The following is a 72089-nucleotide window of genomic DNA, read 5'->3' on the forward strand; positions in this document are numbered from 1 at the left end:
GAGCCCCAAAATTATTTTCCGGGCTAGATGCAGCTAAAAATTATTTTTAATTTTAAATCTGGTGGAGCTTATTATAGATGGCCTAATAGGATCAGTGCTGCACACTGCTACAAAGCTCAAATTATTTTCCAGTCAAGATACAGATAAACATGATTAGTAATTTGAAAGCTTAAAACGTTTGGTAGGGTGATTTTAACCAATCATCAAGCTTTTACTCTCCCCAGGATGACACAGGGGTAGAAAAGTCGTTTCGGATCCATGATTTGTTCATCTTTATGAACGTGAGTCTGTCTACATTATCAGTGGAGAGCCGCGTGCGCTTATCTGTCAGCACACCACCAGCAGCGCTGAACACACGTTCAGACAGAACGCTGGCTGCGGGGCATGACAAGATCTCCAAGGCGTAAGTGGCTAGCTCCGGCCATTTATCCAGATTGGAAGCCCAAAAAGAGCAAGGGTCCAGTGACACAGTCGTGGCTTCAATGTTTACTTGGAGATACTCCTGTACCATCGTCTCTAGGCGTTGACTATGTGTCAGACTTCTTGTCTCCTGTGGCCTTGCAAAGGATGGGCTAAAAAAGTGGTGAAATGATTCCGCAAAATTGATGTTACCAGCAGATACTGTGGTTCTGTTACGGTTTGAGTGCTGAACACTTGACGGTCCCACGGTTGGCAAGTTGGAACTGTGAGATTCACTACGTGCACCACTGGTGTTTTGTGGAAAAGCACATGTAAGATTCTGCAACAGTCTCTGCTGATACTCCTGCATGCGTGCATCCCTTTCTATGGCAGGAATAATTTCGGCAAATTTACTTTTGTACCGGGGATCTAACAGTGTGGCAACCCAGTAGTCAGGATTATTTCTAATTCTCACAATTCGAGGGTCATGTTGCAGGTAGTGCAGCAAGAAGGCACTCATGTGTGTTGCGCATCCAGGAGAACCAAGTCCCTGTTGTGTTGGTGGCGAGGTAACAATCATGCTTCCTTCCTCTGTCCTCTCCCCCCAACCTCGCACAACAGAAATGTGATCAAGGTCTCCCTCATCTGATGAGTCTTCCATCAGTTCGTCCTCCACTTCTTCCTGGGCTCCTGCACCTTCCTCACTAGTTTGGCTGCTACCATGCGCCCTGGTAAAACCATCTCCCCCACCCTCACATGCCTGCCGCCTTGGTGCTGCCGACCTTCTGGACCTTGCAGATGTTAGCTCTTCCGCATACAACTCCTCCTCCTCTACTTCCTCCACCTCCTCTTGTGCCACCACCTGACTCCGAATTCTGTTTAACATGTGCTCCAGCATGTAAATCACCGGAATAGTCATGCTGATAATGGCATCGTCAGCACTAAACATCTTCGTCGCCATTTCAAAACTGTGCAGAAGGGTGCATAGGTCCCTGATCTGAGACCACTCCTCCAGCGTGATTTGCCCCACCTCTGAATCTCGTTGGCCCAGGCTATACGTCAGAACGTATTGCACCAGGGCTTGTCGGTGCTGCCACAGTCGCTGCAACATGTGCAGAGTTGAATTCCACCGGGTAGACACATCGCATTTTAGCCGGTGAAGTGGCAGGCCCAACGACTTCTGTAGAGATGTAAGTCGCTGAGCTGCGGGATGCGAACGGTGGAAGTGAGCACACAGCGACCGTGCCCTCTGCAGAAGGCCATCTAGTCTGGGATAGTGGGCTAAAAATTGCTGGACAACCAGGTTCAACACGTGAGCCATACAAGGCACGTGTGTGACATTGCCCCGGCGAAGGGCCGCACCCAGGTTTGCAGCATTGTCGCACACGGCCTTCCCTGGTTTCAGGTCCAGTGGAGACAGCCATTCATGAAATTGGTTCTCCAGAGCTGACCACAACTCCTCAGCTGTGTGACTCACATTTCCCAGACATTTCAATGTAAAAACCGCCTGATGACGTTGAGCCCTACTGCCAGCATAGTAAGGAGGTGTGCAGGATCCCTTCTGCGCAGTTAGAAAGCTTGTGGCATGACCAGACAGGCTTTGGGTGCAGGTGGAAGACCGAGAGGAGGTTGAGGAGGCAGAAGCAGTGGAGGAACTTTGACATAAAGAGGATTGACGCACAACTCGTGGGGACGGCAAGACTTGGACAGCAGCCCCTTGTTCTGCTGTCACCATAGTTACCCAGTGCCCAGTCAGCGACATGTAACGCCCCTGTCCATGCCTACTCGTCCAAGTGTCTGTGGTGAAATGCACCCTGTCACACACAGAGTTTCTCAAAGAAGCGGTGATGTTGTGTGCGACATGCTGGTGGAGCGCAGGCACACCTTTCTTTGAGAAGTAGTGCCAACTGGGCATCTGGTACTGGGGCACTGCGACGGACATAAGGTCTCGAAAATCCTCTGTGTCCACCAGGCGGAAAGGCAGCATTTCTGTAGCCAAGAGCTTGCAGATGGTGAAATTCAACCTCTTAGCTTTCTCATGGCTAGGAGGAAATGGTCTTTTACTTGTCCACATCTGAGGGACCGAGGGTTGGCTATTGTGCTTAGACGGGGTTGATAAGGGTGTCCCCGGCAAACTGCCGGTCTGTGAGGAAGATGCAGGCGGACATGTTAGGTTGCCTTCATCCAAAGGTGGTGCTATCGATGTCGGACAGCGCTCAACACCAGCTGGTGTTACCACCTCCAAAGAAAATGATGACCTGCCAATCACGCTGGCTGTTGCGGGTAAAGAGGTGGCAGGTCTGCACCCCAAAACAGGTGTGACTGCTGTCCCCCCAGTCACAGAGGATGAAGAGGCCGCGGATGCACAAGATATGGCAGACGGTGGTTGGCCCGGCCGGCTAGGCCGCATTGTAGCACACTGAGCTTCCCACTGCAACTTATGCTTCATGTCCATGTGCCGGTTCATGCATGAAGTACTCAAACTATGTATTTTTTGGCCTCTACTTAGCTTTTGCTGACAAATGTTACAGATAACACGAGTTGGGTCATCTTTATCGATCTGAAAAAATGCCCAGGCTATGCAAGGCTTAGCACCCATGCGACCTGAAGAGCCACCACGACTTGTGGTGAGAGGTAGAGTTGTGTTTGAGGATGCAGTTGTTGACGTGCTTCCAGTACTACGTCTCTGTCCAGGAAGGCGCAACCTGACCTCGTCGTCACTAGCATCTTCCTCCACCTCCTCTGCTGACCTCATCTCTTGGCTGACTGTGGGTTGACAGTAAGTGGGATCTCCGACCTCATCATCATCACCCTGTGCGTTATCACACCCGTCGTCCTCAGAGCCAACCTGTTCCTGCCCTGACAAAAAACTAAAGTTGTCGCTCCAATCAGGTATTTGAGTCTTATCATCGTCTTCCTCATTGTCTCCACCAACAGGAGTTACAGTTTGGGAATGAGGGTCTACATTATGGTCAGAACCTTTTGCGTCTGGTCCTGGATCCGACTCATAAAGATTCTGGGCATCAGTGCAGATCATTTCCTCGTCTGGATTCACAGAAGCGCTGGAGTCGACCTCTGATTCCCAGGCTATAGTATGAGTAAACAGCTCTGCAGACTCAACCATCTGTTCTACCTCATACTCAGACGGGCAGCTGGAGATTTGGGAGCTGTGAGGAAGCAAGTGCGATTTGGGTGACACCTTTGAGGACTGGAGTATTTGTGATGTTGAAGTTGATGTGGAGGAGAGCCCACTTAAAGGAACACTTGATATCCGTTGAAGCACCTGCTGTTTTTGTGCCTCATCTGGAATTTGTAGCGATTGGCGTGGCCGTAAGAAAGGGATCTTATCACATTGTCCGCTAAAAGAAGTAGACATTTTAGTTTGGCTGGAAGATGGTCTTTCTTCTGCAGATGTTACTGTTGCTTTAACACCTACCCCACGGACACAACCTTTTTTCCCCTTCCCAACACGCCTATTCCCCTTTCCACCAGCAGCAGGCCTTTTTCCACTCATTTTGGTGGTTAACTAATTCACAACTCTGGAGTTGTTTGCACAAAAAAACAATGGATGGTAACCGAGCAGAGCTGAGTGGCCAAACTGTGGTATTAGGCCAAAACTATTGGCTGGGTTAGATGCAGAAAAAAATTATTTTGAATTTGCAACCTGATGGAGGTCAGTATAGATGGACTAATAGAGAAAGTCCGACACACTACTAGAAGGCCAAATATTTTTTCAGAGGTAGATGCAGAAAAAAATATATTCAGTTTGCAACCTGATGGAGGTCAGTATAGATGGATTAATAGAACAAGACCCACACACAGCTAGAAGCCCAATATTTTTTCAGAGGTAGATGCAGAAAAAACTATATTCAGTTTGCAACCTGATGGAGGTCAGTATAGATGGACTAATAGAACAAGTCCCACACACTGCTAGAAGCCCAAATATTTTTTCAGAGGTACTGTAGATGCAGATAAAAATTAGTTTTAATTTGCAACCTGATGGAGGTCAGTATAGATGGACTAATAGAGAAAGTCCGACACACTACTAGAAGGCCAAATATTTTTTCAGAGGTAGATGCAGAAAAAAATATATTCAGTTTGCAACCTGATGGAGGTCAGTATAGATGGATTAATAGAACAAGACCCACACACAGCTAGAAGCCCAATATTTTTTCAGAGGTAGATGCAGAAAAAAATATATTCAGTTTGCAACCTGATGGAGGTCAGTATAGATGGACTAATAGAACAAGTCCCACACACTGCTAGAAGCCCAAATATTTTTTCAGAGGTACTGTAGATGCAGATAAAAATTATTTTTAATTTGCAACCTGATGGAGGTCAGTATAGATGGACTAATAGAATGATGCTATGCCCAAAAGATTTTACTTCACTAGGTGCAGTAAAAAAATTGGTATTCTATACACAGGTGGTATATCTTGCAACACAGATAGGCTACTCCACTGACTAACACACTCTGCAATAGGCCAAAAAGGATTAGCTTTGCTAGATTCAGCCAAATGCTGTGAAAAAAACTTGCACAGCACTGGCACAGACCTGCCTGGCAAAAACTGATAGGAAATGCTGTAACCTAGTCCTTAAAAGGACTGCAATCACAACTATTCCCTACTCCCAAGCTATCTGTAGATTTGTGCGAAAATTGGCTTGAAATTAACAAGGTATAGCGCACACAGCAACAGCGGTGCCGTCTAACACGCAGCTGCAGCAGTGAGAAAATGGTGGCGACGGGGAAAATGGCTTGGTCTTATAGGGCAAGGACATGTGACATACACTGCCAATGACACATGCCCTTGCTTGTGTGAAAAAAAGCACTTCGCTCCGTGTGTGCGCTGCTGATAGGCTGACAGATTGCACCTCCCCACTGTAAATGCGGGAAAGAGAAAAAAAAATGGAGATCTTCATTGTTCCTGCAGAGATCCATCCCCTGCCCCTCCCCCCACCCCGCTGTACACTCATACTGCGTATTAACATTAATTTTCATCATTACTGAGAAAAAATCCAGTTATGATTTTGGTGCACGAACAGTTATCGAACATAACCTCGAACAGCCGAATTTTTCTCAAATTGTTCGTGTTCGCCGAACGGCTCGAACACCGCCCAAAACAGCTCGAATTTGAGATTGGCGAACAGTTCGAGTAGAACAACGCTCATCTCTACTCTTTAATTCTCTGCAGAGAGCGTTGCAAAAGACAGACTAGTGGGATGCTGACACTAATGATGGCGTCATCGCCACTCACCATCTTGGTGGCCTCCTCAAAGTTTGTCAGGATGGTACATATGTCAGACATCCAGGTCCACTCCTGAGGTCTTATGTGTGGAGTCTGACCTGAATATCTACGGCCTTGTTGCAGCTGGTACTCCACAACTGATCTCTTCTGCTCACAAATCCTTTGCAACATGTGGAGGGTAGAGTTCCAACGTGTGGGGACATCACACACCAGTCGGTGTGCCGGAAGCTGCAAACGCTGCTGCAACACAGCAAGGGCGGCGGAAGCTATAGCCGACTTGCGAAAATGAGCTGACAGGCGGCGTACTTTCACGAGCAGATCTGGCAACTCGGGGTACGATTTAAGAAACCACTGAACCACGAGGTTAAGCACATGAGCCAGGCATGGTACGTGTGTGAACTCACCTCGCCTCAGAGCCGCCACCAGGTTACGGCCATTGTCACACACGACCATGCCGGGATGTAGGTTCAGCGGTCTCAGCCACAGATCTGCCTGCTCTTTCACAGCTGTCCACAACTCACAAGCAGTGTGAGGTTTATCACCTAAGCTTATGAGTTTCAGCACAGCCTGTTGCCGCTTGGCGGAGGCAGTACTGCAATGCTTCCAGCTTGTAACTGATGTGGTGATATCTGAGATGGAGGCTGAACATGAGGAGGAGGAGGAGGAGGAGGAGGAGGAGGAGGATGCGCAGGAAATGTACACTGTGGGGGCAACTCTGACTGACCCGCAGTCCTCGGTGTGGGGAGGATGTGTTCCGTCCCAAGGTCCGACTGGGTCCCGGCTTCCACTATGTTTACCCAGTGTGCCGTCAGAGAGATGTACCGTCCCTGGCCACAAGTACTTGTCCACGTGTCCGTTGTCAGGTGGACTCTCCCAGTAACTGCGTTGTTGAGGGCACGGCAGATGCTTTGGGACACGTGCTTGTGTAGTGCGGGGATGACACACCGGGCAAAATAGTGTCGGCTGGGGATCGAGTACCGAGGGACGGCCACCGCCGTAAGATTGCGGAAGGATTCCGTCTCCACCAGCCTAAAAGGCAGCATTTCCAATGCAAGCAGTCGTGAAATGTGCGAATTTAGGACTGTGGCCTGTGGGGCGTTAGCTGCAAATTTCCGCTTTCGTTCAAAGGTCTGGGATATGGACAATTGAACGCTGCGGTGGGACGTGGACGTGGACGTTGTTGCTGTTTCTTGAGAAACTGCCATAACAAGTGAAGACTGAGAGGAGGGGGCATCTTTACATGCAGTATGGACAGGGGATTGCCTTGCACACACAACAGGGGGTTCTATTGCACGCACAACAGTGGAAGAAGCAGTGGTGACACCCGCTGACACTGGTCGTGGACCCTGGGTTTCGCCCCACAAAGTCGGGTGCTTTGCTGCCATGTGCCTGATCATGCTGGTGGTGGTCAGGCTGGTAGTTTTGTCAACCCTGCTGATGCTGGCATGGCAGGTGGAACATATGGCCTTTTTGGGGTTATCAGCAGAGTCTTTAAAAAAATTCCAGACTCTGGAAGACCTACCGCTTGTACTGGCAACGTCCCTCGTGTTGGTGTTACGGGGAACGGTTGCCTGCCTTCTGTCTGCGACCACCACACTGCTTCTTCCTGCCTGTTGGGGTACTCTGCCTCCCTCCCCCTGTGTGCTGCTGGCCTCACTCTGCATGTCCTCCTTCCACGTTGGGTCAGTTACTAGATCATCCACCACCTCCTCCTCCTCTTCCACTTGCGCACCACGATCCTCCTCCTCACTTCCTGGCAATTGTGTCTCGTCATCATCCACCTCTTGTGACAGATTGCCAACGTCGACTTCCTGTGGCCGTGGCTGTTCAAATATTTGGGCATCGCAACATGGGATCTCCTCTTCCACCACTTCAAGCGTATCAGGCAAGGGGCCCAAATAAGGAAATGGACCAGTGAACAGCTCTTCAGAGTGTCCAAGTGTGGGATCACTTGCTGTCTGACGACACTCGGCCTGGTGGGAGGAAGGAGCATCAGGGTGAGGAGGAGTATGCGGTCGAGACTCACGGCTACTAAGAGTTGACCGTGTGGAAGACAGACCGGAGGTGGTGGTGCCCAGGTAACTGGAAGTATTGTCTGCTATCCAATTAATAACCTGTTCACACTGATCAGTTCTCAATACTGGTGTTGTTCTGTGCTTCCCTAGTAATTCGGTCAAGAAGTGGGAGTGAGAAGATGTGGCTGTTGGTTGTGGCACATTTTCACCTTGGCCACGGCCCCGTCCTCTGCACTAACCATCACCAGAACGTCCACTTCCACGTCCCTTGCCACGCGCCTTGCCCATTGTAAATGAAGTAAAATAGCTTACACTTGCACTATCAATGGAAAAAGGGTAATAAAGAGTAGATTAGAACCGTGGAAGAGGAAAACCACAGTTATTGTTTACTGGGGTATACCACACTTTTTTAAATAGAGATATTTGCGGCTGAACAGTGAGCGGCACACTCAAACTGTTTTTTTTTTAGATACAAATGGCCCAAAAGTGGATAATACAGAGGTTTGAACCGTGAAACTGCAAAGCCACACTTGTATTTCTCGGGCCTACACCAGACTATTTTCAACAGATATATTTGTGTCTGAAAAATCAGGGAGACACTATTATTATTTTTATACAGCAAAAAATGCCAAAAACAGGATAATAGAGATGTTTTACCGTGGAACATCAAAACCACAGTAATAATTTACTGGTGTATACCAGACTTTTTTAAATATATATATTTGCGGCTGAACAGTAAGCGACACACTCAAACTGTTTTTTTTAGATACAAATGGCCCATAGAACTGCAAAACCACACTTCTATTTCTCTGGCCTACACCAGACTATTTTCAACAGATATATTTGTGTCTGAAAAATCAGAGGCACACTTTTTTTTTTGGGGGGGGGGGGAGGGGGGACACACCAAAAGGTTAATAAGATGGGTATTTGTACATTGTGAAGGAGGAAAAAAAAAAAGAGGATTTAGATAAAAAAAAAAGGATTTTTCCTGGCCCCCGGGACCTGGAGCTAAGTCCAGCAATTTCAGCAACAGGAGCAGCACACAGGACTGTAATGCAGCGTTTGCTGGTATAACCATTGCGTCTCCTATACAGCCTGCCTGATATACCTGGGATGGATATTAGTCCTGAGAAGGACTGTTTGTTTGATCTGGCAGCCTTTACAGACCCTACACTAACTATTTTGCAGGATATATCTCTCCCTAAATCAGCAGCGCTGTCCCTACACTGTCTGATCCGGAGCGACTGTGTCCAAGATGGCGGCGCCCGGTTTTAAATACTCGAGGTGACGCTGTGCGGCCAGCCAATCACTGTAATGCCCACAAACAACATGGCTGCGGCATTACAGTGACTGGCTGGCAATCCCTGCATGTTCATTGGCTCTGTAAAGAGCGCCAAACATGCAGGGTGGAGACCCGAGCTCCCGCCCGAGTAACCCGGAAATGCTCGGTGCTCGCCGAACATCCCGAGTAGCGTGATGCTCGGGCGAGTACCGAGCATGTTCGCTCAACACTAGTTATCACTAGAGATGAGCGGTGTTCGACTAGAACTGTTCGCCAATCTCAAATTCGAGCTGTTTTGGGCGGTGTTCGAGTTGTTCGACGAACCCGAACGATTTGCAAAAAATTCGGCTGTTCGAGGTTATGTTCGATAACTGTTCGTGCACCAAAAGCGTGTCCTGCATGTCTGGCGCTATTTAGAGCACCAATCATGCAGGGATTGTCTGCCACTCACTGTAATGCCACAGCCATGGTGGTTGTGGCATTACAGTGATTGCCCAAATCGATAGGAACAGTGCCAACAGTGAAACATGAAAAGCCGGCAATTCAGCAGCGGCATACACCTGTACCCGACAATTTAGAACCGAAAGAATAGAGCTTCACACATAGATTAGATAGATATAAACATGTCAGCCACATATATACGAAGTACAGTGAAAGTGCTGCTTACTGTACTTGTCATTTAGCGTAAAGGATTTATCAAAAAAAATAATAGTGTTTTCATGCACCGTCTCTTTAAAAAAGCCGGCCGGCAATTCAGCAGCGGTACCCGACAATTTAGAATAGAAAGAATAGAGAATCACACATAGATTAGATAGATAGAAACATGTCAGTCACATATATATGAAGTACAGTGACAGTGCTGCTTACTGTACTTGTCATTTAGCGTAAAGGATTTATCAAAAAAAATAAGTGTTTTCATGCACCGTCTCTTTAAAAAAGCCGGCCGGCAATTCAGCAGCGGTACCCGACAATTTATAACAGACAGAATAGAGCTTCACACATAGATTAGATAGATAGAAACATGTCAGTCACATATATATGAAGTACAGTGATAGTGTTGGTTACTGTACTTGTCATTTAGTATTAAAATAAAGGATTTATTATTAAAAAAATTGGCGTGGGGTTCCCCTTAATTTTAGGCTCTAGCGGAGGTTAAGCAGACGGCTGGGGCAGATGTTTGAAGCCTGGGAAGGGGGTAATACCCACGGAGCTTCCCAGGCTACTAATATCAGCCCCCAGCTGAATACATAGCCTTTACTAGCTATTAAAATGGGGGACCCCCCAAAAAAAATGACGTGGGGTCCCCCCTAATTTAATAGCTAGCAAAGGCTAGGCAGACAGCTGGGGGCTGATATTAATAGCCCAGGAAGGGAGCCATGAATATTGGCCCCCTCCCAGGCTAGAAACACCAGCCGTCAGCCGCCCCAGAAATGGCGCATTCATAGGATGCGCCAATTCTGGCACTTAGCCTCGCTCTTCCACGCTGCCCTGGTGCGGTGGCAGGGGGTAATAGGGTTGGGGTTGATGTCAGCTTATAATACCAGCTGACATCAAGCCCAGGTTAGTAATGGAGAGGCGTCTATAAGACACCCCCATTACTAACCCCATAGTCAAAGTTAAAAAAAACACAAACACCCAGAATAAAGTCCTTTAATTGAAATAAAGACACAATCCTTTATTGTTCTAAATTAAACCATACTTACCGTCACGCCCATTCCAGCTGAAGCCAACGATCTCCTGCAATAAAAGAAAAATAATAAAGCAACCTCATCCTTACCTTTCCATGGTTCCCACGACAGCTTCAGCTCTGCTACATCGAGATGACAGGCTGGACCGCAGCAGAACGCTGCCATCCAGCCTTTCATCCCGCAGACACTGAGAAGCGCAGGCTTGCTTGCGCTGCTCAGCGTCTCTCTGTGACGACATCCAGATGAGCCGAGTTCATGTCCAATGAACTCGGCTCACCTCATGCACGTCACTGACAGCGTGGGAAAATTCTCACGCTGAAGCGGTGAGTGCAGGAGAATTCTCCCACGCTGTCAGTGACGTGCATAAGGTGAGCTCATGTCCAATGAACTCAGCTCACCTCCTGCACGTCACTGACAGCGTGGGAGAATTCTCCTGCACTCAGCGCTTCAGCGTGAGAATTCTCCCACGCTGAAGCGCTGAGTGCAGGAGAATTTTCCCACGCTGTCAGTGACGTGCATGAGGTGAGCCGAGTTCATTGGACATTAACTCGGCTCATCTGGATGCCCTCACAGAGAGACACTGTGGAGCGCAAGCAAGCCTGCGCTTCTCAGTGTCTGCGGGATGACAGGCTGGATGGCAGCGTTCTGCTGCGGTCCAGCCTGTCATCTCGATGTAGCAGAGCTGAAGCTGTCATGGGAACCATGGAAAGGTAAGGATGATGTTGCTTTATTATTTTTCTTTTATTTCAGGAGATCGTTGGCTTCAGCTGGAATGGGCGTGATGGTAAGTATGGTTTAATTTAGAACAATAAAGAATTGTGTGTTTATTTCAATTAAAGGACTTTTTTCTGGGTGTTGTGTTTTTTTTAAATACTTTACTAGAAATTCATGGTGGTCATGTCTAATATTGGCGTGACCCCATGAATTTCGGGCTTAGGGCCAGCTGATAATGCCAAGCTGGCCCTAACCACTTTATTACCCAGTGAGCCACCGCATCAGGGCCCTGGATGAGTTGGGTACAGCGCCAGAAGATGGCGCTTCTATGAACGCGCCATTTTCCGGGGTGGCTGCGGACTGCAATTTGAAGCGGGGGTGGCCCAGAAAGCTTGGGCCTCCCTGCGCTGTGGATTCCAGCCCCCAGCTGCCTAGTTGTACCTGGCTGGACACAAAAACAGGGCGAAGCCCCACGTCAATTTTCTTTAAATTATTTCATGAAATAATTAAGAAAAAAAGGGCTTCCCTATATTGTTGTGTCCGGCCAGGTACAAATAGGCAGCTGGTGGTTGGGGGCAGCCCGTTCCTGCCTGCTGTACCTGGCTGGACACAAATATAGTGCGAAGCCCCACGTCAATTTTTTTTAAATTATTTCATGAATTTCCTGAAATAATTTAAAAAAATTGAAGTGGGGCTTCGCACTATATTTGTGTCCAGCCAGGTACAGCAGGCAGGAACGGGCTGCCCCCAAACACCAGCTGCCTATTTGTACCTGGCCGGACACAACAATATAGGGAAGCCCTTTTTTTCTTAATTATTTCATGAATTTCATGAAATAATTAAAAAAAATTGAAGTGGGGCTTCGCACTATATTTGTGTCCAGCCAGGTACAGCAGGCAGGAACGGGCTGCCCCCAACCACCAGCTGCCTATTTGTACCTGGCCGGACACAACAATATAGGGAAGGCCTTTTTTTCTTAATTATTTCATGAATTTCATGAAATAATTAAAAAAAAAGTACGTGGGGCTTCGCCCTATTTTTGTGTCCAGCCAGGTACAACTAGGCAGCTGGGGGCTGGAATCTGCAGCGCAGGGAGGCCCAAGCTTTCTGGGCCCCCCCCCGCTACAAATTGCAGTCCGCAGCCACCCCGGAAAATGGCGCGTTCATAGAAGCGCCATCTTCTGGCGCTGTACCCAACTCATCCAGGGCCCTGGTGCGGTGGCTCACTGGGTAATAAAGGGGTTAGGGCCAGCTTGGTATTATCAGCTGGCCCCAAGCCCAAAATTCATGGGGTCACGCCAGTATTAGACATGACCGCCATGAATTTCTAGTAAAGTATTTAAAAAAAACACAACACCCAGAATAAAGTCCTTTAATTGAAATAAAGACACAATTCTTTATTGTTCTAAATTAAACCATACTTACCATCACACCCATTCCAGCTGAAGCCAACGATCTCCTGCAATAAAAGAAAAATAATAAACCAACCTCATCCTTACCTTTCCATGGTTCCCACGACAGCTTCAGCTCTGCTACATCGAGATGACTGGCTGGACCGCAGCAGAACGCTGCCATCCAGTCTGTCATCCCGCAGACACTGAGAAGCGCAGGCATGCTTGCGCTCCTCACTGTCTCGCTGTGACGGCATCCAGATGAGCCGAGGTCATGTCCAATGAACTCAGCTCACCTCCTGCACGTCACTGACAGCGTGGGAAAATTCTCCTGCAATCAGCACTTCAGCGTGAGAATTTTCCCACGCTGTCAGTGACGTGCATGAGGTGAGCCGAGTTCATTGGACATGAACTCGGCTCCTCTGGATGTCGTCACAGAGAGACGCTGAGCAGCGCAAGCAAGCCTGCGCTTCTCAGTGTCTGCGGGATGACAGACTGGATGGCAGCGTTCTGCTGCGGTCCAGCCTGTCATCTCGATGTAGCAGAGCTGAAGCTGTCGTGGGAACCATGGAAAGGTAAGGATGAGGTTGCTTTATTATTTTTCTTTTATTGCAGGAGATCGTTGGCTTCAGCTGGAATGGGCGTGATGGTAAGTATGGTTTAATTTAGAACAATAAAGGATTGTGTCTTTATTTCAATTAAAGGACTTTATTCTGGGTGTTTGTGTTTTTTTTAACTTTGACTATGGGGTTAGTAATGGGGGTGTCTTATAGACGCCTCTCCATTACTAACCTGGGCTTGATGTCAGCTGGCATTATAAGCTGACATCAACCCCAACCCTATTACCCCCTGCCACCGCACCAGGGCAGCGTGGAAGAGCGAGGCTAAGTGCCAGAATTGGCGCATCCTATGAATGCGCCATTTCTGGGGCGGCTGACGGCTGGTGTTTCTAGCCTGGGAGGGGGCCAATATTCATGGCTCCCTTCCTGGGCTATTAATATCAGCCCCCAGCTGTCTGCCTAGCCTTTGCTAGCTATTAAATTAGGGGGGACCCCACGTCATTTTTTTTGGGGGGTCCCCCATTTTAATAGCTAGTAAAGGCTATGTATTCAGCTGGGGGCTGATATTAGTAGCCTGGGAAGCTCCGTGGGTATTACCCCCTTCCCAGGCTTCAAACATCTGCCCCAGCCGTCTGCTTAACCTCCGCTAGAGCCTAAAATTAAGGGGAACCCCACGCCAATTTTTTTAATAATAAATCCTTTATTTTAATACTAAATGACAAGTACAGTAACCAACACTAACACTGTACTTCATATATATGTGACTGACATGTTTCTATCTATCTAATCTATGTGTGATGCTCTATCTTTCTGTTCTAAATTGTCGGGTACTGCTGCTGAATTGCCGGCCGGCTTTTTTAAAGAGACAGTGCATGAAAACACTATTATTTTTTTAAATAAATCCTTTACACTAAATGACAAGTACAGTAAGCAACACTATCACTGTACTTCATATATATGTGACTGACATGTTTCTATCTATCTAATCTATGTGTGAAGCTCTATTCTTTCTGTTCTAAATTGTCGGGTACAGATGCTGAATTGCCGGCCGGCTTTTTTAAAGAGACGGTGCATGAAAACACTAATATTTTTTTTAATAAATCCTTTACACTAAATGACAAGTGCAGTAACCAACACTGTCACTGTGCTTCTTATATGTGTGACTGACATGTTTCTATCTATCTAATCTATGTGTGATGCTCTATTCCTTCTTGTCTAAATTGTCGGGTACCGGTGTATGCCGCTGCTGAATTTGCCGGCCGGCTTTTTTAAAGAGAGTGTCTTCTGAGCAGTTTGTCAGCTTTTGGACACCTTTGCAGGTGTTTTCTATGTGTTTCTATGTGTTTTTGTTTGCCTGCCATTGGTTTTAACGGTGTTCGACGGTGTTCTAAGGTGTTCGACGAACAGTTCGACGAACAGTTCCTCGAACATCCCGGTGTTCGACGAACCGAACCGAACCCGAACACTACGGGGGTGGCTCAACACTAGTTATCACTTATCCTGTAGAGCCCATGGATCGGTGATAACTTGTTTTAACCAAAGAAGCCCTTTAATGCAAACTACCGTAGTTGTACATCCCAGTTAGTGTCATACAGTAGATGTGCAGGAGCCGCCAGTCAATGCTCCACTATAACAGGGATAGCGGATAACAAATATTTGGATATGGCTGTAGGTGGGCCCCTAGAGTCAGTTCTCCCTGTGGGCCCCAGACACCCCAGTCCGACCCTGTGTGTGCACTATAATAGGTATTGTTATGGGGCACTGTGGTTGTCACTGTTTGGTTGTCATTTTTATGAGACCACTAGATCATGCATTATTATAAGGTGCTGTGTTTGACACTCTTTAGAGACCACCATACCATGCATTATTATAGTGCAGTGTGTATCATGCAAGTGTGTCAGACAAGTGTGAAGTATTGAATTAGTCCTGAATTTAATAATATGTATACAGACTGCATCTTGTCATCTATGACCATCGCACTCTAATTAGCATGTCCATTGGTTTATTCTTCTTGCAGGTACGTCACCCAACTTTCCGTGTGTGATAAACCTTACCTCTCCTGTGTTCATTTACTCGGTATGTTTGTAAGTGAACCCTGCACAAGCCCCGTTCACCTCTTTTCTTTAGGACCAGCCTGTTTTACTTTGCTTGTGTTATACCCTGCATCTGGCTCAATTTGAAATTATCTGACAAAGATGGGTCAGAGGCCTGTCCTCTTTCCTTAACAGCTGAACGCATTTGTCAGCACATATATTGTGAATAGTGAGTCTGCTGACGTAGTCTGCACAGTGTATCACGCAACTGTATTAGAAAAGTGTGATGTATTGAATTAGACCTGAATTGGAACAGATGGAAACTGGATACCCAGGCAAAGTAAACAATATTTCCTTTTGTTTTCACTCTCTCCCCTATAGTCCTCCACTTTCTACTAACTCCCCTAATCTGTACACCTAGTAATGAACTCTTCATCTCTCCCTTCATCCTCCCCATTCATCTCACCTCCTCCTCAGAACTATTCCTCAACATACAATTCTGTGTCTCCAAACAACCTCATGCTCGCACCTGCTAACACTTTCCTTGCTCCTCCTCACTGCCGGCGATATCTATCCAAATCCTGACCCTCCTCACCACATTCCCACAGTTACTTCCACCTCTCATCTACGATCTATCACAATTAGTGTTGAGCGAGTATGTTCTGTTCCGAGTACGCTCGGGTCGAGCTCTGAGTATTTACAGCTGCTCGTTGATGTGTTTTAATCGCTCCCATGTGCATGATTTGCAACTGTTTGGCAGCTTTATTACATGTGAGGAATTTGTAAGAAATAGACATTCCTCACATGTAGTAAAACTGTCAAACAGTTGCAAATCATGCACACGGGAGCGATTCAACCATATCACCGAGCAGCTGTAAATACTCGGAGCTCGGCCCGATCATACTCGGCGAAAGGGTTAATAGAACATACTCGCTCAACACTAATCACAATCTCTCGCAACCTTTCTAATCTTATACCCATCTGCCCAGCCCCCGCTTCCCCAGTCGCACTGACAGGAGCTCTATGGAATGCTGGCTCCATCTGCAATAAACTTTCCTACATCCATGATCTTTTCATTACTAACATACTTTCCTTCCCTGGCATCACCGAAGCCTGGCTCACCCCCTCTGACACAGCCTCTCCAGCTGCACTTTTGTACGATGGATTCCACCTTTTACCATGCTCCAGAGGCAAGAATAGTGGAGGCGTAGGTTTCTCCTGTCAGATAACTGCTCCTTCACCCAAATCCCACTGCCGCCCATTACTCTCCCCTCTTTTGGGGTGCACTGTGTGCACATCTACCCCCCCCCCTCCAACTGGCTGTCATTTACCACCCCCCCCAGGGCCAGCCACAACCTTCTTTGACCACTTCGCCATCTGGCAACTTCACTTCCTTTAAACTGTCAGCCCCACTATCATCATGGGTGACTTCAACATCCCCATTGGCACTTCCCACTCATCTGTGTGTACGCTTCTAGCCCTTACTTCCGCCTTCAGCCTTGCGCAATGGTTTTCTGCAACCAATGACAAAGATGGCGACACAATGTAACTCATCTTCACCCGCCTCTGTTCCCTATCTAACCTCTCTAACTCACCTCTCCTTCTTTCTGACCACAACCTACTTACATTCTCTTCCCTCTCCTCTCCAGGTGCACAATCCCCACGCCACAAACCTGCACACCTTCGCAGAAATCTCAAACATCTTGACCTACACTCATTCTCTGAATCACTTCTCCCTCTTCTAGGCATTAGTTCCTTACATGATGCAGATGTTGCTGCCGCTTTATGTAACACCACAACAGCTGCAGCTCTCAAATCTCGCACAATCAACGAGCAGCCCTGGCACACCAACCTGATTAAAGAACAGCGGCAGGCCTCCATGGTTGCTGAACGGAGACTGAAAAGGTCCCACTTCAATGCGCACTTCATTGCATTCAAACAGTCCCTCACTATTTTCAAGTCCACACTCACTGCAGCAAAACAAACCTACTTCTCATCTCTCATATCCTCCCTGTCTCACAACACTAAACCGCTATTCAAAACTTTCAATTCTCTCCTCCATCCCCCAGCGCCGCCTCCCTCACCTCTCAGCCGAAGACTTTACCTCATTCTTCAAGCAGAAGTTGACAACATTAGACAAAGCTTTTCCCTAAAGTTCCCACAGCCCCTCCTAATATCTACTCAACCTTCCTCCTCCAAAACCTGCTTCTCCACCATTACAGACGATCAACTTTCCTCTTTATTCACCAAATCACACCTCACCACCTGTGAACTTGACCCAATCCCGTCCCACCTCATCCCTAACCTTACCACAGTCTTCATCCCAACCCTAACCCACCTTTTCAACCTGTCACTAACAACTGGTGTCTTCCCCTCATGCTTCAAACATGCCTCGATCACACCCATCCTCAAACAGCCCTCTCTTGACCCATCCTCCCTGTCTAGCTATCTCCCCATATCACTTCTCCCCTATGCCTCAAAACTACAGGAATAACACGTCCATCTTCAACTGTCCTTCCTCTTCTCCTCCTGCTCCCTCTTCGACTGCTTACAATCTGGCTTCCGACAGCACTATTCCACTGAAACTGCCCTAACTAAAGTCACCAATGACCTACAAGCTGCCAAATCCAAGAGACACTACTCTGTCCTCCGCCTCCTCCTGGACCTGTCATCTGCCTTCGACACAGTAGACCATTCCCCCTTACTACAGACTCATCTTTTGCCATCACAGACTTCGCCCTATCTTGGATCTCTTCTTACCTAACAGACCGGACATTCAGCGTCTCCCACTCACAAACCACCTCCTCATCTCGCCCCCTATCTGTCAGTGTCCTCCAAGGTTCAGTTCTAGGACCCCTGCTCTTCTCCATCTACATATTTGGCCTGGGACAGGTCATACAGTCCCACGACTTTCAGTATCACCTCTATGCTGATGACACACAGATCTACCTCTCTGGACCTGATATCACCTCCCTACCAGAATCCCACAATGCATGTCCGCTATTTCATCCTTCTCTGCAAGATTTCTAAAACTTAACATGGATAAAACAAAATTCATTATCTTTGCACCATCTCACTGAACCCCTCCAGCAGACCTATCCATCATAGTCAATGGCTGCTCACTCTCTCCAGACACACAAATTCGCTGCCTTGGGGTAACCCTGGGCTCTACTCTCTCCTTCAAACCACATATCCAAGCCCTTTCCACTTCCTGCCGACTCCAACTCAAAAATATCTCCCGGATCCGCACATTCCTCAACCATGAATCTGCAAAAAACACTAGTGCACGCCCTCATCATCTCCCACCTCAACTACTGCAACCTCCTGCTCCGTGGCCTCCCCTCTAACACTCTCGCACCCCTTCAATCTAACTTAAACACTGCTGACTGACTAATCCACTTGTCCCCCCCGCTATTCCCCAGCCTCTCCTCTCTGTCAATCCCTTCACTGGCTACCCATTACCCAGAGACTCCAGTTCTAAACTCTAACCATGACATACAAAGCCATCCACAACCCGTCTCCTCCATACAACTGTGAACTAGTCTCCCGGTACATACCTGCACGCAACCTCCGATCCTCACAAGATCTCCTTCTCTACTCCCCTCTTATCTCCTCTTCCCACAATCGCATAAAAGATTTCTCCTGTGCATCTCCCCTACTCTGGAACTCTCTACCCCAACATAGACTCTCTCCTACCGTGGAAACCTCAAAAAAGAACCTGAAGACCTACCTCTTCTGACAAGCATACAACCTGCAGTAACCCTCACTCCACCATACCGCTGCATGACCAACTCTACTCTCACCAACTGTATCCTCACCCATCCCTTGTAGATTGTGAGCCCTCGCGGGCAGGATCCGCTCTGCTCTTGTACCACACGCTGACTTGTATTGTTCAAGATTATTGTAATTGTTTTTGCTATGTATACCCCCTTTTTCACATGTAAAGTGCCATGGAATAAATGGCGCTACAATAATAATAAATAATAATAGTGCCCTGTGTTTGGCACTCTTAAGAGACAACTATAGCAAGTGTTATGGGGCACTGTGTTCGGGACTATTATGAGGGTACTATTGTTAGAACCTTGCTGTTAGTTTTTTTTTCCTTTGCTGGTCACATGACCTTGTTGGCCTATTTAATCCTGCTCCGCCCTTCTGGCTTTGCTGGACTTCATTGTATAACTACTTTCTAGCTAGCCTGTGCTCTGTATCTAACTCTGTTAGTTTGCTTGGTCTACGGACCTCTATGTTCTATCTATTTTGTTTGTTCGTCTGTCTGCTACTATTTCTGTTAGGAGGTGTCCCATATTCCTCCCAGTCCTTAGTACTTGTAGGGATTCCCTCCCCACATCTATAGGTCTTCGTACAGACTAGATTAGGACTTTAGCAGGTCTGATCGCAGGATCAGGTTCCCTGTTACATCGTAGGGATTCAGCTGAGTCTTATAGTAGGGACAGATCTCCTCTCTTTCCTTAGCTTTGGTAGCAGAACATAACAGTAAGTCCAGCCTGCAAATTCTCTAAGGAAAGATTTTTTTTTTTTTTTTTTTTTTTTTGTTCCATCATGGTGTCGGTTCAGGATTTGGCTAAACACCTGCAGGGACTCTCTCTGGAGGTGGCCGAGCTCCGTCAGCACGTGAGTAACTGTCCTGGAGCACATTTCTTGGAGCCTAAGGTATGTTTGCCGGATTTATTTTTTGGTGAACATCGAGAATTTTTTTCATTTAAAAATGCTTGCTTATTGTATTTTCGTTTGAGACCCAAGTCCTCTGGGGATGAATCCCAGCGCGTAGGGTTCATAATGTCACTTTTGCGCAAAGAGCCTCAGGAGTGGGCCTTTTCTTTGCAACCTAGTGATACATGCTTCAGATCAGTGGATAGTTTTTTTTCTGCTTTAGGACTATTATATGATGATCCTGACCGTGTGGCATCAGCTGAGACTGAGTTGAGACGTTTAAAACAAGGATCAGGTAATGTCGAAAAATATTGTACTCATTTTCGTCGTTGGTCCACTCAAACAGGGTGGAATGATTCTGCTCTGAAAAGTATATTTCTTGCTGGGCTCAGTGAAAGGGTTAAAGACCTGCTAATTGCTTATCCTACACCTGAGGATTTGCAACAGGCTATGCAATTAGCTATACGGGTGGATAGAAGACTGCGTGCTAGGGTTAATGAGAGCAAATCCTCTGCTATGTCAGTTTCTGGTTATGATAATGTGTGTACTAACAGTGGTGAACCGATGGAGATTGGATCGGTGGCACCTCGCTCTCAAGAAAAAGACCGTCGTTTTTCGCAAGGCTTGTGTTTCTATTGCGGAAAATCTGGTCATTTGATTAAAGGCTGTGAGCTTCGTATGAAGAAAGAAAAAAAAATGGTCAGTCACGCCCGTATTGCCTGTTTAAATTCCAAGGGTATATTTTTAGCTGCTTCCACGATTGCTCAGGAAAAATTAATGGAATTTCGGGTGTTTGTTGATTGCGGGTCTACACTGAATGTAATTGATGGGGGATTCTTGGAAAGACTCAATTTAAAACCTGAACCTTTGTCATCCCCCATTGCTGTGGTTTCTGTGGATGGCTCCCCTTTGAAGAATATTACTCTCAAGGTCAGTGAATTTCCTCTCACTATTAATGGTGTTCACCATGAGAAATTGGATTTGGTAGTGTTGAATAACTTGCCTTCTCCAGTAATATTGGGTTTGCCCTGGTTAAAATTTCACAATCCTGTACTGGATTGGTCTACCAGTGAAATTAAATCCTGGAGCCATAAATGTTATGACAAGTGTTGTAACGGGCGTATTGCAGCTTTGGATAGGGGAGAATTGCCTGTTCCTATTCAGGATTTTTGGAGAGTTTTTTCTGAGAAGGAATCGCAGGTTTTGCCTCCCCATAGAGACTATGATTGTTCTATTGAATTTGTCCCTGGAGCGACTCTTCCTAAAAGTCGTTTATTTAACCTTACTATTCCTGAGAGAAAGGCTTTGGAGGAATACATACAGACAAGTTTGGCCGCCGGTCACATTAGGCCCTCTAAGTCTCCTGTGGCGGTTGGATTTTTTTTTGTAAAAAAAAAGGACGGCGGTTTACGTCCTTGTCTGGATTTTCGTGAGATCAACAAAATTACGGTACGCAATCCTTACCCACTGCCATTGATTCCTGATCTGTTTAACCAGTTATTGGGGGCCAAGTGGTTCTCTAAAATTGACCTTAAGGGGGCATACAATCTGTTGCGCATGAAGGAGGGTGATGAATGGAAGACTGCTTTTAACACTCCTGTGGGTCATTTTGAGAATCTGGTTATGCCTTTTGGTCTTACTAATGCTCCTGCATTTTTTCAGAATCTGATTAATGACATCCTTAGACCTTTGATCGGTAAAAATGTGGTTGTGTATTTGGATGACATTTTGATTTATTCGCCAGATCTGGAGTCTCATTGGCGGAGCGTGCGTGAGGTATTACAGTTATTAATGGACAATTCGCTTTTTGCTAAGCTGGAGAAATGTGAGTTCGCTGTACAGAGAATTAGTTTTTTGGGCTACATTATCTCCAGCAAAGGTTTTGAGATGGATCCGGTTAAGGTTCAGGCTGTGCAGGAATGGCCTAGGCCTATTGGTTTGAAATCGACACAGAGGTTTTTGGGTTTCGCCAATTACTACAGAAAATTCATAAAAATTTTTTCTAGTATTGTCAAACCTCTGACTGATCTCACCAGGAAAGGTGCTGATGCGGTTCAGTGGTCTTCTGAGGCCATTGAAGCTTTTGTGTATCTCAAGGAGAGGTTCACCTCTGCTCCCATCCTTATGCAGCCTGATGTTACTAGGCCGTTTTTGGTTGAGGTTGATGCTTCCTCTGTGGGGGTTGGCGCAGTATTGTCTCAGGATAACGGGGATGGATTACATCCCTGTGCCTTTTTTTCAAAAAAATTTTCGGAGACTGAACTGAATTACGATATTGGTAATCGGGAATTATTGGCTATTAAACTCGCATTTGAACACTGGCGCCACTTCTTGGAAGGTGCGGAATTTCCCGTTCAGGTTCTTACGGATCATAAAAATCTGATATATCTTGATGCTGCCAAGCGCCTGAATGCCCGTCAGGCTAGGTGGGCACTGTTTTTCTCGCGGTTTAATTTCTCCGTTACTTACATCCCTGGTACTAAGAATGTTAAGGCGGATGCCTTGTCTCGCAGTTTTTCTCCCATAGTCGGTGCTGAGAAAGAGGAAAACATTTTACAAGAAGGTGTTGTGATAGCTGCTTTAGACTCCGTTTTGGAAGATGAGATTCTTAAAGCTCAGGAGAATGCCCCATCTAACACTCCTCATGGGAGGTTGTTTGTGCCTGAGACCTTTAGGAGAGATTTGTTTGTTGAGTGTCACGAATCTCGGTTGGCAGGTCATCCCGGAATCTCTGAGACCAAGAGACTGGTGGGTCGCAGTTTTTGGTGGCCTGGATGGCAGAAGGAAGTCATTAAGTGGGTGCGCCAATGTACTATATGTGCTAGATCTAAGTCCTCACATACTCCTGCTGCGGGGTTGCTTTGTCCTTTGGAGGTCCCCAGTGCTCCTTGGACACATTTGGCTATGGACTTTATAACTGACCTTCCCCCCTCTGAGGGTTTTACTGTCATCTGGGTGATCGTGGACCGTTTTAGCAAGATGTGTCACTTGGTTCCCTTCGTCAAACTGCCCTGCGCTAAAACTCTCGCTAAGGCCTTTGTCAAGGAAATTGTCAGACTTCATGGCGTTCCTACTGACATTGTTTCTGATAGGGGTCCTCAGTTCGTGGCTCGTTTTTGGCGTGCCTTTTGTGACAGGTTGGGAATTCATTTGTCGTTTTCGTCCGGATATCATCCTGAATCTAATGGCCAGACAGAAAGGAAAAACCAGGATGTTGAGCAGTTCTTGCGTTGTTTTGTGGCAGACAATCAAGAGGGGTGGTCTGAGTTTCTGCCACTTGCCGAATTTGCTCTGAACAATCATACATCTTCTTCTGCTGGTTGTTCGCCTTTTTTTTGTTGTTCTGGGAGACATCCGTCGTTTGGGTCGTTCTCCAAGTTGGGATCTGCCGTGCCTGAGGAGGAGAATTTTTCCGGTGATTTGGAAAGAGTTTGGACGGATGTGCGTGGTAATCTTCAGGAGGCCAACAGAAAATCTAAAGACTACTTTGATAGGAAACGACAGGAGGTTTTGTTCGCTGTTGGTGACATGGTTTGGTTGTCCTCTAGGAATCTGCGGTTGAGGATTCCTTCTAAGAAATTGGGTCCCAAGTTTGTAGGGCCCTTTAAGGTGCTTCAGGTTGTCAACCAATCTGCGGTTAGGTTGGAGGTTCCTACCTCCTGGAGAATTAATCCGGTCTTTCATGTCTCTCTGTTAAAAAAAGCTGTTGTGTCGGATGGTGACGCCTCTGCCTCTGTTCCTCCGGTGGTGGAGGACGGGGAATATGAAATTTCTCGCATCCTTGACTCTAGACGGTATAGAGGTAGTTTGCAGTATCTTGTGGCCTGGAAAGGTTTCGGACCCGAGGATAACTCTTGGGTGAGGTCAGATGATGTTTCCGCGTCCAGACTTATCAGAGCGTTTCACAGGAGATTTCCTGATAAGCCTGGTCCTAGGGGATCCGGAGGATCCTCTTAGAAGGGGGGGTACTGTTAGAACCTTGCTGTTAGGTTTTTTTTCCTTTGCTGGTCACATGACCTTGTTGGCCTATTTAATCCTGCTCCGCCCTTCTGGCTTTGCTGGACTTCATTGTATAACTACTTTCTAGCTAGCCTGTGCTCTGTATCTAACTCTGTTAGTTTGCTTGGTCTACGGACCTCTATGTTCTATCTATTTTGTTTGTTCGTCTGTCTGCTACTATTTCTGTTAGGAGGTGTCCCATATTCCTCCCAGTCCTTAGTACTTGTAGGGATTCCCTCCCCACATCTATAGGTCTTCGTACAGACTAGATTAGGACTTTAGCAGGTCTGATCGCAGGATCAGGTTCCCTGTTACATCGTAGGGATTCAGCTGAGTCTTATAGTAGGGACAGATCTCCTCTCTTTCCTTAGCTTTGGTAGCAGAACATAACAACTATAGCATGTGTTGTTATAAGGCAAATTAACAATTATGAGACCACTACAGCAGGTCTTGCTATGGGGTACTGTGGTGGCACTATTAAGAAATGCCTATAGCAGGTGTTATTGATCACTGTATTTGGGACCATTATGAGGGCACTATAGCATGTGTTGATATAAGGCTCAGTGGTTGGCACTGCTAAGAGACGATTATGGCACAACTATAGTAGGTCTCGCTATGGGGCACTGTGTTTGGTACTGTCATAAGGGCTTAATTTCAGGTATTGTTATGGGGTATCACGTTTGACACTTATGAGAGCACCAATGTTGCCTGCTAATAACAGCAGTCTACGCTGGGACCCGTGAGTCAGAGGAGTCAGGTGCAGAACGTTCCCTGCTGTCTCAATTTCAACTGCCCTTCACTCCCTTTTCCATCATTCAACCTGCGTGTCTGGGGCTCAGCACAGCAGGCACAAGGATGGCACTTGCTGCACAGAGCAAAGCAATGCCAGATTAATTTTTTTTTGTTTCGGGCTGTGGATCCTTAATGTGGGGGTGGGAGTGCATCATACTTTGTTTATGTCTGGGGTGGCTGTAATGATATTATACTGTGTTGAGGGAACTTTAGGGTCATTATACTGTTTGGGGGCACCATACCTTGCTGGGGCACCGTGGTGGTTTCATACTGTGCGTGTGGGAGTGCTGTGAGGTTATTCAGTGAAGGAGTCATCATACTTTGTGCGGTGGTCCATTTTTGGAGGCATCACTGTATGGGTGCCAGGAAAGGAGCATCGTAATGGATGAGAAGACTAAGGGTCTTTAGTAGGGGCAAAATAACTTTAGGGGCCACAACACATATCCCTCTCCCTTAAAAAATTGGGATGTATGCCCTTCTGCCACTGCACCTCTGTGCCATGACCACACTGCATAATTGTTTTTTTTTGAGGTGTGTAAGGGGGCCTAATTAGGTTTTTTACTATGAAACCTCTTGATTTGTATGCACGCACGTGGTGAGCATCATTGCCAGCTTTCTTATAGGGCACTATATTGGCACTGTTATAAGGGCACTGTAGCAGATGTTGTTATAGGACACGATTATGAGAGGTGTACTTATTGGACACTATGTTAGGCACTGTTATGGAGGCACCAGTGGTGTGCTGCTAATTGTGGCGTCCACATAGTAATTTTTGGGGACCACAAGTCAGGTCCCTAAACTTGCTCCGTGTCGCAACAGCAATAGATTAATAAAATGATATAACAAGGAGCTGTCGGCTCCCTCTTCCACCATTGAGCCTGTGTGACTGAGTCTAAGCACAGCAGGCACAATGACGTCACTAGATCGTGCCTGCTGCACGACGCCTCAGTCCACATGATGCGCAGAGCAAAGCAGCACATCAGGGGAACGGGGCTACGTGAGTAGTTTTTATCTTATCAGGTCAGTATTTGTAGGAGGCTGTGGGGGCCATCACACTATGTGTTAGGCTGTGGGAGCATCATACTGTTTTGGGAGTCACTGTGGTAGCCTCAATGTATATACGAGTGTGTGTAAACTGTGGGAGCATCATACTGTGTTATGAAGGCATCTTTGCTGGGGGCACGGTCGTGGAATTATACTGTGTGTGTGTGTGGAGCAGGTAGTGCGGGGGAATTCACTGAGTATCATACTTTATGTGGGGGGGCATCACACTAAGTTTACTATGAAAGGGGTATCACAGTGGGTGAGAGGACAAAGGACCTATAAAAAATAAGGACAAAAAGTGCTGCAATACATGTACCACTTCCCCTCTTTAAAAGGTGGGAGGTGTGGCTATAACCTTGCCTTCTTCAAGTAATTATTGTGGTTGACACTATAATCAAGGCACTGTGGATGTTATAGGGTGCAATGTGACTATTGACGTTACTTCATGGGGGTCCCTTTACATTTTTAAACATTCTTTCTGTATTAATTTCAATAGAAATAACCATTTTAAAGGGAGTCTGTCAGCACAGAATGACTGTTCAAATGAAATGCCAGCGCTCAGTGCACCTAGGTGTGGCCAAACATTAAATGCACCGATCCACTAACTTGTTTCCATCTATCTCTGCGCCCCTCTATTTTGACTGCCAGCCTTGGCTTTATAGAGCCAGAGAAAAGAGGAGATTGAAGAAAACAAGAAAGTGGGAAGGTGACCTTAAATGTTCGGCCTCTCCAAGAGTGCACCGAGCGCCTGTGCTTAGTTTGAAAAGTCAGTTTGTGTTGAGAGTCCCTTCACACTTAGGAAGACTGTAATCAGGGGCCATAGAAGGATGGAAACAATTCCTTTGAGCCCTGGGGACTATTGTAGTTCATAAAGTGGCAAAGACACAAGGAGAGTTGGCCGAGAGACAGCATCTGGGTAATAGTACATGTGAAGGTCTCCAATGTGTTGGGAGAACCTGGTACTTCTCACTGGTAGAGAATCACTGATACTCCTTTGGATCATTTGCCCACGATTCCTTTTTAAGAATGGCTGCCAAGTCCAGTATTGTCTATGCTGAACTTATTGTTCCATTATTGAACCAAAGGCAATAACTAGTACAGGTGTGTACAGCGCCTAAGATGGAACAGTTTCAGTAGAAGTTGACAGACTCGTGTGAAAATAAATGCAATGTTGACCCCTGCCTGCCCAGCCCAATGACTATAATTGGATTCCTCAGATTTCCATTCTGATGGCCAAAAAAATCCTTGTAGGCATTTGGAACTATATTAGTTTATTGTGTGGAGAAGACAGTGTGACGGAAATCTAGACAAAATCTTAGCGAGAGACAATATATGGGAAATAGCTGTGGTTCAAGGTCACGATTGTGATGGAAGCTCTTGGGACACATGGACCTTATGCTCCCACAATATGTTCCAGGCAGACCTTACAGGCACAATCACCCCATTTAGCTTTGGGGAACATGGCAAATTTCTGAAGTATTTTTTTGCTTATGGGGACAAAAAAACGGAAGCACAATATGTGAACATTATGTTCATGGAAATATAGGGACTGAGTACACATCTTTGTTGGGAGCATGAGTCCCAAAAGGTTGTTTTTTTCATAGGTGTTTGGCCCAGGCAGAAATCTCCTTAAAAATGTGTTTCATTTAATGAAGACATTGTGAGAGTATTATTAAAGTAACGGCAACAGCCGCAGGCTTATGCTGGAAGGACTGTTGAGATGATGATGATGCTGTATTAATGATTAAAGTTTGTTAATGCATCCTCCCAAGACCTCCTTCTCTAGTCCGCACTCATTCGTTCCTCACCCAATCGCCTCCAAGATTTCTCCCAAATATCCTCCATCCTATGGAATTCTGTGCCTCAACACGTCCAATTAGCCTCCACATTTGGATCGTTCAGACAAAATCTGAAAACCCATCTCTTCAAACAAGCTTACAGCCTGCCATGACCACACTGCCTCCTCAACAACACCGGAGCTAAAGCAACCCCCCCAACCTACTGTCTCCTCCCCATTCCTGTAGAATGGAATCCCGCAAGGGCAGGGTCCTCTTCCCTCTGTACCAGTCTATCTTTGTTAGTTCACTTACTGTAAGTGATATCTGTATTTGGTATATAACCCCATCTCATGTACAGCGCCATGGAATCAATGCCGCTATATAAATAAATAATAATAATAATACTTGCCTTCTGTGTTTTTTCCTGTAATTCATCTTTCAAGGATGCTGTATATCCCATGTAAAACAATTCCCTTCCCACAATATCTTACCGCTGAATGATTCTGCTGAAAGCTGAAATAAGTACACGTGCACATCAGACTTTATTTATCCTTAACTGGTTAACAAATAAAAGGTTTGTACAAAACATTTACGGTTATACTGAATGGCTAGGCTGCCACCATGGCTCTTCTCGCTCTTCATAATCCTCTTCAATTCGAAAATTGTAAGAAGACTTTCTGCCGGGAATAAGATCGTGAAAGCGTTTCATAGGAATTTGCATAGTAACTCCTCCTAAGTAGCCATCAAATGAGAACGGAATATCTTTGCTAGATCTGGTCCATTTAGGATCTCCAGGGTTCCAGTAGTACATCTTTTCATGACAGAAACCGTCCCTTCCACTTCCTCCAACAATGTAGATCCTATGTTTCCAAACCAGCACTGCAGCTTCTGCGACACTTTCCAGGATGGGCGGTATTTTACAGTAACAAATTCTTCCCAAATAATCCATGCAAAAACTTCGAGGAATGGTATTTGGCTGCTCATAATACAACAGATAGGCCTGATACTCATCGTAGGGTGGGTATGGATCGTAATTCCCATGTCTGGAGTTATAACTCGCAATGACATACAGCTTCTCATTAAAAACAACAGCTCCTGCGTCCGAAAAGGTCACAGGAAGAGGAAACTGGCTCCAAGTGTCAGAAGATATGTCATAAATCATAAATCCCTGATGGCTTGATGATTTCTTAACAGAACCAGTCAACCCACCTATGAGGAACAGCTTGCCTTTCAACTGAGCTGATGTAAAACTTCGCAAGGCTGATGGCATGGAAGAGACCTCTGTCCAACAGTTCTCCACCAGACTGAAACATTCTGTTGAACTAATTGCTTCTTGGCCATCACATCCCCCCACTACATATAACGCATCTCTGTAATGTAAAAACCCATGTCCGTATCTGGGTTTAGACATTGACGGCAAATCTTTCCACTCATTTTTGACCGAGTCATACACATGTAAAAGATTCAAAACAGAATTGTCTTCATCTTGACCTCCAGCTACATACAAGATATGGCCCACAGCTAAAAGTCCGGGTTGATAAAGAGGACTGATGAATGGAAGCTTTTCCCACGATTCCGTAATTGGGTCGTACGCGTTTATATGATAATCTTCTTGTTCCGGAATGGTTTCGTATCTTTCCGACAGGTCCATGCATAGTATCCGATCTTCAAACATTCCTTGGCGCAGGTAGCATTCTGTTGGAGTCGGAATATCAATTTTGACATCTGTTAACTCACATGGGTCCAGAAGTGGAAATCTGACAACCTTCACCAACTCTTCGGGAAGAGGGTTATCTTTGTCAGAGTGAAATTCCCACCACCGGCAAGCAAGGTTATAGATGGTGAGCTCAGATGAAACCAACAACTGATCGGAAGAGAGAATTCTGATTAACTCGGACAGCTCCAAATAAAAGAAGTCCTCCTTTTCTGCTAAACCGATTAAATGCAGGCTGATATAATGCATAGCTACGTCCAAGAGGCTTTGGTCATTGTGACTATGAGCCAGTCTGTAGATCCATAGGCAGTTTTCCCCGTCAATATATCTTTTAAGGAACCTAAAAAGTAAAATCAGAGAAGATACTTGAATTTATTGCATTAAATATGAAACTTGTTACAGTAGAATCAGCAATTAAAGGGAATCCATCAGCAGGTTTTTGTCATGTCATCTGAGTGCAGCTTGATGTAAGAGATGAGAGTCTGATTTCAGTGATGTGTCACTTATTAGGCTGAGTGTCGCCATTTCAAAATAATCTGTTTTTATCAGAGGGAGATCAAAACAGGACTAGCAGCCTCGTACCTCCTAGTCAATTGCTCTGTGTAACCCCGCCCTCAACAAGGCTTAGCAGCAGTCCATGTACAGTGTATACAGAAAGCAGCCAATCAGTGGTGTGGGCAGGGTTATACACAGCTCAGTATTCGAGCTCTGCTAGATCTCCAGGACAGAAAAGTAGGCATTAGACCTACAGGTAATCGGGTTTCCAGGAGTCCCTCATGACAGCACCATCAGGAGGTTGTCCTTCATACCCTTGAGAAGGACAGGAAAAACACAAGAGGTTAAAAGGCCCCTCCCTCCACCCCAAATCCAGTGATTTTTCAAGTACCACACCAGGATGGATGCAACTCTATTTTATTTGCCTTTCAACAATCTATGTTAATTTCACATAGCCATATAGGAATATTTAGGGAGGGAATATAATGGGTGCAGTCATGGGGGACTCCTTGAAACCCTATTACCGGTAGGTCTAATGCCTACTTTCCAGGACGTCCCTCCTGACAGCACCATCAGGAGAATACCAGAGTATACATTTTAGGGTGGGACCACTGCCTGGAGGACCTTCCTTCCAAAGGCCATCTTTTGGCCTGATAGAATGTCCAATTTATAATGTTTACAGAAGGTGTTCAGATTTGTCCAAGTTGCCTCTTTGCAGATTTGGGTCACAAATGCCCCTGCTCTTTCTGCCCATGATGCAGACGTAGCCCTGGTAGAATGTGCTCTAATATTTTCTGGAGGGAACTTCCCCTCAGCTAAATAAGCTAGACTAATTACTGATCTGACCCATCTTGCTAATGTAGATTTTGTAGTTTTTTTCCCCCAAACTGTATGAATAGGTTGGAATCTATGCACCAGTCTTTCGTGACCTCTAAGTATTGTAGAACTACTCTCCTGACATCAAGTGAGTGGAAGGCTAGTTACTGATCATTCTTATAGTCCTGACAAAAAGAGGGTAGGACCATCTCCTGATTCGTATGGAAAGGGGTAACTACTTTTGATAAAAAAGCTGGGTCTAACCTGAGGATAATACAATCGTCTAGGCACTTCAGGTATGGGTCTCTGACTGAGAATGCTTGAATCTCCCCTGTCCTTCTCGCTGAGGTTATTGCGACTGGGAACACTATCTTAAGTGAGAAGAATTTTATGTTTGATTCTATGAGAGGCTCGAAGGCGTGTTGCATAGGCTCTTTAGGACTATGTTTAAGTCCCATGGTGGGATGTTGGATTTAATTGTTGGTCTTAACCTTGTTGTAGCCTTAACAAATCTTTCTACCCATGGATGGTGAGCTAGCGGATAATCCATGAAAGCGCTCAATGCAGCAATCTGTACTTTTAATGTGCTGGGTCCTAGACCTTTTTCAAACCCTGTCTGCAAGAATTCTAGCATTTTAGGGAAGTCTGGAATGGAACCCTCAGATGCGGGTTGATACTGCGAACAGAATCTCTTCCAGATTTTTATATAGATGGCCGATGTTACAGGTTTCCTACTATTTTGCATGGTTAAGATTACTGCGTCTGATAGGCCAGTAGATTTCAGGATCTGCCTTTCAGGGTCCATGCCGAAAGCTGGAGAAACTTCACATCGGGATGGAATATCGGGCCCTGAAACAGCATGTCCTGCCTCTCCGGAAGGATTATTGGATCCTCCAGGGACATTTTCTTCAGTAAGGGGAACCAACTTCTCTTGGGCCAGAAAGGTAGGATTATTATAACCCTGTCTCGGTCTTCCTGAATCTTCTTTAGTACCCACGGTATCAAGGGCAAAGGAGGGAATGCATATGCTAGATTCATGCTCCATCTTTGAGATAAAGCATCTATTCCTTCTGGTCTGTCTTTTGGATTGAGGGAGAAGAATTTTTCTGCCTTTGCGTTTTTCCGTGTGGCGAAGAGATCCCATTGGGGAATGCCCCATCGATGTGTTATCTGACGAAACACCTCCCAGTTCAACTCCCATTCTGACTGTAGAACAGTCAACTGAGGAAGACTGCTAATGAACTGTGAGAACCTTTTAGATGCACTGCAGATATTGAAAGGACCGATCTTTCTGCCCACTGAAAGTTTTTTTCCCGCCAAGGATTGTAGAAGGTGGCGACGTGGACCTCCCTGATGTTTGAGGAAAGTCACTGATATCATGTTGTCCGTTAACACTGACATGTTGACCTTTTATATTTTTTTGACACCTTTTCAACGCCTCCCAGATGGCCTGAAGCTCTCTCAGATTTGATGACCTGGGACGATCCTGCATCCGCCACGTACCTTGTAGGTATTGACTGTTTACGTGAGCCCCCAAGCCTCTGCTGCTCGCATTGGTAGTGAGAGTCACGAATGGGGTTAATTTCCACATGACTCCTTCCTGTAGGTTGGCCTTGGAGGTCCACTAAGTCAATGATCTTTTGGTTACCTTCGATAAGAAAACCCTTTTGTCCAGATCGACCATTTTCTGATTCCAGGTTGATAGAATTTGTTGCTGCAATTGTCTTGAATGGAATTGGCTCCACCTGACTCCCGGTATGGAAAATGTCATGAGACCCAGGATTATCATACATTCTCGAATGGTGACTTTCGTCCTCCTCCTGAATTTCTTGATCTTGGCCCTGAGCTTTGTCTGTTTCTTTTCCGGCAGAAAAGACATTTGTTTTTCTGACTCTAGAAGGATTCCCCAAAAAATCTCTTTCTTCTTTCTGGAACAAGATGTGATGTTTCCCAATTTATAATCCATCCTAAATTTCTTAGAGTCAGGATGGTTGATGTTAGGTTGGTTTTTAGCTGCTGTGGAGAGTCTGTCAATACCAGGAAGTCGTCTAGAAATTGAATGATTAATATTTCTTGCTCCCTGAGGAACGCCATAACTTCGGCCATCAGTTTGGTAAAGATACGTGGGGCTGAAGAGAGGCCAAACTGAAGACAAGTGAACTGGTAATGTAGAATGGTATCTCCTTCTTTTAGTGCAAACCGTAGAAATTTTTGACTGATGGTGAATTGGGACATGATAATAGGCCTCTTTGAGATCTATTGTACACATCACCATGTTGTGTCCGATTAAGGGAATTGTCGACCTGATTGATTCCATTTTGAATTTTTTGTAAACAACTGATTTGTTTAGAGACTTCAGATTTATTATGGTAATCGCCCCCGGGTTTCTTTATTGAAAAAAGACCCGAGTAAAAGCCCAGGAACTGTTCTGCTTCTAGTACTGGTATCACTGCTCCTGAGTTTATCAGTTTTCTCACGTCTGTTAGCAGTCTTTTGGAGACCTGGGCGTATTGGATTGTTGTCGGGTGAAACCTTCCCTGCGGGATCTGTCCGAATTCTATGTTGTAGCCCTGTGCGATAGATTGGAGAATCCATGGGCTGTTGGAGTCTTCCTCCTACTTTCCTGGTGTCATCTTCTACGTGTGTTAGTGTGGCGCCCCTGAGGGTTCGACCGGCACAGGGATGCTGCACTTCTCTAGTGGAGTGTAGTGTTCCTCCTCCGAGGTAAGAACAGTGCGATGGTCAGGACCCTTCCTTCACATCCAACACCACACTTCTCCCACCAGAGGGGGCTAATAGGCACCAGGTGCTGCCCCTACTGGCACTCGGGAGACTGGGGTACCGAGAGATAGGGGAACCAATTAGTGGGTGAGGGTGGAGGATTCACATTTTAGTGACACTTTAAATTTCATATTTAATACACAGCCATCTTGGCTCTTGGTTCTTTGACTGTCTTGTATTGTGATCTCCCACGCTGAACATGGATCCTGTGTGGGCCTGCAGCGGGGGGAGACACGGCCCTCGTACCCTGGCCTTGGGTCGAGGGGCAGGCTGCAGATAATGTGTGCCTCAGCCCGGTCAAGGACCATGACCAAGAAGGCCCGGAGCTTAGGAGTGTAGCTCCACCCCAAATGGATCCCAGGGGGATGCAGACGGAGCGGTATACGCCACCTGTCCTCGCCAACCTGATCTATTCAGAGGGATTCCGGCTGCAAGAGGGGTACTGGCCCCCGACACCTGACCTTGCTACTCCACGTCCTGGTCAGGAAAGTCCGGTAGGCCCTGAGGATCCCACCGGGTAACGGAAGGAGCGGAGCTGCCACCCATACCCTTTTTCTGAGAGAAGTTCAGAGGGAGACCCGGCCTATGTACACACACACACAGACAAGAAAGGACCCGGTCTGAAGTCTAGGAACACTCTGTTGCGGGGTCCTGACTTAACACTGGACTTACTCGGAGGTTGTCGGACCCCCCCGTCTCTGGTGACTGCAGAACTCCGTGAGGAGCAGGGAGACGCCTTCCTACTGCCATCTCCATCATGAGTAAAAACCCTGGAAGTTAACCCCTATGGCCTCCGGACTCTTATTCTGCAGTACACCGCACTACGCAGCACTAGACCTCCTAGACTACGACCCCCTCCATCCTGTCCCTCTGCCCTGAGGCGCTGCTCTGCCTGTGGGGAGTAGTAACAATGACGACTGCGGTAACACCATGCCTCAGCGGACTGCAGCAGCGCTGGTGGCCTTCACCAGGTGCCACAGGTGGCGTAGTCGAGATCAGCCACTCAACCCGGATAAGCCCGTACCAGCTCTTTGTTTTAGTGTGACGACCCTGGGCACGGAGCGGGTCCGGGCCATGGCTGCACTCCATCTACATCACAGGACCCGACTCAGAGTCCCCCATCTCCCAGGGTAGGGCTTACAGAAGGCGTGCGTGAGTCACACATTAGAACTTGTAGTGGGAAGGGGATTCCTCGAGATACCTCCCTTCTGGTAGCTCCATCTACCCGATTTCCCTTTTCCGGAATATTCTGGCTTTTGCTGGTAACGAGGTTTCCGAAAGGAGGACACCTTCTGTAGATATAGTATATCTTGACTTCAGCAAAGCATTTGACAAAGTATCTCACACCATCCTTATTGAAAAAATGACCAAGTATGCAATGGACCAGGCAACTGTTAGGTGGATTCATAACTGGCTTAGTGATCGGACTCAAAGGGTGGTTGTAAATGGCTTCACATTCAGCTGGATGAATGTCTCAAGTGGGGTACCACAGGGCTCCGTCCTGGGACCTGTATTGTTCAACATCTTTATCAATGATTTAGATGAAGGAATTGAGGGTAAACTCATTAAATTTGCTGATGACACAAAGCTAGGAGGGATAGCTAATACTAGAGAAGAGAGAGAGAGGATTCAAAAAGACCTAAATAAACTGGAGCAGTGGGCAGCAACCAACAGAATGGTTTTTAACAGGGAAAAATGCAAAGTACTACATCTGGGCAATAAAAATGAAAAAAGCATATACAGAATGGGAGGAATAGAGCTAAGCAACAGTACATGTGAAAAAGACTTAGGTATACTAATAGATCATAGACTAAACATGAGTCAACAGTGTGATGCAGCAGCAAAAAAGGCAAATACAATTCTGGGATGTATTAACAGAAGCATACAGTCTAGATCACGTGAAGTCATTATCGGTCTTTACTCCTCTTTTGTCAGACCTCATCTGGAATACTGTGTACAGTTTTGGGCACCACATTTTAAAAAAGACATAGACAAACTGGAGCAAGTTCAGAGAAGAGCGACCAGAATGGTGACTGGTCTGCAAACCATGTCCTATGAGGAACGGTTGCAGGATTTGGGAATGTTTAGCTTGCAAAAAAGAAGACTGAGAGGAGACTTAATAGCTGTCTACAAATATGTCAAGGGCTGTCACATTGTAGAAGGATCATCTTTATTCTCATTTGCACAAGGAAAGACTAGAAGCAATGGGATGAAACTAAATGGGAGGAGACACAGATTAGATATTAGAAAAAACTTTTTGACAGTTAGGGTGATTAATGAGTGGAACAGGCTGCCACGAGAGGTGGTGAGTTCCCCTTCAATGGACGTCTTCAAACAGAGGCTGGACAGACATCTGTCTGAGATGATCTAGTGAATCCTGCTTTGAGCAGGGGGTTGGACCAGATGACCCAGGAGGTCCCTTCCAACTCAACCATTCTATGATTCTATGATTCTTAGGTTTCCCTTTTTCCCTTTTTTTTTTTTTTCATCCGAGGCTTTCTCCAGTATTTCATCCAATACTGGACCAAAACACCCAGAGGCTTGAAAAGGGAATGGCACACAATTTACTTTTAGAATGACTGTCTCCTGACCAGGTTTTTAGCTACATTGCTCTTCTGGATGCATTAGAAAGGGCCCCATTCCGAACAGCAAATCTTATTGATTCTCTTGAGGCGTCGGCGACAAACCCTGTTGCCATCTTGAGTAGCAAAATTGAGTCGAGGATCTCCTCTCTGGATGTCTTCCTCCTCAGGTGGTCTTCCAGTTGTTCCAGCCATATGCTCATGGATCTTGCTATTGAAGTGGATGCGATATTGGCTTTTATTATCGCCGCAGATGTTTCCCAGGTCTTTTTAAGGAGAGTGTCTGCCTTCCTATCCATTGCATCCTTTAGAGATGATAAATCCTCAAACGGGATGGATGTTTTTTTCGCTACACTGGCAATCAGGATATCAATTTTTGGGGTTTCGTCCCATAATTTTATATCTTCTGGTTCGAATGGTAAGCGGGTTCTGAAACTTCTGGGAATTACTAGCTTCTTCTCTGCGTCCTCCCACTCTTCCAGGATCATTGCCTTAATGTGATTATTCACGGGAAAAACCTTATTCCTGCGGGTTCTCAACCCCCCAAACATCTCATCCTGCACTGATGATGGTTGGTAAGTGTTTTCTATCTGCATAGTGTTTCTTACTGCAGTTAACAGTCTGTCGGTATCTTCCCAGGAGAAGAGATATTTTTTCTTTTCTTCTGGGGGGTTAATGATAGAGTCTTCCCTGTCCTGATCGGGGGGGGTAGAAAAAAACGACAACTCTTCTTCCCCAGAACTGGACTCCAGCTCCTGACGTGACCTCTTGAGACGGGGCGCACCCTGGGGAGCTTGTGGAACGACTAAGTCTGTGACAGTACTCTGCAATTCCTCTTTTACTATGGCTCTTAAGTCTGACATGAAGGAGGAATGATGTTCTTTGACAACTTTTGCAATACAGGTAGAGCATAACTGTTTCCCGTATGTGTCCGGTAGTTTCTTGTTACAGATAGCGCATCTCCTTTTCTTAGGATCTGATGTCATCGAGTCTTTTCTAGGTGTATCCTTGTCCTAAAATGACAAGGAGCACAAGACTTTTTACTACCGTATACAAATGGAAATGTGCTGAGAAGAGGGGAAAGTACTCAGTAAACTTACTTGGACTGGAGGTTCAGTCGGAGTGTCAGAACGACAAGTGGTTTGATCAGCCATTACTGGTGTGCTGGTTGACTGATAGGTGAGAAAACCTGTCTTCCATCTGCATCGTCAGAAAAATAGGCGTTTCTCATTTAATTTTCAGCTTGGCACCATTTTTTTCAAATTTTCCAGAAGTGCGTTCCACTGTGGAACGCACACTGGCTACTAGAGGTTCGCGTATCGCTCCCTCTGTAACCGGAAGTGCTGTCTCCGCCATCTTGCGGTGCACGCTGGAGCTGTGCGCAGGGCTGCAGCCGCCGGAACCCAGAGCCCCCTTTGCGGGGGAGACTGTTCCACTCCTACCGGAAAAAGTCTGAGGGACCCCTGGTTTCAGTGGGGTGTCGGCCTCCGGACCCTGGCAGGAGGGAGGGGAGGAGTGCGAGGACCCCGGCCCGATCCTCCAGCTCCCGGTACATAATCCTCTTCTGTGTCCGTCCCTGATAGGGACAGGAAAAATACTGGAGTTGGGGTGGAGGGAGGGGCCTTTTAACCTCTTGTCTGTTTCCTGTCCCTATCAAGGATATGAAGGACGACCTCCTGATGGTGCTGTCATGAGGGACTCCTGGAAACAGGGATTTTATCAAAATTACAGCATGCAGACCAGCAAGCAACATCACTGGAATCAGGGACTACATCAGGATGTTCTCTGATTATATAACAAAAACCTGATGATAGATTCCCTTTAAAATTTTTGGTAAAATTTTGTTTGAAATTTCTGAAATCTCCCAATTCAAAAATTCTACATAATTTTTTTTCTAACTTTGGTTAATATGGCAGAATAGAGAAAGCATGGGCTGAATAATGACAAGTGATTGAAATCTTGCCCCTTGTTTGTACTGTGATCTGCAAATTTTTACTAGTTCTAAAAAAAAAATGTTGTCAAACCCATTGATATCAGCAAGTGTTTCTAACCATCTTGTGAATGGGGGTGCCTCTGCTTTTGTGACGATACAGCTTATAATCTTAATTAGCCAGATGATTACATTTGTTAATCCAAGAGAAAAAGACGCTATTATTTTTAAAAATTGATTTGTATATGGTTTGTGTATTTCTAAAGGACAGACCAGTATTTGTATAACCCTGATTGCTGTCTCCTCTTGGTTAGGTGAACAATGTTGCTTGTTATTATGCTAATTACATATTATGCTAAGTCATCTGAAAGTTTATTTACAATAGCCCCTGTGATACCAACTATATACTGTAAATAGATTAGCTTAAACAATGAGCGCTGTGCCATGTTAGTAATGCCCTCCCTAACTCAAATCTGTGACTAATGACCTTACACAAATGTAAATATAAACAGGGATGTCTGTAGTGTTGCAGACAGAATCAAAGAGGATCATAAAGACATCCTTCAGGAAAGTAGATGGACAGCATGGCATCCAAAGACACACAGATTTGGATTTTACATGATTCTAGCCTAAGGGTATCGGCCCTGACTGGAAAGATTCAGATCAGCTCCATTGTCCATCAAAGAGACATGGATACATTTTGGGGAGACCAGCGTGGAACGAGGAAGTCACCTGGCCCAATGGATATGTTGTTTGGGGTTGCCAGGAGGGACCCACCAGTCGCCTGGAAGTCATGGAGACATTTGGAGAAGCCAGATTGGGACCGGCCGGAGAGGCCAGGGTGGGACTCTTGGGTCTCCTGGCCTTGTACCTCGATGGACTGTCAGCTTCCTAAGCTTGCCGCTATCTTCTCTCTGGGGGAGGCCCGCCAGAAGCGGGGAGCCACTGGTTGAGGTAGTTGGCCCTGGAAGTCCCAAAGTCTCAGCTGTTCAGGCAGATGGAGCGGAAGGGTGAGACTGTGTAATGTTGTACCATCTTGGGCACTTGCTGGCACTGTTCTATGTGTTTATTGTCCGCTTTGTGGTTCAATAAAGTATTGCCACGCTGTTTTACCCTCACCCTGTGTTGTCAGAGTAGCGTTACGCTCAAGGAAGACCCCGGGTCTTCAAAGCTTTATTCCGACATGGAAAGAATGATTGGGCATGTTGAAATCCAGCAGCCCTATCATTTTATTTTCAGGAGACATAGGCCACTGCCAAAGGTGAATGACAGCAGCTTACTGCCCTTTCCACATTCAAAACTCATGCACGCTTACCTCAGCCGCATCCACAGTTCTTGTCCATTTATGCTGCAGATATATTTTGCAGCATGTGCATAAGATTTATTAAAATGTACTATGCAGGCACTACCAAAAGCAGTAGATTTTCAGCAAGTGAATACACAGTGAAAAATCCGCTGTATTTTTGCACCGTGGGAGCTTAGTTCTTTAAGTCTAACAGGCAGGTACTTGCTAACTACCTGCCTGTTATGCTCAGCAATAATGTCTGCCGGCACAGAGCGGTCAATGACCGCTCCTGTCGGCGATTCTACGGCTTCCGCTAATGTCATGTCGACAGAGCAGTAGCTTCTCTTTTGCTCTGCTCTGTTGACGGGGTGTGACTAAAGACATCATGCAGATAAGCATCGGGGACCCAGCTGTCAAACTGCTGAGAGCCAGTTGTTCAATCAGCATGACGCCAGCAGTCACGCCCCATCAACAGAGCAGCCCGGTAGAAGAAGAGTTGACATGAGCAACAAAATCACTGGCAGGAGCGGTCAGTGAACGCTTTGAGAAGGCGCCGAACAGGCTAGTTAGCAACAACCTGCCTGGTAGTTTTTTGGCTGTGAGATGGATAGGAAAAAGGGATGTCCGACTGGTCTGAACCTCGTCCCCAGACTTTTTTTTTTTTTTTTTTTTTTTTAATATGCAGTGACAAAAAAAAAGCAGGTCATGACTTTTAGTATCGCTGATATAATCAATTATATTATCATCGGAGCGGAACAGATGTAGCTGCATATAGAGGTACTGCAAAGAACCAGGACACAGCGCATGCCTGGCCACTTCTCACCAGTGGGGCAACAATGTCATCGCATGGGAGATGGGATTTTTTTTATTTCCATATTCAGGGGGCGGAGATATATAGATAGATAGATAGATAGATATACACACACACATATACTGTAAGGCAGCGCTAGTCATCATACTGGGGGATACTCGCTGCACCGGGTCAATTAAAGCACACCAGCCACGTTTTTTCAGTTTTCACACTTCAGCAGTTTATTGCACTTCATAACTGCTTATCACACAGTCCATCTTAGTGGCTCCCTGGCATATTACACACATAACATTCGGGAGCCTTTCCAGCGACAGTCACGTCCACTTGGCTCCAGTTACAGCCCTCAGCTAGGCAACAACATAAATGTCCATATAACGCAGTGTTTTTACCTTTGGCGGGTTTTAGCTGCTTCAGGTTTATTCTGCCACCACTGTGGCTTCACGGCTTCCCAGATAGGGGTCTCCAGCCCTCGTACCATCCAAGGCTACTGGTATGCTTACACAGCCAACATCCAGCCTCCGCCTTTCAGGCTCTTGCCTTCCAAGCCTCTGGCCCTCCAAGGCTACTGGGATCGCTTACACAGCTAAGGATCCAGCCTCCGCCTTTCAGGCTTCAACAGGCCTCACCAGGCTATGCTATGTCACAGTCATGTGACCAGTCACCTGAGGGGGAGGTACATGGTCGGCCCAGAACACACCCTGGACCATTACCGTAATGCCGCAAGTCGCTGCATTACAATACATACATACATACACACATACATACTTATACACGATGGCTTGTTATATATTCATTTGTTTTCAGGGGGCACAGTGGTGACCTAACATACTTCGAGAGGATGTACATGTGGCTTCATATATATTCAGGAAGCAAAGTGAGACAACAACAAAAAAAGCCGCCAAAGATGAAGCCGGCATTTTCCTGAAATGTCTTCCCCTTCAGAAGCGATGCTGGTATACTGGCATCTATAAGACGCCGTGTGCACAGACCTTCAGGCGGCCTGACAATCAGGAAACACAGAGTTGCATGTGAATTATGACCGATAACTCATTACCTGGTGCACAATTCCTGCAGGAGGCCAATCTGGAGGCGACTGGATACTGTGAACAGCTCCTCCACATTATCCATGCTGATATTAACTTCACCAGTATATATGAAGCGCAAGACGACCTCCATGACCGATGCAGGGATGTCCATGAGAGACACCTCTCCGCTCTTCGACTCCTTCATCGGACAGGTGAACAGCACTTGAAAGTAGGGGCTAAGTGATGAAAGGACAACTCTGCAGAGGGAAATAGCAGTACATGGAGGGAGAAAAAAAAAAGAAGAGGAATCAAGTCTGCAACCAACAGGTCATACTAAAAAAAAAAAAAATAATAATGTACATTGTTTTCCAGTGTGGTGAGATTTCATAAAGCCCAACCCATCCTATATGTATACTGCCCATGTCCAACATTCACAGTCTGAACATGGTCCACAATGCCTGGGACGTCTGGAGGTCTCCTGACCTGAATCAGCCCAGCATATCTGAGGCTGCTGAGTTCGGCGCACAATCCCGTCATGAAGGTGGGAGGTGTGAAACCAACCAAGGGGTCTCTACACACGACCATACTATGGCACCATTCAACTTTTCAGTGCCCATAGAGGTTGACATGAATCATGCCATGTTCTATCACATTCTTTACTAAGAGCGAGAAAAAAAAAAAACAAGATCTAATCCTCCCAAATATTTGTCAAAAACATGTAAAAAATAAAAAAAATGTTTTAACGTGAACTCAATGCAAAATGAGACTGCAATTGTTTTTATGTGGATGTGTGTGTGGAGGAGAGTGGCGTAGTGAGATAGTTAAATTATAGGTGTTGTCCATGTCCATTATTAGAAAATAAAAATTTGCTTTAGGCCACGTTCACATGTTCAGTATTTTCCATCAGTATTTGTAAGCCAAAACCAGGAGTGGGTGAGAAATACAGAAGTGGTGAGATGTTTCTGTTATACTTTTCCTCTGATTGTTAAGCTCCTGATTTTGGCTTACAAATACTGATATAAAATACTTATTAAATACTGAACATGTGAACATGGTCCTAATTGCAGAACCAGCACCAGTTCTGCTAATGGACTGTGCTTGGTATTGTAGGTTAACCCCATTGACTTATATGGTATGAAAGTGCAACAACTCAACATGATCTATCGACAGGAGTCCGCCGTTTCTGAAACAGAAAATCAGACCCCTTAAAGAGGTTGTCAGCTACTTTAGCATTAATGACTGATTGGTCGGGGTCCCACTCCCTGCACCCCGGTCAGCAGCAGCCAACCAGAAGTACTGACTTGCGGAGCTGGCGGTCTTCTGATAGTGGCCGCTACAGGGTATTTCACATCCGCCTCCTACTGATTTGATTAGTAAGTGGATGTGCAGTAACAAGCCTCGGCCACTACCGGAAGAGGCCCAGCTTCGCAAATGAGTACTTCCGGCCGACAGCCGCCGCCACTGATTAAAGCTGATTGTTGGGGCTTCAAGGAGTCCAACCCCAACCAATCAGACTTTGATGACCTATCCTAAGGATAAGTCATTAATGCTAAAGTAGTGGACAACCTCTTTTAGGGTATGTGCACACGATGCAGAAATGAAGCAGAAAATTTCTGCATAATTTCTGCATCTCCCTGGCAGAAAAAACATGCAGATTGTGCATGCGTTTTTAATGCGGAATACATGCGGATTCACATGCGTTTCCACATGCGTTTCCGCATGTGGATTGACAAGCGCTTTCCAGGCGATTTTAGCATCACCTGGAAAGTGCTTGACAACTAGGTCACACTATATAAATCCATGTAACCGGCATGGATTTATATAGTGTGACCCGAGAGAGTGGTAAAAATAAAAAATACATGTATACTTTACCCTCCGATGGCCCGCGTTGTCCTGCTCAATCCGTTCTCCCTCGCCGGCAACTTTGAATTGAAAGACCTGCCGACGTCAGTGTCACGTGACCCGTCACATGACTGACGTCAGCGCAGGTCCTACAACTCACTGCAAAGTGCCGGGAACCAAGCAGGAGCGGTGCGCGGGCCGACAGAAGGTAAGTATACATTTATTTTTTACTTTATTCTTTTTTTACAGCTTTTTTAATGGTACCTGGGTGTGGATGAGACTCTCCTCTCCTCCACACCCGGGTACCATCTGCACATTAGAACGCGCCAATAGCGCAAGTACAAATGCAGTCTTGCGGAATTGGCGTGTTCTAATGCAAGTCAATGGCGGTGAAAACGCCGCATTTACGCAAAATTAATTGACATGCTGCGGATTTTTGAGAGCAGCGTTTACGCTGCGCAAAAATCCGCATCATGGGCACAGCACATGCGGATTTTAATTGGGGAACATTGCTGCCCTTCTACCATGCGTTTTTAATGCGTTTCCGCAACTGCAAAAACGCCGCGGAAACGCATTAAAAACGCATCGTGTGAACTCAGCCTAAATCAATACCTACCTGTGACAAAGGAACCTTTTACCTGCCGTCTCAATAGTGGCATCACACAGGATTTCTGACAGATAAAACTCTCGTAATCCTAAAAAACAAACAAAAATGAAAGACATAAGAGTCACATAAAACAGTATTAATATATTGTGACAAAAGGCATAAAAGAAGCACGTAGGGAAAAAATACTGTTTAATATCATCTCGTCATGAGAGGTGTTGGCCTACTGAGTTTTTAGAGCTGCTCTCGGTCATACAGGAGCGCCATCTTACCTGCAATGATGCTTTTTTGCAGCGTGTCATGGTTGTCCTTGTGCTCCTCCTCAATGTGCTGCATGTAACTCGGTGGTTGGCGGGTGGTCTGTAGATTATAATGTCTTCAAATTGATAACGTAAGGTTAACTTCCAGAAGAACAGCTAACCGTATCTAAAAAAAAAAAAAAAGACAAAAAAAAAAATATACAAAACTTGAAAAGGGGTTATTCCCCATAATGAGATGTTCATACAATTTTTTATTTTGCTTGATTTTCCGTTTGAAAAATCTAAGACCAAAAACCGCATAAAAAGCCACGTCTTATTTTATGTATTTGTTTTACTCACTTATATAGCGCCATTAATTTCACAGCGCTTTACAGACATCATCATCTATGGAACTTTTTTGGATGTTTTTTTGATTATGTGGTGTTTTTTTCTGCTGCTATTCATTCAGAAGTCAAATCTGGAGATTTAATTCAAGCTGAAATGCCTCAAAAAGTGACATGTTATAAAAAAAAAAAAAAGTATCACATGGGAAAAAAATATATAAAAAAAATAGCACTGTAGGCACGTTCTCCCATTAAAACCCAATAAAAAGCATATTTAACCCCTTTACCCCTGAGGGTGGTTTGCACGTTAATGACCAGGCCAATTTTTACAATTCTGACCACTGTCACTTTATGAGGTAATTACTCTGGAACGCTTCAACGGATCCCCCTGATTCTGAGATTGTTTTTTTCGTGACATATTGTACTTCATGATTGTGGTAAAATTTCTTCGATATCACTTGCATTTATTTGTGAAAAAAATTGGAAATTTGGCGAAAATTTCGCAATTTTCAAACTTTGAATTTTTATGCCCTTAAATTAGAGAGATATGTCACACAAAAGAGTTAATAAATAACATTTCCCACATGTCTACTTTACATCAGCACAATTTTGGAACCAAATTTTTTTTTTTGTTAGGGAGCTATAAGGGTTAAAAGTTGACCAGCGATTTCTCATTTTTCCAACAAAACTTACAAAGCCATTTTTTTAGGGACCACATCACATTTGAAGTTACTTTGAGAGGTCTTTATGACAGAAAATACCCAAAAGTGACACCATTCTAAAAACTGCACCCCTCAAGGTGCTCAAAACCACATTCAAGAACTTTATTAACCCTTCAGGTGCTTCACAGGAATTTTTGGAATGTGGAAGAAAAAAATGAACATTTAACTTTTTTCACAAAAATGTTACTTTAGACCCAATTTTTTTTATTTTCACAGGGGTAACAAGAAAAAATGGACCCCAAAATTTGTTGTGAAATTTCCCCTGGGCACGCAGATACCCCATATGTGGGGAAAAAACACTGCTTGGGCGCACGGCAGGGCTCAGAAGGGAAGGAGCGCCATTTGACTTTTTGATTGTAAAATTTGCTTGAATAATTAGCGGACGCCATGTTGCGTTTGGAGAGCCCCTGTGTGCCCAAACATTGGAGCTCCCCCACAAGTGACCCCATTTTGGAAACTAGACACCCCAAGGCACCTATCCAGATGCATAGTGAGCACTTGGAACCCCCAGGTGCTTCACAAATTGATTCGTAAAAATGAAAAAGTAAAAAAAAAAACAACACTTTTTCATTTTTATGAATCAATTTGTGAAGCACCTGGGGGTTCCAAGTGCTCATTATGCATCTAGATAGGTGCCTTGGGTGGTCTAGTTTCCAAAATGGGGTCACTTGTGGGGGAGCTCCAAAGTTTAGGCACGCAGGGGCTCTCCAAATGCAGCATGGCGTCAGCTAACAATTTGAGCCGATTTTCCATTCAATTTGTTAGCGGACACCATGTCGCGTTTGGAGAGCCCCTGATGTGCCTAAACAGTGGAGCTCCCCCACAAGTGACCCCATTTTGGAAACTATACCCCTCAAGGATTTTATTAAGGTGTATAGTGAACATTTTGAACCCAGAGGTACGACACAGAATTTGATAACATTAGGTCATCATATTGAATAAGTTGTCATTAGTCTTGAGCGCAAGTGCTCGCTACTTGAGTTTGCATCGGGTACTCAGGTATGCACCATGTACTGCGTGTGCTCGAGTGACATGCTCGAGTCCCCGCCCGGATGTTTCACGGTTATTAGACACCCCAAAAAAAACATGCGGGGATCGCTCGTGCATGGCAGGCAATCCCCGCAAAGTTTTTCGGGCCGTGAAGCATATGGGGCGGAGACTCGAGCATGTCACTCAAATACCCACGATACTCAATGCATACCAGAACACCCGATGCAAACTCAAGTAGCGAGCACTTGCGCTCAACACTAGTCGCCATATCGTCATCTTTTTTTCTTACTTTTGAAAAAAATCCCAACCCCATCACAACCCTAACCCCAACCGTAGCACAATCGCACCCCTAGCACAACCCCACCCCTAGCACAACCCCAACCCTAACCCTAACACAACCCTAACCTGAGAGTTTATTTTTTACGCCGTTCCTCATGCGGTATAAGTGATTAGACGACCTTATTCTTCGGGTCGGTGAGACTATAGCGATACCAGAATCATATCGGGTTTTTATGACTGACAGCTGTCACACACTAAAAGACGCATTTTTTGTAAACTCTAGTTTTCGCATCGCCATATTTTGAGAGCTATAATTTTTTCAGATTTTGGCAGACAGTCATTTGACGGCTTGTTTTTTGCGGGACGAGATGACGTTTTCAGCGGTACCATTTTTATTTATATTTGTCTTTTTTATCGTGTGTTATTCCATTTTTTGTTTGGCAGTATGGTGATAAAGCATTGTTTTTTGCTTCGTTTTTTTATTTTCATTTTTTACCGTGTTCACTGAAGGGGTTAACTAGTGGGACAGTTTTATAGGTCAGGTTGTTCCGGACGCAGCGATACCAAATGTGTGTACTTTTATTGTTTTTTTTTGTTTGTTTTCTTTTATAATAATATTTATTGATGGGTACATTATATTTTTATTTTTGGTGGATTTTTTTTTTTTTTTTTTTCCCACTTTCTGATAGTTTATATACTTTATTACTTTGTCCCACTATGGGACTTGCACTTTTTTTTCTCTGATCGCCTGCATGGCACAGGAATGCAGCACCATCCCCGTGTCATGCAGGCTGTCAGCGCTGGACAGGGAGAAGATTGTTTGGAGATGCACTGCGCATGTCCAAAAAAATCTTCCTGCTGTCTGGTGACCCGGATGTTGTCATGACGACATCGGGTCGTCATGGCAACATCCTGGAAGCCACGGCAGACAGTGCTGGAAGCCGGAAGAGGAGGTGAGTATCTGCGATCACCTCCCCTTGCCTCCGCAATGCTGCGATCGACTTCGATTGCAGCATCGCGGGGGTTAATGTGCTGGGAGCGGTGCGTGACCGCTCCCTGCACATAGTACCGGGTGTCAGCTGTGACAATCAGCTGACACCCGGCGGCGATCGAGCCCACACAGCCTGTGTGCGCGCGCGATCGCCATGACGTACTAATACGGGTCTGGCTCTTAAGTCCCAGGGCACAGACGCGTATTAGTACGTCTAATGTTGTTAAGGGGTTAAAGTGTATTTGAAGAGAATTTTCATGAGGATTTTGGAGCAGAATCTGCTCCAAAGTCTATGTTGCAAAATTTAGTGTGAAGATGCCTTGAAAGTTATGACCTATCCACAGGATAAGTGATAATTTTTTGATTGGTGAGGGACACCATGGACCCTGAAAACAGGTAGTTAAAGAGACTGTCAGCACAGAATGTCTGTACAAATCAAGTACAGGCACTTCGGTGCACCCATGTTGTGGCAAAACATTTCAGTGCACTCTCCATTCTTTGATTGACAGCTCTGCATAGAGCTAGAGAAGGCTGGAGACAGATGGAAAACAGTTGGTGTTTGCACATGTGCTGCCCCCACCATTATCATGGAGGCTTGCTGCATCCTGTAGTGCATTGGTAATCTGACCTGGTGTTGGTAAGGCATTATCTTTGACTGTGATGATTTTTGAAACAGTAGGTGTTACAATACGGGCGTGGTACTGCTGGAAACCAGTGGCCGAAGGAGCATGAGCAGGAACAGCAAGCGGTAGTAGAAGTTCTTGGAGTTAGCAAAAGGAGTTGTAGGAAACAATCGGTAGATAGGTGAGAACAGTCTGGGTAACAATGTTCAGGAGCTGGAGGCCGGAACTAGGCTAACAGCTAGACACAATACTCAATCAATGAGTGAGAGAACCATGAGGCTTTAAGTAGGCGCAAACAGGAAACAAGATGGATCCCACGGGTTCAGAATTTGTCATCTTAGTAAAGGGCAATTGCAGAACACAACAGCAACCTCCAGTGGTAAGGAATGGAAGTGCAGCACAATTATTAAGGTGAATAATAGCATCCACTAGTGGTCAAACTGTAGAAAGACAACAGGAATTCATAAAGTAGGTGGGAAGGTGCACTCAGATGTTTAGACACACCCAGGGTGCAACGAGTGCCTGTCCTTGGTTGGATCAATCATTCTGTGCCGACAGGGTCCCTTTAGATATCATGTCTGAATGGAGTGGTGGGCACATGTGTGAAGCCCAGCTGTGCTTGGTATCACAGATCCTAGAAGGGTGTATTGAAGGATTCCTCCACAAGAGGCCCCCATAACCATTCACACATCTCCACCTTCCACCTCAGACCACCAGAGGGAGCCCGTTAGGGAGATATATAAGGGAAGGTGGGGCCAGGCAGCAGTTAGTCTAGACTGGAGTCGACAGAGAGCAGAAGTCTGTTGAGAGAGTTCCTGCAGTGCAAAAGCCTGAGAGAGGTCAGTCTGCAGTGGAGCACGTTCTAGACTTAGTAGCAGCTCAGAGAGGTGAGCTTTAGGTGTGCCGGCGCCATAAGATCAGTGAAACGCAGCACGCTGCCGTTAGTGTGAGTAGCCTATTGAGGGTCCGAGTAGGTCGAAGGCGAAGGAGTAGAGAGTTAGTTCATAGGGGGCAGAGGAGCTTAATTAGCTCACCCCGAAGAAGAAGTAGTTACCGGACACCGGGTCCGAAGCTTGCCGGGATCTCCACGACCCAGTAAGATCAACCAGAATCCCTGGAGAACTACAGGTCCCAGGATCGCTAAAGTGCTGATACGTACCACAGTCAGGAGACACATAGGCCCCGTAGGTCGGGAGCGTGCACTCCAAGAGAAGGCCCTACCACAAGATCAGCCAGCGCAGGACAGAGACAAAGTTAGGCCTAGCTCCAGGCAGGTCAGAAACTTACTACGCAGCAGCAAGAACCAGGAGGCCCAAAACCTGCTCATTGATGAGGATCCGGACATACACCCTTCACCCTACAGTGCTCCGGGGAGTGCCTGAAATTCCACCAGTAAAAGGTACTGAAGTGACTATCGTGTCCGTCCCTGTTCTTGCTCTGGCCCGGCGTAATCTCTATATCCTGCATCCCCGTTCCTACACTGCCCTGAGGCCCAGCTCTACCTGTGGGGAGCTATACCATCAAGCTGCCTTATCACCGGCCTCAGTGGACTGCGCAGCGCTGGTGATTCTCACCAGAAGCCACAGGTGGAGTCACGAACTCTTTCTTTTATAAACTTAACTAAAAACTCCAACCCCTTTTAAAAGAGAGGCCCAGGGTATGGGCCCGGGAGCCGACCACCGCGACATCCCTAAAGGCCAGGCTAAAGGCCCGGGTACCGAGTCATCCCCATCCCCCTGAGATAGTCACATGCAAAGTCAACACCTCATTCCAAAGGGCTTTACAAACACCCATTTTCGGGACTGGTGGAGTACTAGTGGGCAGACTCCCACAGATAAGAAAGTTATCATCTATCTTATGACTAAGTAATATTGTTCAATGTTAGGAATAGTCTGGATCAGAGCCTGGCTGTACAGTTGCAACAAGGTATGTCTTTCGCTGATTCATTGCCGCATTAAAACAGTTTGAAAAGACAGCTTGGAACTGCAGATATGGGGTTAATTTGCAGGTTAGTAGTGTTCAGACCCTGCCCGGCTCCTGCACTTAGAGCCTTGCTGTCTGGAGGAAATTAACTTTATTCCTCCCGGCAGCATTCAGGTTTCATTTATGGGGGCGGCACGGTGCGGTTCAGTCACGGCTCTGTGTATATAGAGCTGCAGCTGTAATTGCGCCACTGGCACTAACTGACAGCAGCTCATCTTTAGGTCCGGCTGTCAGTCAGTGCCAGTTGTGCGGTCCCGGCACCGCACCTATGACTGAAACTGGAATGCTTTTGAGAAGAATAAAGTTCATTTCCTCTCGGCAGCGAGGGTCTAAGTGCGGTGCTAGGCAGGTTCAGAGCCTACAGATTAACCCCATATCTGTAGGATAATAGTGATTTATTTATTTATTTATTTATTTTCACATGACAGGTTCCCTTTAAGTTGGCCAAGCCATGAGATGGATATTGGCCAAATGGTCAGCCTGACTAATATATTCCCGAAACCCACTATAAACAAATTGGGACAGATTTAGCAAAAACGTCAGAGACAAGTTGTCTTTGTTGCCTATAGCAACCAATCACAGCACAGCTTTTATTCTTAATTCTGCTCTTGAAAAATGAAAGCTGCTCTACGATTGGTTGATATGGGCAACATAAATTTTCTCACAAATGGTCATATTGGTCTGTGTTCGGCTCAGTCTAGCGCAGTTATAGTGATAAGGAGAGGCGATAGGTTTCTGTCATATATCTCTAGCAACGCTCATCTCTTAGGAGGACTATGGATCAGATACAGGTATGGTTTCTTTCCGGATATACTCAGCACCAGTTTAGATGACAGGAATTTTGGCCTGTTGCACAACAGACTTTCCGTGGACCAATGCAAGTGAATGGGTCAGTTCACGTCAAAGCATTAACTGGCGGTGCCCATTTTGTGGAAGAGACAATGATAGGCCCAAAAATTTGGGACGCAACTGGTCGGTGTGAATTCGGCCATAAGCCATCATGAAGTTATTTCAGTTCGGCGTAAATTAATTTCTTAACCCAATGGCGCACCTTGACGTAAAAGTACATCGCTGTCGGGGAGCCCGTGGAGCGGAGCGGGCACAGGGCAAAAGTCTGCTCCATACACTCAGGGCAGGGGCTTGCTGTAGTTATATCACTAGCACCTGCCTCTTAGGAGCAGCAACCACAGCTAGCACCAATCGCTGCTGTTTAACCATTTAGATGCCACTGTCAAACACTGGTATCGGCATTTAAATGGTCTGATTGCTGATGCATGCGTGCCAGGTAACGAGTAACAATATTGGGCTTCTTTGACACCCAAACAGGTGTATATACTGCAATATTGAACATACAATTTATAGTCTCCTAGGGGGATGGGGAACTAAAAATTAAGAAAAGTCTGATCAAATTTTTCATTCCATAAACTGTCCTTATTATGTATGTAATGATGTGTAAAAGTTTGAAAATACTTCTGGATCGCCATCTTCTTCAGTTTCCAGAGTCACTACGGTCCCACGTGACCGATCGTCTTCTTTGCTGGCTTCCACCTGGACTGTTGTGTGAGGCAGTGGTACTGCCTTCAAAGTGAGCCTCAGAACAAGACTAAAGCCCCCGTCACACTAAGCGAGATCGCTGCTGTCACAAGTTTTGTGACGCAACAGCGACCTCAGCAGTGATCTCGCTACGTTTGACACGTAGCAGCAACCAGGCCCCTGCTGTGAGATCGCTGGTCGTGTCAAAATGGCCTGGGCCATTTTTTGATCATTGAGGTCCCGCTGGGTAGCATGCATCAGTGTGTTTGACATCTTACCAATGACCTCGTTGGCGACTTAGAACTGAGAAGTCGTCCCTCATCGAGGTCTGAATCGTCAGAGTTGCTGCTATGTGACAGGGTCCCAACGACCGCCGACATCGTTATACAGGTCGCTATGGGTCGCCGTATCGTTGGTGCATCGTTGGGAAGATCTGACTGTTTGACATCTCACCAGCGACCACATAGCGACGCAGCAACGATCCCTGCCAGGTCGCATCGTTGTCGGGATCGTTGTAGCGTCGCTAAGTGTGACGGGTCCATTCCAACAACCGTATTTCGGTCCGATTCAGAGCGTCCGTGAAAAAAAAAAAACGGACTGCTCTCAGATAGATATTTTTGGATGCCTTACGAAGCCACAGTCTAGCATACTATTTTTGCCGGGTACACATGGTAAATGGTCATGATTAAATAGCTAAAAAACAAACAAACATGATTACATAAGAACAGCACATGAATAACAAGTGAGAAAAAAAAAAAATCGTCCCACTTTTCTGGATGAAACTGACTGATCTTTTAAACACTGATGTGAACATGAACCTACCGTTACAATGAGAAAGTGACTTCCGCTTTGGGCACAAACCCTTGTGAGCCAGGCTACTCTGTTTTCAGGTCATGTGGGTCAGAAGGAGACCGGAGTGGCGATAGAAATCTGGGAATGCAGCGAACAGTAAGCATCTTCCCACACTTACAAATCATTATATACAAAATTACGATAGATTATGAAATAAAAATTGAGGAAACATCTTTACAAAATGGAAAATAAAAAATGGCCTGGACCAAGAGGGGGTGATTGTACCAATGATGTTCATAGAATTGCTTTCCAGAAAAGGAGCTTTAGAGAGTGTAGACATAATGAAATTACAAGACTGGAGGCTTGGGTTAGGTCTTTAGAGGGCAGTATTTCTTCAAGGAGCAATACAGAATGGACATATGTTGAGGAAAGTAAACTGCTCCCAGGGGGTCTGTATGTAAGATCATAGTGACCCTATGTTAGTTAATAGCCATTAAACGTTGTATATTTAGCTCAACGGTACATATGAGCTTAGCTTCAGCTGTCCACCACGACCAACCGAGTCAGCTCTCCCGGAAAACACAATGATGATGTGGAACATAATGTGGAATATCTCCTGAAAAAAATGAATCAAGTGAAACAGTTTTTTTGTATAGAGACTCGTATAAAATACAAAAGAGCAAATGATAAGCATTAATTTAAAACAAAAAACAATGGGAGGGAAAAATAGAAAAAACTAAAGCTTGCCGTGTCGGTGCCCATATGACATGAATTAGCCAATGAATGATGACTTCAGTGTTTTAAAAAGCCACATGGTAGGCCCTGTTCCTTTGTCACAATGGTGAAGACAAATTAGCTGTCAGAGGACATCAGAACTGCTATTATTAGCAAACACAAGACTTCCAAAGGGTATAAGGCCATCTCCAAAGACATTGGTATCCCAGTTTCAACAGTGCGCAATGTTATTAAGAAGTTTGCCAATCATGGAACCATTAAGAACCTCCCTGGACATAGGGGAAAGAGGAAAATTGACAAAAGATATCTTCGAAGGTTGGGGCGAATGGTTGAAAAAAAAAAAAAACAACACATCAAACATCCAAAGACCTGAAGGCCAACCTGGAACAGTCTGGGGTCAGGATTTCAACAAGTAGCATTCGCTGCACATTAAACCAAGCAGAGCTTTATGGGTGAATGCCAAGGAAGAAACCATTGCTGAAAAAAAATACATAAAAAGGAATGACTGATTTTTGCCAACGAGTACCTTGACAAATCACAATCCTTCTGGGAAAATGTTCTGTGGACATATGAAACAAAAACAGAGCTGTTTGTAAACAAAAACTGTTGCTTTGCATTGCAAGACTGTGCAGTGAAGCTTATAAGGAAAAGAACATCTTACCAACAGTTGAGCATGGTAGAGGATCCATAATGCTGTGGGGTTGCATTGCTACATCCGGTACTGGAGGCTTTGACCGTATCAGAGAAATCATGAAATCAGAGAATGATCAAGAGATTTTAGAGCAAAATGTCCTACCCATTGTAAGAAAACTTGGTTTGAGTTGAAGATCATGGGTCCTCCAGCAAGACAGTGACCCAAACGACACATTCAAAAGTACACAGGAATGGCTTAAAAAGAAAAAAATTGCTGTTTTAAAATGACCAGCAATGAGTCCTGACCTCAATCCCATTGAAAATTTTTGGGGTGTTTTGAAATCTGCCATTAGAAATAACAACCCTGCAAACATTCAAGAGCTTGAACAAACTGCAAAGAAAGAGTGGGAGAAAATACCAGCTGAGAATAGCAATAAGCTTATAGATGGCTGCAAGAAACGTTTGGAGGCTGTCAGCAATTCCAAAGGGAGGGCAATCATTTATTAATTAGGGGTGCTTTTATTGCTGCACATGCTGTTTATTCTGTTTCTTCTGTGAAATTGCAACATGGAAGTTGAAAAACAATGTTTTATTGTTGTATTACTTTGGACCACGAATTGAAAAATCCTGAGGATATAACTTTGGTACATTTTCATTTATTTCTGAAGATATTGTACAGTCTATAAAAAAAAATGAAGGGGTGCCAATAATGGTGAGCAGCACTGTATGTGCAGATGGAGTTTTTCATTGAGGCGGTCAATAACGACGAGGTTTCAAGTGGAAAAGGCTTCAGGAAATGCCCCATCTTTGGGAACTTTTGGACTAGTTTTTTTTTTGTATTAAAAGGGGCTTTTGAAACGTTATGGAATAATTTGTTTTATTGAAGCGTTTTTGCCGCCTTCTGAATTGAGAAAGTTTTCTGTACTTTAGAGCAGATTCTATCAGGGGCTGCTTCAAAAGTGATATGCGCACTTTTTGCGCCAATTGTTTTTCAAAAAACTGAAGTAGAAAAAAGAATACCTAAAACACTGATCACATCTCTAGATGGACAACCTAAGGGTATTCACACATGGTTTTTGTATTCTTAATGGAAACCACTCCAAACTAGGCACTGTCCAATCAAAAGGCTGGAAAAATCTGCAAAAAAAAAAAATCTTGAAACCCACATCAGGAAATGAAAACTCCTCCAAAGAAGGAGAGTTTCCTTGGGCAGTTTTGCAAAATTGAGAACGCCGCTATTTTCAACGGTGCCAGTAATATGGAACAGGGGTGCGCATGAGCGCTCCATTCACATGGGGCAGAGTACCGGTTCTCCGGAACAGTGGGGGTGGCAGTGGTGGGACTCCAAGTGATCGGGAAGTTACCCCTTAAAAACCTCCCAAACACACTTTTTTTTTTAAACTGTTGTTTTTTGTCTATATCTAGTTAGACAAAGGATTATTGTCGGCTCTGACAATGCATTATTTATGCGAACTGAAAAATCAATCAGCCGACAAACAAACTTCTGCCCTTCTGTAGATCCGCTGGCAGACATTTTTACATGTGTCAATGCCACAGAACTGGCATTTGTATAAAGCGATCATTTGGGCAATCATTGCCCCGTGTAAATGGGCTGTTACTTTCAGCCATGTTCAGACATTGCGTTTATGTGTAGATTTGTAAGCTAAAGTCTGCATCTTAATTCTTTACATTTGTAGAAACGCTCAAAGGACAAGCAAAAAATACCAATGGCAGGCCAGCAATTTAACCTGTAAATTTAGGGTCTCCATTGAAATGGGTGTAATCAGCACCAAAATGGAGAGGCCCCCGGTTTCCATGTCAGAAAGAAATTGACAAAAAAAAAAAAAAAAAAAACATAGGATAAGGGCTCATTCAGACATCCGAGATTCTTGTACAAGTGCTATCCATGGTTTTCAAGGATAGCACTGGTACCTGTGATTTCTATGGGGCCCATTCACAAGATTTTTTGTGGACCGAGTGGGTCTGCGATAAATCGAAGAGATATGTCCGTTTTTGATCAAAGGGTTGGATCAAACACAGTAATACAAGTCTGTGGATCCATGGAAAAAAAAAAAAAAAAAGGATCGGACCGCACTCGGACGACTAATTTTCTCGGACTGTACCATAAGAGAAGTTGGAAAAACTTTTTTTCTTTCCCCCTCCAACTGATCAAGCTCTGATCAAACTCACATCAGTCCGTTTTTCTCGTACTGGACGTTTGGATGAGGCCTAAAAGTTAAAACTCATTCACTTTCCACATGTATAATTTGTGCTAAGTATACAACATGTGAACCTAGACTTGTAGTGCAGCCAAAAACGCGGCTACATCATTCTGCAGGTACCAAAACAGTGACTTGGCTAGTATGTATAAGGCCTCATTCACACATCCATGTTTAGAACATGTACGTGAAAAAAAAAAAAAAAAAAAAAAGGATACCGGTGTCAAAAGTGTAAAAAATAATAAAAATCAGTGTGGTGCATCAGTGTTCGGTCTGTTTTTTTGTTCAGATTATAAGACGCACTTTTTTCCCCCCAAATTTGGGAGGGAAATGGGGGATGTGTTATAATCCAAAAGGTAGTTTAATGGGAGGATGGTGGCGCGGGGTCACAGGAGGCAGGGTTGCTGCGGCAGTAGTGGGGTGATGCTGAGGGCCCCGGGCTGGAAGGAGGGGGTGTCCCGGATGCAGGCCTCACCGACATTTTCTGATAGCCTCGCACCGCCGGGACACCCCCTCCTCCCAGCCAGGGGCCCGCAGCATTGTCCCACTCCTGCCGCAGCGACCCTGCATCCTGTGACTTCACGCCACCGCCGCACCCTAGTGATAAGCTACTGTAAAATGGGACTATAAGACACCACCATTTCAAAAATATTTTTTCCTCCCCAAAATTTAGGGTGCGTCTTATGGTCCACAAAAAATGGTAAGGTACAAAGCTCCTCCTATATTTTGCAATGTTAATCATGACTGTGCACCGATCCCATCCCTGTGCTGTATCGGTTTTCCACGGACCCATAGATTTGTACTGGCCCTTGTCATCAGTGCTACCGGAAAAAAAAACCAACATGTCTCTGTGTGTTTTGCCCATGCATAATACACAGAGACATGTCTATTTTGTTACAGTCACATGTTCGTGTTTTTAAAGGACTGTGTGTCCATACTCACAAACATGTGAGCAGCCCCATAAGTTACATGTGGGATCTGTGCAAAAGACGTACGCCACAGGTACGTGTGAACTAGGCCTGAGGCTACATGGCAACGTGGGCCATCACACAGGTCACGCGGCCATAGATTGCTATATGTAGTTGCTGGGTCGCAAAGTAATAATGGGGTTGTGAATAGGGTCGCAAGTCCCAACGGCGTCAGAATTTTTGCAATTTACGGTAACCTAGGACTGGTAATGTGACCCCATTCACTTACATTGTAGCAGCTACACATCTCTGGAGGAAAAAGTAGCCAACTATCTCTAGTCTATACTATAAATATTATATACACAGACATAGATAGATGTAGGAATTGCTGTGTAAGCATTTGCCTCTCACATAAAGGATCACTTTACAATCACATATGAAACTTTGCAGAAGTTACTTACATGGGTTCTAAGTTATATGGTGGAAACCTACAGCTAACAAGTCACCTTGCTGCCAAATTAAAGGACTCCACCCATAAAGCTCAGCACAGCAGGAAACCTCAGAGCAAATCACTGAGTCCTCATTAGTCCTCCCCTGCTGCTCCTGTGCCAGAATGCTGCTCATCAGGGTTAGCAGGAAGCATGAGAACGATGTTACATTTTTAAATTCAGTAAAACTAGGGAAAAAAATAAATTACTGTGAAAATGTGTTAAATAAATATTTTTCATCGAGTTTAGGAGAAGAAAAACATTTACTGCGTTGGCCGGGAATCGAACCCGGGTCAACTGCTTGGAAGGCAGCTATGCTCACCACTATACCACCAACGCCTGCTGGAGTTAGAATGCTGCTCACAGTGTGATAACCTGCGCAGTCAGGATGGTGTAATTGGTTTATTACTGAGAGAGCTCCACAATTGTTTATAGGAGGAATATGAGAAATGTGCACTGCTATGTGACAATTTTTTTTGCACACATTTTCATCTTCTGCCGCTGCCTATTACATAGCGACAACCTAACTTATAGGCAAACTTGCAATTTTTTAGGAACTGTTTAGGAAGGCAGATGCTTGCTGAACACAAAGCCCCATTTTACGGGGCTAACTCCCTAAACGCCCTAAATTTTATAGTGTACAAAGGAACGAACGTCAGGGCTCTCTAATCTGTAACAGTGCACCACACGCCGCTGATTTTACAGTTGACCGAACTTGTCAATATCGGTGGATTGGGCTGATGTTAGTGTTTGGGGGCCAATAGGGGCTATGACCCCAGTGGTGTACCGCATTATATTGTATGGAGGACCATGAGGGGTGCATTATATTGTGTGGAGGACCATGAGGGGTGCATTATATTGTGTGGAGGACCATGAGGGGTGCATTATATTGTATGGAGGACCATGGGGGGACATTATATTTTATGGAGGACCATGTGGAGTGCATTATGTTGTATGGAGGACCATGGCGGTGCATTACATTGCATGGAGGACCATGAGGGGTGCATTATTTTGTATGGAGGACCATGGGGGGTGCATTATTTTGTATGGCGGACCATGGGGGGTTCATTATATTGTATGGAGTACCATGGAAGGTGAATTATATTGTATGGAGGACCATGGGGGTGCATTATATTGTATGGAGGACCATGGGGGGTGCATTATACTGTATGGAAGACCATGGCGGTAAATTAAATTGTATGGATGTCACGGGTGTGTCAGAGGTGACAGACAGTTGCCCTGGAGTTGGTTGCAGGAGATCTCTACGTTTGGCATTACAAACAGCTTCCTAGAGGCCGCTATCTCTAGAACCCAGCCACTACCTCCCTCTGGCTAATTATCTCCCTGGCCTGGGTGTATAAATAACTGGTGTGTCTGAGAGGGAGATGCCGGCGATATTCATTACTATTTGTGAGGCTTAGCTCCTCTTTGGAGCTTGAGGCCATTTACGCATTTGTTTTGAGTCGTCTAAAGGTAAGCAATTCCCCCCTGTTTGTCTACCCATGTTGTCTATAGAGTTTAGTGGAGATCTCCTTCCTTCCCTAGCCTTAGCCTTACGCCAGGGAAAGTCAGGGCGAGGCACGCGTGCGGCGATTGGTGAAGAGCCAATATAGGGACGGTAGTTGAGACAGGGTGACACTAGACCAGACTGGGAGGTCTCCTCTCCCCCCTTTCCCTAGTGTCTGGGCTATCTTTCCCTCTTCCCTCTGTGTTGCATTAGTCTTTCCCACACCTTGCGTGACATTATCGCCGGCCGAGCATGTTTTGAAAAGAAAAAAAAAGAAAACTGACACTTTGGGGTTTTTTTCTCTGTGTGTTTTTGGGCGTGGACCTTTTTTCCCCTTTCACCCTTGGTATGGGTTCAGTTGTAGAGTTTGCAGAGCGGCTCCACAGGCTGTCTCTGGAGGTGAATGAACTCCGTGGTTAGGTACAGCAGTAGCATCAGCGGCTACAGGTTGCCAATATGGGGGTCTCTGCAGGTAGGCCTGCCAAGCCTGAACTCAAGGTTGCCCTCCCAGACAGGTTTTCTGGAGGTAGGGACAGTTTTTTTTGTATTCAAGGAGGCCTGTAAATTGTATTTTAAACTTTGTCCCTATTCCTCCGGAAATGAGGAGCAACAGGTTGGAATTGTGATCTCTCTACTGCAGGGCAATCCTCAATCCTGCGCGTTTTCTTTACCACAGGACTCGGTTTGTCTCCAGTCTGTGGAGGGGTTTTTCGGGGCTCTAGCCCTTATCTATGGTGACCCTGACTGAGTCACCTTGGCTGAGTCTAGGCTACGTTGCCTTCAGCAGGGGAATCGGTCAGTGGAGACGTACAGTTCGGAATTCCGTAGATGGTCAACGGATTCCAAATGGAATGAGTCAGCCCTTAGAAGTCAATTTTGTGAGGGGCTTACTGAAAGATGCCTTGGCAGTATATGAAACCCCTCAGTCCTTAGAGGCTGCCATGTCTTTGACCATACATCTTGATAGACGCCTTCGGGATATACGGGTGAGACCACCTTCTCCGGGACCTACTTGTCGGGGTTGTGTACCTCTGCCAGGGGAGCAGTCTTGGGGTGAACCAGTACTGGGGAAGGTGGAGGAACCATAGGCGGATTATAATGAGGGCAATCTGGGCTACCGCCCGGGGCTCTGGGGGGCCCACGGCCAGATTGCCCTCATTATAATATGTGCGGCGCCAGCGCCAATGAGGCACATACTGGCAGCAGAGGCGGGGGGCCGCGGACCGCTCCCCCAGCACCTGCGCGGGGTCGCTGCTTCTTCTTCGGCCGGGCCAGCACTGCACCTGTTAACTTCCCTGTGTGCTGGCCCGGCCGCGTCACAGCTAGGAGACACGGCCCTGTGCACGGCATTCATTGCACGGTAGTCATTTGGGCACTGTATCCTGAACTGGAGGCTCAGGGGGACGCCCCTACTTCCTGCCCTTCAGGAAGGTTATTTGTACCATCTAATCTGCGCCGCAAAGTAATTAAGGAACATCATAACTCTGTGCTTGCTGGGCATCCAGGTGGCCGGGGTTGCATCGGGATGTGATTGAACATGTAGCTGCTTGTAGTATTTGCGCGCGTTATAAGGTTTCGCATACCCGTCCGTCTGGTAATCTTCTGCCGCTACCTATCCCTAGTAGGCCATGGACACACTTGTCCATGGATTTTATTACTGACCTACCGGTTTCTGCAGGCACAACGGTGGTTTTGGTGGTAGTAGTCAGGTTCAGTAAAATGGTTCACTTCGTCGCATTGCCTGCACTTCCAAATGCCAAGACACTTGCTCAGGTGTTTATAAATGAGATTGTGAAGCTTCACGGGGTTCCCTCAGATGTGGTGTCAGATCGGGGGACCCAGTTTTTTCCCCAAGTTCTGGAAGGCATTCTGTTCTTTACTGGGGGTGCAGCTGTCCTTTTCCTCTGCCTTCCACCCTCAGTCGAATGGTCAGACTGAGCGTGTCAATCAGAATTTGGAGACCTACCTCAGGTGTTTTGTCTCCGAAAATCAGGAGGATTGGGCATCCTACTTACCGCTGGTAGAATTTGCCATTAAAAATCATTGTCAAGAATCCACTGGCAGGTCACTGTTCTTCGGTGCATACGGTTATTACCCATAGTTTGGTACCTTTAGTGGGGGAGGAGCTTCAGGAGTTCCTGAGGAGGAACGGTTTGTTTCGTCGCTCTCCTCGGTATGGCAAGATGTTCTGAATAATTTTAAGATCATGGGAGACAGGTATAAACGTATGGCTGACAGAAAACGCTTGCCAGGTCCGGACCTGAATGTGAGTGACTTTGTGTGGTTGTCTACCAGGAATATAAGATTGAAAGTTCCTTCTTGGAAGCTGGGACCTAGGTTTATTGGTCCCTATAAAATAAGCGCCATCATTAACCCAGCAGCGTTTTGTCTTGAATTTCCTCAGTCCCTTAAGGTCCACAACGTGTTCCACAGGTCCTTACTCAAAAAGTATGTGGAGCCTCTTGAGCCCTCACCTCTTCCACCACCCTCAGTATTGGTTGATGGTAATCTGGAGTTCCAGATTTCAAGGATTGTAGATTCTCGTCTCCAACGTCGTTCTCTACAATATTTGGTGCACTGGAAAGGCTAGGATACAAGCTGTGCTGTGTGTGGGGTATATGCGGTTGCAAGGTGTATGGGGTATATCTGCAGTGCAATCAGTATGTGGGGTACATGGGGGTAGAAGATGTGTGGGGTACATAGGGTGCAGCCTACATATAGGGTACATGGGGGTGCAGAGTATGTGTAAAGTACATGGGGGTGCAAGCTGTATGTGGGATACATGGGGGTAGAAGATGTGTGGGGTACATAGGGTGCAGACTATATATGGGGCACATGGGGGTGCAGACTACGTGTAAGGTACATGGGGGTGCAAGCTGTATGTGGTGTACTTGGGTGTGCAAGCTGTGTGTTGGGTAAATGGGGTGCAAGCTGTGCGTGGGGTATATGATAATGCAAGTTGTATGTGTGGTACATGTTGTGCAGACTACATGTGGGGTACATGGGGGTGCAAGCTGTAGGGGTACTTGGGGGTGCAAGCCATGTGCGGGGTACATGGGGGCACAGACTTTATGTGGGGTACATGGGGGTGTAGGCTGTATGTGGGGTACATGGGGGTGCAAACTATGTGAGAGGTACATGGGGGTGCAAGCTGAGTGTGGGGTGTATGGAAATGCAAGTTGTATGTGGGGTACATTTTGTGCAGATTATATGTGGGATACATGGGGGTGAAAGTTGTATGGGGTACATTGAGTGCAAGCTGTGTGCGGGGTACATGGGGGCGCAGACTGTAAGTTGGGTTCATTGGGGTGCAGGCTGTATATGGGGTACTTAGTGGTGCAAACTATGTGTAAAGTACATGGGGTGCAAGTTGTATGTTGTACTTGGGGGGTGAAAGCTGTGTGTGAGGTTCATGGGGTTGTCACGGTGTGTCGCCCTGCAGTTGGTTGCAGGAGATCTCTACATTTGGCATTACAAACATCTTCTTAGAGGCTGTCTCTAGGACCCAGTGGCTACCTCCCTCCTGCTAATTAACACCCTGCCTGGGTGTATAAATACCTGCTGTGTTTCAGAGGGAGATGCCGGCGATATTAATTACTACCTGTGAAAAGCTTTAGCAAGAGCAGTACTTTGTCCTCTCTGGAGCTTGAGGACATGTGCGCATTTGTCTGGAGTTCATCAAGCAACACGATTTCACCCTGTTTGTCCACCCCTGTTGTCTATAGTGTTTAGTGGAGATCGACTAGTGCTCATCTCCTCCCTTCCCTAGCCTTAGTCATACACCAGGCAAAGACAGGGAGAGGCACGCGTGCGGCAATTGGTGAAGAGCCAATACAGGAACGTTAGGGAAGACAGGGTGACACTAGATCAACCTAGGAGGTTTCCACTTGCCCCTTTTCCCTAGAGTCTGGGCTCCCTTTCCCTCTTCCCTTTGTGTTGCACTAAGTCTTTCCCACACCTTGCATGACAGGGGGATGCAGACTGTATGTGGAGTACACGGGGCTGGAAGCTAAATGTGAGTTACATGGGGGTGGTGCAGCTGTGTGTGATAGTGTCATAAAGAAGGGGAAGGAACAGCAGAAGGAACACACTCCTTAGTGGACATCAAGTTACAAGTAACTGTACACTCACACTGGCGTATAACACGACCGAGTGCTATCTGATGCTTTAGCACTCTGCCCAATGTTATATTATGGGGCAGTACAGAGCTGCGATTGTTTTCTCATGCTGAATCGGCATGAGAAAATAATCGCAGCATGTTGTGAGTGGATCCTATATTCGGATCACGTGCACCCACACAAGTCTATGGGTACGTGTGAAACATCAGAATGCACTGATGTCTTCCGAGGGAAGCCGATTCATGCAGACGCCAATAAAGGCGAAGATGGAGAAATTACTTTCTCCGTCTAACCCTCACCTGTGCTCTGATTCTCTCATGCGAGGGAATCAGATCACAATAGAATGACACTCGGATCAAACTTTCTCAGAGCTTGAGTCGAGTGTCATTTGCATAATCAGCGTGATTCTCTTGCATGAGAGAATCGATGGCCGTGTGACCGCAGCCTTACTTTTAGTGTAGACTGTTGGGGTACAGCTTTGTTCAGTGAGTGTACAGTATGTGAAGTGGTATACAAAAAGAGGAACAGTGTAAGGACACCATATGGAGGAAGCAGTGTACAGATTGAGGGACAGTGTGAGGACACTGTATAGGGGGAACAATGTACAGATTGAGGGACAGTGTGAGAACATTGGGGGCAGAATGGAGACATGTGGGCAGGATGGAGACAATGGGGGCATAATGGAGACATGGGGGCAGGATGGAGACAAATATGGGCAGAATGGAGACAAATAGAGACATTGGGGGCAAGATGGAGACATTGGGGCAGGATGGAGACATTGGGGCAGGATGTGGGACATTATTACTGTAGGGGCTGATTAAAGGATATCACTGCTGTGATGTATTTTATTTTTGAGGATACTGTTTTCAGTGAGGAGGGGGTCCTGTTACTGTGCAGGGTGACCCTATGTTGCTTTTTTTTTTTCATCTCAAGTAGTGTAGAATTTGGGGAAAAATTGGGTAATGTGCTATAGAAACGGTGCTCTAAATAACTGTGTCATTTTATGCAGAGATGAGTCCTGGCTGGAAGAAGTGATGGTGATCTGCTCTGGATGAACAAGAAAAGAGAAGATGAAGGACTTCAGCTAGTGAAGTCACCGGTGAGTCAGTGTGTTACTTGTACACTGACACTATGCACTGTATACTATGTACGGAGCTCCTGTGTATAACGGCACTTAGGGTATTATTAGTATTGTGTTTTTTTTTATTAATGATCAGTATTGTAGTATTTGGTCACTATGTGGGGTTAATATGTGGTCTGGTCATGGTGTGGCAGTATTTGTCCCTTGTATGTGGTATTATTCGGTCACTATGTGGTGGTAATATGTGGCCTGGTCATGGTGTCGCGGTATTTGTCCCTTTTATGTGGTATTATTTGGTCACTATGTGGTAGTAATATGTGGCCTGGTCATGGTGTGATGGTATTTGTTCCTTGTATGTGGTATTATTCGGTCTCTATGTGTTGGGTTGGTAATATGTGGTCCGGCCATGGTGTGACGGTATTTGTCCCTTGTATGTGGTATTATTCAGTCACTATGTGGTGGTAATACGTGGTCTGTTCATGGTGTGGCAGTATTTGTCCCTTGTATGTGATATTATTGGTCATTTTAAACAATGCATGTGACACATTCCCTTAAATAAAAATAAATAAAAATATACCTAAAAAGAGTATTGGGTATTATAAGAAATGTTTAATAGTTTAGAGTATAGTAGGGCCTGGCCAGAAGAGTTTACCTTGTCCTGGTGGCGGCTTAAAAAATCTTATGGCTAAAACAAAAGCTGCTAGCTATGTATGTGATATGGTGTTAGATGGGAACTGTTAATGTGTGATTGGTGAGGATGTGGTGCAGAAAGTAGAGTTATTCCAAGAGTGGGCAGTGGGACTGTGGAAAGTTTGAGGGATGAAGGCGCAGCTGGGGTGGAGGCGGAGCTGGGGTGGAGCCTGGGCGGAGTCTCAAGGGGGCACAAAAATTTTGCCATTGTGGGGCCCCAAAATTCCCAGTGGCAGCCCTGGATACAACTCTATATGGGGCTGACCTGAAACTGCAATTTTATTGCTGTACTGAACTTGGTTATGTATTTATGTACTGATGGTGTTTGTGATCCTGTAGCAATCAGACTTGACAATAGATCATTGTTAGGTCAGTGAGCTTTCCATTCTCCATGGACAACACAAAGACTAAAAATACAGCCTTCTGAGCGAGGCCATATACAGTATGTCAGCCAAACAACACTTTAGAAAACTGTCCACTGAACAATGCTTCAGCCAATCATTCAACCGGCAGCTATCTCGTCCAAGTCTCCCATGCACAGGAGCACTGTATGTTCTCTATGAGAGCGCCGCTGTCAGACATCTTTGGTGGCAGCCTATCTCTTAGAGAACAAAAGAATCAGCTGTTCGATATTGGACATGCCAGATCCTTATCTCCCCCAGCAATCATCTGTCATGGGGTCCCATACATATTAGGCTAAGTTCCCATGGTGAGTATTTGGTGTGGATGAGATTTAGGGAAATGTCATGCCCAGTATGCTTTTTATGTTGCAGAATCTGACCTATGGTGCGACTTTGAAATCTGCAACATGTTTCTCTCCCAGTAAATATGCATTTTATCTGCAGATTTTATCCATAGACTTGAATGAGATGGGAAAAATCAACAGACACAGTGGTGGTCAAAAGTATTGGCACCCCTGCAATTCTGTCAGATAATATTCAGTTTCTTCCTGAAAATGATTGCAATCACAAATTCTTTGGTAAAAAGAATTGTCCTAAAGCCAAATTGGATATAATTCCACACCAAACCTAAAAAAGGGGGTGGACAAAAGTATTGGCACTGTTTGAAAAATTATGTGATGCTTCTCTAATTTGTGTAATTAACAGCACCTGTAACTTACCTGTGGCACCTAACAGGTATTGGCAATAACTAAATCACACTTGCAGCCAGTTAACATGGCTTAAAGTTGACTCAACCTCTGTCCTGTGTCCTTGTGTGTACCACATTGAGCATGGACAAAAAGAAAGAAGATCAAAGAACTGTCTGAGGACTTGAGAAACCAAATTGTGAGGAAGCATGAGCAATCTCAAGGCTACAAGTCCATCTCCAAAGACCTGAATGTTCCTGTGTCTTCCGTGCGCAGTGTCATCAAGAAGTTTAAAACCCATGGCACTGTGGCTAACCTCCCTAGATGTGGACGGAAAAGAAAAATTGACAAGAGATTTCAACTCAAGATTGTGCGGATGGTGGATAAAGAACCTTGACTAACATCCAAACAAGTTCAAGCTGCCCTGCAGTCCGAGGGTACAACAGTGTCAACCCGTACTATCCATCGGCGTCTGAATGAAAAGGGACTGTATGGTAGGATACCCAGGAAGACCCCACTTCTTACCCCGAGACATAAAAAAGCCAGGCTGGAGTTTGCCAAAACTTACCTGAGAAAGCCTAAAATGTTTTGGAAGAATGTTCTCTGGTCAGATGAGACAAAAGTAGAGCTTTTTGGGAAAAAGCATCAACATAGAGTGTACAGGAAAAAAAAGAGGCATTCAAAGAAAAGAACACGGTCCCTACAGTCAAACATGGCGGAGGTTCCCTGATGTTTTGGGGTTGCTTTGCTGCCTCTGGCACTGGACTGCTTGACCATGTGCATGGCATTATGAAGTCTGAAGACTACCAACAATTTTTGCAGCATAATGTAGGGCCCAGTGTGAGAAAGCTGGGTCTCCCTCAGAAGTCATGGGTCTTCCAGCAGGACAATGACCCAAAACACACTTCCAAAAGCACTATAAAATGGTTTGAGAGAAAGCACTGGAGACTTCTAAAGTGGCCAGCAATGAGTCCAGACCTGAATCCCATAGAACACCTGTGGAGAGATCTCAAAATGGCAGTTTGGAGAAGGCACCCTTCAAATATCAGGGACCTGGAGCAGTTTGCCAAAGAAGAATGGTCTACAATTCCAGCAGAGCATTGTAAGAAACTCATTGATGGTTACCGGAAGCGGTTGTTCGCAGTTATTTTAGCTAAAGGTTGTGCAACCAAGTATTAGGCTGAGGGTGCCAATAATTTTGTCTGGCCCATTTTTGGAGTTTTGTGTGAAATGATCAATGATTTGATTTTTGCTTCATTCTCTTTTGTGATTGCAATCATTTTCAGGAAGAAACTGAGTATTATCTGACAGAATTGCAGGGGTGCCAATACTTTTGGCCACCACTGTATGTTTTTAGTACATTTCCGTAGTGGAAACAAAACAAAGGTGCATGTAATTTACAAATTACTTTTTTAACCCCTTAACAACATTTGACGTACTAATACGCGTCTGTGCCCTGGGACTTAAGAGCCAGACCCGTATTAGTACGTCATGGCGATCACGCGCGCACACAGGCTGTGCGGGCGCGATCGCCGCCGGGTGTCAGCTGATTGTCACAGCTGACACCCGATACTATGTGCAGGGAGCGGTCCTGCACCGCTCCCAGCACATTAACCCTCGCGATGCTGCGATCGAAGTCGATCGCAGCATTGCGGGGGCAAGGGGAGGTGATCGCAGATACTCACCTCCTCTTCCGGCTTCCAGCGCTGTCTGACGCGGCTTCCCGGGTGTTGCCATGACGACCTGATGTCATCATGACAACATCCGGGTCACCAGACAGCAGGAAGATTGTTTGGACATGCGCAGTGCATCTCCAAACAATCTTCTCCCTGTCCAGCGCTGACAGCCTGCATGGCACAGGGATGGTGCTGCATTCCTGTGCCATGCAGGCGATCAGAGAAAAAAAAGTGAAAGTCCCATAGTGGGACAAAGTAATAAAGTATATAAACTTTCAGAAAGTGAAAAAAAAAAAAAAAAAATTGCAAAAATATAAAAAAAAATAAAAAAAAGAATCCACCAGAAATAAAAATATAATGTACCCATCAATAAATATTATTATAAAAAAAAACAAAAACAACAATAAAAGTACACATATTTGGTATCGCCGCGTGCGCAACAACCTGACCTATAAAACTGTCCCACTAGTTAACCCCTTCAGTGAACACGGTAAAAAAAAAAGAGAAAAAAACGAAGCAAAAAAAATGCTTCATCACCATACCGCCAAACAAAAAATGGAATAACACGCGATCAAAAGACAGCTATAGATAAAAATGGTACCGCTGAAAACGACATCTCGTCCCGCAAAAAACAAGCCGACATACAGCTCCATCAGCCGAAAAATAAAAAAGTTATAGTTCTCAGAATAAAGCTATTCTAAACAATATTTTTTTCTATAAAATTGCTTTTATTATGTAAAAGTGCAAAACATAGAAAAACGATATAAATGTGGTACCGCTGTAAACGTACTGACCCGAAGAATAAAGCTGCCTTATCAATTTTACCACACGTGGAACAGAATAAAAAAAAAAAAAAAAAACAATTCCTGAATTGTTGGTTTTTGTTTATTCTGCCTCCCAAAAATCGGAATAGAAAGCGATCAAAAAATGTCACGTGCCTGAAAATGGCACCAATAACAACGTAAACTCATCACGCAAAATACGAGCCGTCACATGACTGTCTGCCAAAATCTGGAAAAATTATAACTCTCAAAATATGGCGATGCAAAAACTAGATTTTACAAAAAATGTGTCTTTTAGTGTGTGACAGCTGTCAATCATAAAAACCCCATATGATTCTGGTATCGCTGTAATCGCACCGACCCGAAGAATAAAGTCGTCTAATCACTTATACTGCACGAGGAACGGCGTCAAAAATAAACTCTCGGGTTAGAGTTGGGCTAGGGTTAGGGCTGGGTTTGTGGTTAGGGTTGTGATGGGGTTGGGATTTTTTTCAAAAGTAAGAAAAAAAGATGACGATATGGCGACTAGTGTTGAGCGCAAGTGCTCGCTACTTGAGTTTGCATCGGGTGCTCTGGTATGCATTGAGTATCGTGGGTATTTGAATGACATGCTCGAGTCTCCGCCCCATATGCTTCGCGGCCAAAAAAACTTTACGGGGATTGCCTGCCATGCACGAGCGATCCCCGCATGCTTTTTTTTGGGTGTCTAATAACCATGAAACATGCGGAGCAGGGACTTGAGCATGTCACTCGAGCACACGCTGTACATGGTGCATACCTGAGTACCCGATGCAAACTCAAGTAGTGAGCACTTGCGCTCAAGACTAATGACAACTTATTCAATATGTTGACCTAATGTTATCAAATTCTGTGTCGTACCTCTGGGTTCAAAATGTTCACTATACACCTTAATAAAATCCTTGAGGGGTATAGTTTCCAAAATGGGGTCACTTGTGGGGGAGCTCCACTGTTTAGGCACATCAGGGGCTCTCCAAATGTGACATGGTGTCCGCTAACAAATTGAATGGAAAATCAGCTTAAATTGTTAGCGGACGCCATGTTGCTTTTGGAGATCCCCTGCGTGCCCAAACATTGGAGCTCCCCCACAAGTGACCCCATTTTGGAAACTAGACCCCCCAAGGCACCTATCTAGATGCATAGTGAGCACTTGGAACCCCCAGGTGCTGCACAAATTGATTCATAAAAATGAAAAACTGTTTTTTTTTTACTTTTTCATTTTTACAAATCAATTTGTGAAGCACCTGGGGGTTCCAAGTGCTCACTATGCATCTAGATAGGTGCCTTGGGGGGTCTAGTTTCCAAAATGGGGTCACTTGTGGGGGAGCTCCACTGTTCAGGCACATCAGGGGCTCTCGAAACGCAACATGGTGTCCGCTAACAATTTGAGCCGACAATTTGTTAGCGGATACCATGTTGCATTTGGAGAGTCCCTGTGTGCCCAAACATTGGAGCTCCCCGACAAGTGACCCCATTTTGGAAACTAGACCCCCCAAGGCACCTATCTAGATGCATAGTGAGCACTTGGAACCCCTAGGTGCTTCACAAATTGATTCGTAAAATGAAAAAGTGAAAAAAAAAACACTTTTTCATTTTTACGAATCAATTTGTGAAGCACCTGGGGGTTCCAAGTGCTCACTATGCATCTAGATAGGTGCCTTTGGGGGTGTAGTATCCAAAATGGGGTCACTTGTGGGGAAGCTCCAATGTTTGGGCACACAGGGGCTCTCCAAACGCAACATGGCGTCCGCTAATTATTCAAGCAAATTTTACAATCAAAAAGTCAAATGGCACTCCTTCCCTTCTGAGCCCTGCCGTGCGCCCAAACAGTGTTTTTTCCCCACATGTTGGGTATCTGCGTGCCCAGGGGAAATTGCACAACAAATTTTGGGGTCCATTTTTTCTTGTTACCCCTGTGAAAATAAAAAAAATTGGGTGTAAAGTAACATTTTTATGAAAAAAGTTAAATGTTCATTTTTTTCTTCCACATTCCAAAAATTCCTGTGAAGCACCTGAAGGGTTAATAAAGTTCTTGAATGTGGTTTTGAGCACCTTGAGGGGTGCAGTTTTTAGAATGGTATCACTTTTGGGTATTTTCTGTCATAAAGACCTCTCAAAGTGACTTCAAATGTGATGTGGTCCCTAAAAAATTGGTTTTGTAAATTTTGTTGGAAAAATGAGAAATCGCTGGTCAACTTTTAACCCTTATAGCTCCCTAACAAAAAAAAATTTTGGTTCCAAAATTGTGCTGATGTAAAGTAGACATGTGGGAAATGTTATTTATTAACTCTTTTGTGTGACATATCTCTCTGATTTAAGGGCATAAAAATTCAAATTTTGAAAATTGCAAAATTTTCAAAATTTTCGCCAAATTTCCGTTTTTTTCACAAATAAACGCAAGTGATATCGAAGAAATTTTACCACAATCATGAAGTACAATATGTCACGAAAAAATATTCTCAGAATCAGGGGGATCCGTTAAAGCGTTCCAGAGTAATTACCTCAAAAAGTGACAGTGGTCAGAATTGTAAAAATTGGCCTGGTCATTAACGTGCAAACCACCCTCGGTGGTTAAGGGGTTAAAGAAGTTATATCAAATCTAAGTATGGATTTATCCAAAACAAAGTAGTTTTATCTAAAACATGACATACCAAAAAGAGACAGAGGACGGAAAAAAAATGTGCTAAAAACACATGTAAAAAATGCAAATATCCTAATTTATCTAATTGGTGCACAAAATCAGCAAAAACAAGAACTCAACAAATACTCACTGTGGGAACTTAGGCTACATTCACACATCTGGGTGACACATCCGAGTGCTGTCACATTTATTTTTTCCTTCGGCAGCAATCTGTCTCATAGTGTAGAATGGACAAATGTATTCACACATCTGTTAAAATCATGAATCATTGTACTCTGCATGTGGAGGCCAATGTGGAGGAATTCACCACTGAGGTATCATACTGTGTTTGGAGGGCACTTTTGCAGGCATCATACTTTATGGGGGCAATGAAAGAGGAATCTAGGACTTCAGCAGGAGAAAAATTACTATGTAAAGGCTGGAAAGTTGTGAGATATGCTGTTCTGCGACCCCCGACAATTATTTAATTTTTTTTGGGGGGTGGGGGCGATTAGAACTTCTGCTATGGGGCCCATGATTTCTATGTACACTCCTACATGACCCATTATAGTGTTCAGGGCAGCATGAATGCCAAATGTGTCCCATCCAGGAAGCTGAAAATGGGATCACTTGCTGTGAAACTGGGAGAGTGGAAATGTCAGCACATTGCATCTGAGCCTATAGTCATCAGTATCTACGACACATAGGCCTCAGGTATGTCGCTATTTAGCAATAAAGTGGCATGCTGCCCTTAGGGTTAATTGTACAGAAGTGTTTATATATGTAACTGCACTGGCCTTCTGTAAAGGAAAACATAGCTTACTGGGACACGAAGAAGTAGTGCTATTGCAGAATGTGACATTCAGAAGTAGTGCTGTTGCTTTAAAAGCATTCAGCAACTATTAGAAGTAACACAAGCACAAGAGACAGGAAGTGTTGTGCTCCAGAAGCATCCAGCAACTAGAGGGGTTAACACAGTCACAGAAGAAGGGGAGTGTTTTAGCAGAGCCCCAGAGGGATTGTGGGGAAGGTGTTTACTGTCTGGCCGGAGCCGAAGAGAAAGGTGGCTTATGATCTGTATCTCACAGAATGCAAGGGAACAGAATTCAGGTCTGGAGGGAAGCTAAACAAAGGTCAGTTAGACTCCCTGAGCTAACTTTGTGGAGTATTATCGAACTGGAAGGAAGCCTGTCATAGAGATCATCTCCCTCATCACACCCTCCCCCCCCCCCTCCATTTCCATGCAGGATAAAGAATGCTGTGTACTATTGAGTCCTTGTGAAGGAAAAGCCTGTGGTTGGGTATGCATTAAAACTGTGCTGTACTGTGCTACTGGATAATAGACTGTCTATTGCTGTGCTGCAAAGGAGACTGTACTGTTATTACTGGAGCCTGTTACTCAAAGAGACATTTGCATTGCACTGGCCGTGCCTCATCAAATGTTACTGTTCTACCATTTATGAAGACTCTTGTCAGATGTGTCTGGTCAGCAACTGAATCTATCGTGTGCTTGAGAGAAGCTGCAGCCTATTGT

The 72089-nt window shown here is 45.3% G+C and overlaps 1 protein-coding gene and 1 non-coding gene across 2 annotated transcripts; both read right to left on the reverse strand.

Annotated features, from left to right (window-relative positions):
• Positions 1–28148: 28148 nt before the first annotated feature.
• Positions 28149–57031, reverse strand: LOC141165336 (kelch repeat and BTB domain-containing protein 8-like). Its single transcript, XM_073650936.1, has 5 exons — positions 56950–57031; positions 43770–43923; positions 43510–43588; positions 41081–41308; positions 28149–29666 (listed from the first exon to the last, which is right to left on the reverse strand). Exons 2-5 carry the CDS (start codon positions 43831–43833, stop codon positions 28208–28210), a joined length of 1830 nt encoding a protein of 609 aa, XP_073507037.1. The 5' UTR covers positions 43834–43923; positions 56950–57031; the 3' UTR covers positions 28149–28207.
• A 212-nt stretch (positions 57032–57243) lies between these two features.
• TRNAG-UCC (transfer RNA glycine (anticodon UCC)) lies at positions 57244–57315 on the reverse strand. The gene has a single exon. It is a non-coding gene; the product is annotated as a tRNA-Gly (tRNA).
• Between the last annotated feature and the right edge of the window lie 14774 nt (positions 57316–72089).

The sequence above is a fragment of the Phyllobates terribilis genome, unplaced genomic scaffold, assembly GCF_046119375.1.
Source record: "Phyllobates terribilis strain yellow unplaced genomic scaffold, ASM4611937v1 Scaffold_11__3_contigs__length_659146591, whole genome shotgun sequence".
NCBI lineage: Eukaryota > Metazoa > Chordata > Amphibia > Anura > Dendrobatidae > Phyllobates > Phyllobates terribilis.

Bases quoted from the DNA above. Each gene is read 5' to 3' on its own strand.
- LOC141165336 (XM_073650936.1), bottom strand. From the start codon at position 43,833: ATGCAGCACATTGAGGAGGAGCACAAGGACAACCATGACACGCTGCAA. The intron at 43,589-43,769 runs GTAAGATGGCGC...TTTGTTTTTTAG, and splicing joins GCAAAAAAGCATCATTGCAG to GATTACGAGAGTTTTATCTG. The intron at 29,667-41,080 runs GTAATGAGTTAT...TTTACTTTTTAG, and splicing joins CTGCAGGAATTGTGCACCAG to GTTCCTTAAAAGATATATTG.